This window comes from Dendropsophus ebraccatus, chromosome 14 (assembly GCF_027789765.1).
Source record: "Dendropsophus ebraccatus isolate aDenEbr1 chromosome 14, aDenEbr1.pat, whole genome shotgun sequence".
Taxonomy (NCBI): Eukaryota; Metazoa; Chordata; class Amphibia; order Anura; family Hylidae; genus Dendropsophus; species Dendropsophus ebraccatus.
The window spans coordinates 68,605,133-68,677,221 of NC_091467.1; the positions used below are offsets into that span (position 1 = coordinate 68,605,133).

A 72,089-nucleotide genomic window follows, 5' to 3' on the forward strand; every position below is an offset into this window, starting at 1 on the left:
TAAAGCTGTGGCAAGGTATATACTGTGGCCTAGTGGTCAGTGTTAGTGGTTAGTGTAGGTGATCAGTGAATAGTGGTTAGTGTAGGTGATCGGTGGTTAGTGTTGGTTATCAGTGATCAGTGGTTAGTGTTATGGTGGTTTTACACGGAGCGATAATTCGCCCAATCGCACGATTAACGATTTTGAATGAACAATGTTTTTTTATAACGATCAGCGTTTAGACGGAACGATACATCGTACGGAAAAATCATTATGCGATCGCTTAAGCCTATCTCACACATAGGTGAAATCGTTGAAAGAATGTTTACACGGAACGATCTGCGAATTTTTTGCGAACGATCAACGATGATTTGAGAACATGTTGAAAGATCAAAATGAACGATTTCTCGCTCGTTGCTTAATCGTTTGCTGCATTTACACGTACGATTATCGTTCGAATTTGATCGTTATCGTGCAAATTCGAACGATAAATCGTTCCGTGTAAAACCACCATTAGTGATCAGTGATTAGTGTTGGTGATCTGTGATCAGTGATGAGTGTTGGTGATCAGTAGTCAGTGGTTAGTGTTGGTGATCAGTGTTCAGTGTAGGTGATCAGTGGTTAGTGTTGGTGATCAGTAGTCAGTGGTTAGTGTTGGTGATCAGTGTTCAGTGTAGGTGATCAGTGTTCAGTGTAGGTGATCAGTGATTAGTGTTGGTGATCAGTGTTCAGTGTAGGTGATCAGTGGTTAGTGTTGGTGATCAGTAGTCAGTGGTTAGTGTTGGTGATCAGTGTTCAGTGTAGGTGATCAGTGGTTAGTGTTGGTGATCAGTAGTCAGTGGTTAGTGTTGGTGATCAGTGTTCAGTGTAGGTGATCAGTGGTTAGTGTTGGTGATCAGTGGTTAGTGTTGGTGATCAGTAGTCAGTGGTTAGTTCTGGGTTTCCTCCCTCCCTGCAGCAGCATACTGTGATCTGTGTACAGTGCTGTGGAATATGCTGCCGCTATATAAAGGAATTATTGTTCTGAGAAGGAAGTGATTCTGATACAATGAATCACCGGAGCTTATTACACTGAATCTTTGCCAAGTGCTAAACAAGGGCGGGTGATGTCAGTCGCTGCCAATACTTCTTGTACGCCATCACCTGGGGCAGAAACCCATCACCTCCATCATGAAGACGCTCGTCCTTCTCCTCCTCGTGGTCTTTGTCTGCTTGTTCGGTAAGTGACTATGTTATTGTTTCTCTACAATTAGTGGAAACCGTCCTGGCAGAGACACCGAACATCCAAACATATAAATCATCTAGTTTATTGTTTTGTTGCATCCTACTCTACATGTGAGCTCCAGAGGTGTCTGATCTAAGGGTGCGTTCACACATACAGGATCTGCAGCAGATTTGATTGCCCAGATTTGCTTTGCCTTGAATCTGGAACTTCAAATCTGCGCCATCAAATCTGCAGCAGATCTTGTACATGTGAATGCACCCTTGAGGGGTCTTTTCCAGAGGGGTCTGATCCAGAGGGGTCTGATCTATAGGAATCTTATCCAGTGGGGTCTGATCTAGAGGGGTCTGATCTAGAGAGGTCTGAACCAGAGGGGTCTGACTTATAGGAATCTTATGCAGTGGGGTCTGATCTAGAGGGGTCTGATCCAGAGGGGTCTGATCTATAGGAATCTTATCCAATGGGGTCTGATCTAGAAGGGTCTGCTCTAAAGGAGTCTGATCCATAGGGATCTTATCCAGAGGGGTCTGATCTAGGGTCTAAAGTTTGGATTTGGATTTCACATTGTCAATCTGGGGTAATGGTCTGAGGGCTGATAAGGGGTCTGTATTGTAGGTCTGGGGTTTAAATAATGGGAGAAAATGTCAGTGTTCTATGTAAAACTTTGTATGTATTGCACATCTGTAGTCATTATAGGGTTACTGTTTTTGTTATGTGATTCTGTGGATCAGTGGAGATGCTTTTTTCTTTTTCTCCACCTATCCCTGTTCTCCTTTCTGTGCACACTCTGTTCTCCACCACTCACAGGGACCCTTAAACACCCTGTAGGAAGTAGTCTAATGGAGAGACGAAGAATAGCGTCAGTCAGTCAGTTAGTTAGTTAGTTTCCTTCTGATTCTTTTGAGTAGCAGGACACACACAGACCAGGCACCGCTGCTGTACTTAGCCAGGGCCTGGCTCTGCCAGGTTCCCTGTTCGAGACAGTCCAGTGTGTTTGTAGTCAAACACACGTATATGGAGAACTCAGAGACTTTTCACTTCCAAGCTATAACTACAGAGACACTATGCAGTGTTAAACCCCTAAAGGAGGTCAGCGATCACCCTATGTCATGCTGTGAACCTCTGCTGTGTATCCTAAGGCAGAGGAACAGACCTGGATAGTCTGGGGCTTGTGTTGCCCTCGTAGGACGGGTACTCCGACAGTGGAGGGCAGAAGGTGGTTTAAAACACGGGCACAAGTATTCTTCCCTAAAGTCGTCTTCTCTTCAGTACTCTCTTCTCAAATTCCGGCAGATGACACTACTACACTGGGTACTGGCTCTCCCGACAAACTCCCCTCAACACTAAACTAAACAAGCACTGCTATTCTACCTCAGCACCTAAAGCATCTTCCAGCACAGATTCAGTGACCTCAAGTCTGTATCACAGAAGTCACTTATTGAAAAGCTATCCTGTATTACAAGAGACTATTAGTAAAGCCATTATATTTATTTTACTGGGATTCAGTGATCATTGCACCAGCACCTACACATACTGGCTACACACTTATTGGGTTATTCTCCCCTTTCTTTGGGTGGCGGTACTGACACCTGTGTGCTGAGTTAGCACTGGCGTCAGGACAGTACCATCACCGGCTGAGTTGTACTATACCATCGACCAACCACCCCAGAAGTAGTGTCACCAGGGACAACCTAGTAAGAGACCAGTCGAGCACCCCACTCTAGACCACCAGGAATACTGACAGAAACCTGGTCACTGCTCTAGATCTTAAGGAATACTGACATAAAGCAAGTCACTGCTTTAGACCACAAGGGCTGCTGACAGTAACCCAGTCACTGCTCCAGACCACCAGGGATACTGACAGTAATACTATCACTGCTCTGGACCAATGAGCATGCTAATAGTAACCCTTTCATTGCTGTCGATCACAAGGGATACTAATGGTAATCCTTTAACTGTTCTAGACCACCAGGGATACTGACAAATGATAGATAGATAGATAGATAGATAGATAGATAGATAGATAGATAGAAAGATAGGAGATAGATAGATAGATAGATAGATAGATAGGAGATAGATAGATAGATAGATAGATAGGAGATAGATAGATAGGAGATAGATAGGAGATAGATAGATAGATAGGAGATAGATAGATAGATAGATAGATAGATAGATAGATAGATAGATGATAGATAGATAGGAGATAGATAATAGATAGATAGATAGATAGATAGGAGATAGATAGATAGATAGATAGATAGATAGATAGATAGATAGATAGATAGATAGGAGATAGATAGATAGATAGATAGATAGATAGATAGATAGATAGATAGGAGATACATAATAGATAGATAGATAGATAGATAATAGATGTGACTTGATGTATTATAACTATGAGACTTTTATAATAATGACACTTTATTTTCCATTTTGCAGTTGCTGTTTTGGGGGACTCCGAAAGTGATGTAAGTGTGACATCATCATATATGTATATACTGGGCACATACCACACAGCTATGGGGGTGTGACATCATCATATATGTATATACTGGCACATACCACACAGCTATGGGGGTGTGACATCATCATATATGTATATACTGGGCACATACCACACAGCTATGGGGGTGTGACATCATCATATATGTATATACTGGGCACATACCACACAGCTATGGGGGTGTGACATCATCATATATGTATATACTGGGAACATACCACACAGCTATGGGGGTGTGACATCATCATATATGTATATACTGGGAACATACCACACAGCTATGGGGGTGTGACATCATCATATATGTATATACTGGGCACATACCACACAGCTATGGGGGTGTGACATCATCATATATGTATATACTGGGCACATACCACACAGCTATGGGGGTGTGACATCATCATATATGTATATACTGGGCACATACCACACAGTTATGGATGGTGGGAGGTGACAATGCTTAGCCATGTGCAAACACGTCTTATCTATCAGGGAACACAAAGATGTAGCAGAGCAGGATTTGCAAGTGAACTCAGGGATGTAGCTTGCGGGGGTGCAGTGTCAGCATTCAAACACAGCACTGCTACATCTGGGAAGCTTTGCTCTGCTAAGGTTATCCCATCCCACCCCCGCCTGTATATGTACAATCAGTGTTAACCTAATTGCATACAGTATATTACATTGCAGTATTGGATGTCACCAAGCTTTCCCACAATAGCATTTTTTTTTTTCAGTTTTGAAGATTTTTATTTATTTAATAGGAAAATGTTAGAGTGATGGTGGTGATTGTGATGATAATAATGATGATGATGGTGATAATAATGATGATGATGGTGATGATGATGTTGATAATAATGATGATGATGGTGATGATGATGATGGTGATAATAATGATGATGATGATTGTTTCTAATGTCTTGTTTATGTATTTACAGACAATAATCCCCAAACCAGTTGAGAGCGTCTATCCTACAAAGTTCAATCTGGTTGGCAGCCCCATTTTCAATGGACTTTTAACTTAAAGTTTCCTTCTCTGTGCAGGTAAAATCTCAATTTTTTATGTAATACATTAGAATGTGTCCTTTAAAAATCAAGGTAAACTGTCCTGGGGTCCTGATGTACAATCCATCTGGCCCGTCTTCTGTCCTCAGGTTCGGTGTGGGGGTTTTGCAGCTCAGCTTTATTGATATTAATGGTGCTGAATTGTAATACCACACATGACCTGGTTACAAGGGTGGCGCTGGTTTTTGCAAGAAAGTATCCGTGTTTTTTCTAATCCTGGATACCCCCTTTAACTACAACAGACACAGACAATGAATCAGTGGACGGGATGGGAGATAATCCTGGTTGTGTCATAACCCACACCCCTTTTTTGCCGAAGCCACTCCCCTATTGGCGAGGCCGTGTCCCTTCTGTCAACATACAGCAAAGGGACTAAAACAGACAATGAATGTGGCCCAAGTGCAAATTACACCAGCACTGCCAGGCAAGGCCGTATATCCAGCAACTGTTGCCCCCGGCACTAAACCTGGAGACGCCCCATCTACTCTTCTGCAAGGTGCTGCCCTGGGCACCGGACATGTTTCCAATAGTATTGGCCCTAGTATACAGGGCTGTTTTAATACATTGGTGGGCACGGTTCACAGCCCTCAATAGAGGGCCCCTTCCCTTTTTGCCCCCCCTCCCCAACCCAGCGTTATCAGAATTAGAGCTCCACATACAGTATAATGCCCCGAAAGTGCCCCCACACTGTATTAAGAGCCCCAATACATAAGGTAGTTACCTTATAACTTTATAAAGAAATCACCAATGATACCATTACATAATACCGCCATACCATGACCACTATCACTACAGACCCTATAACACAGTGCAGTTACATCCATTTACTCACAGGGGGCGTCTTCTCTGATCAGAGTCTTTCACCTTTTCTTTCACTCCTTCCAGCCTGGGCCACCTTGAAGTCTTCCCCCGGCTGTGAATCTTCTCTCCAGAATCTGCCAGAGAAACATTTTAGGCTCCGGCACATACAGTAGTAAGGTCCCCTGTACCCCTATATAGTAGTTACCCCCCTCTGTGCCACTATATAGTAGTTACCCTCTTTGCCCCTATATAGTAGTTACCCCCCTCTGTGACCCTTTATAGTAGTTAGACCCCTCTGTGCTCCCAATTAATAATTATGTATGCTCTGTGGCCCAATATAGTAATAAGGTCCCTATATAATATAGGGACCTCTGTGCAGCCCCAATGTAGTATAGACCCCCTGTGTGCTGCCCCCAGTAGTATAGAAAGCTGTGTGCAGCCCCTAGTAGTATAGACCACTAGTTGCTGCCCCCAGTAGTATATAGACCCCATTGTGCTGCCCCCAGTAGTATAGACCACTAGGTGCTGGCCCCAGTAGTATATAGACCCCATTGTGCTGCCCCCAGTAGTATAGACCACTAGGTGCTGGCCCCAGTAGTATATAGACCCCATTGTGCTGCCCCCAGTAGTATATACCTCACCTGAGTCCGCGTGTCCCCTTTTTTTGTTCTCATCGCTTCACCCTTGTGGCCGCAGCCAGTGCTTTGCCAGCAGTCACAAGAGGCCTCTCTCCGCCCTTGCGTTGTCGGTGCTCAGCGGCGTCACTTGAGCACCGACACCACAATGGGAGAGCAGCCTCTTGTGACCACAGGCAAAGCACTGCCTGCGGCCACAAGAGTGACTGCTAGGGAGGAAGCCAATGGCTCTATCCGTCAGTGCCACTGCTGCTGCCTGTAAGTATGAGCGCTGCCAGGGGCACCATGGATGGGTAAGTAGATTAACTACTTACCCATCCCGATGGCGCCCCCTCTCACAGGCTGTCGGCCGGAGCCCTGTGCGACCGCACTGGTCGCACAGAGCAAAGGCCGGCCCTGCTCAGGGTGGGCCCCTTTAACCAATGGGCCTGGTGCACGTGCACCATTTGCCCTCTGGTTAAAGCGGCCCTGCCAGTATATACTGACTGATAGTGTCACTAAATCGAGTAGTTGTGAAAAGCTAGTGATATCACACTATATACCCCAGGGGATGTTACATTTACGTTTACTAATTAACTAGTGAAACTATAGTAACACAAAAAATTACCTTAAAAAAACATCAAACGCTAATCATTGTCTTCAAAACTGACTGATCCTGACCACACCCCCCAACCACACCATCACACTCATAATGTGACCACACCCCTACAACCCACTTACAATGTGACCACACCCCCCAACCACACCATCACACTCATAATGTGACCACACCCCTACATTCTACTTACAATGTGACCACACCCCTACATCCCACTTACAATGTGACCACACCCCTACATTCTACTTACAATGTGACCACATATGTTCCGAATAAATATTTATCTTCATTTTTTGTCTTCCAGACCCCACAATGGCTTCCTGACCAGGACAGGCCGAGTCCTCAGGATGGATCTCCAATCTGATGATTTGTTTCCTCTTCTCTCCTGACCCATCATATTCTCTCTCCATGATTTCCCTTCCCTCCATGTCTCACAGCCAATAAATAAAATGGAGTAGATCCGGGCCTAGTCTTCTGTGTTCATTTGGATAAAAGGTGTTAGTCAAATGTGCGGCTAAAGAGGTTTTCCAGGATTAGCGAAACAGCACCACACTAATCTACAGGTTGTGTGTGGTACTGCATCTCAGCCACATTTACTTCAATGAAGCCGAGCTGCAAAATCATAGATGCAACCATTCCAATACATTGTCTTTGTAGAAAAATTGTGCAGCTAAATCCTCTCTTTTTGAGAACCAAATGTAGTTGTGGCTACAAGGGGGCGCTACAGCATGTTAACACAGCCTTATGGGATTTTTTTTAATTTTTAAAAGGTGTTTTTTTCCCCAGTGTTTCCTCCAGTGCAGGCCAGAGGGAGGCGATGAATGGCGGGCATTCCCTCTCTTTGGTGAATACTACTTATAATCCAATCTAAAGTCCCTGCACTACACATAACACAGAACATCACAGTTACCCAGAGTGCTGCTTTATACCCTCCCTGACATATGAAATAGAAGACTATGGCAGAGGCATACATAGGATTTTACTTTACTGCACCCAAGACAAGCTTGTCTCGGAAGTAACAGCATAGTTTAAGCTTGCTCCCCAATTTATATTAGTTTGAGTTCCATTCGGCTTTCATTTGGAGCAAAGTCAGTGGCCTCAGCTGTCAAAAACCGTAGCATCATGGCTTCCATCACTGAGGACTATGGCTCATTAATGTTGACACTGGTAATTTGCTAAACGCCAATTAACAACAGGCATCTAATAACATAGTGTAGGAATTAATCTGTTATCTAAGTGTTATAAGGGAGAGAGTACAAGAAATAAAAACCTGGATAACCTGAGTCGAATTCACCCCTGATGAAGGTGAATGTATTCACTGAAACACGTAGGAGAGTCAATCAGTCACGCAGGGCTTTGGAAGCCAGTATGGAATGGTGGGGCTGGTGAGGAGTGTCACCAACTGGGAAAATTTTCTAACTGAACACCCCACATCCAGGATGAATACAGGACATGAGACACGGCTTTGGAGCCAATTGGAGCTGAACAAACTGTGAGTCATCTGACGACGTAGTAGAGGGGGGCTAGCCTAAGTGACGTTAGTTAGGCCAGCCCTCCTCTACTAGTGACATCGACACAGGTAGGTCATGATCGTGGCCACTTACCCTCACATCCAAGTGTCCCCCATGCAGAAGCCTTTATAGCAACTGCTATGTATGGTGCATGGACCTTGGCAGACATTGCAGTGCTTGTTTGTTTGTTTTTTTCTAAGCTCTATGGTTACCATCTATTGTGGGATTTGTACATATATTTTTTGTCGTTTTTATCAGTGGTTTTAATATTGCAACATTGTATCACATAGAATTTGAGACATTTGGATACTTGTTCTCCAAGGCTTGGCTTGAAGCATTTAGACTATGCAGAACAGTAAGGGGTGGGGGAGGGAGGAGGCATGCATGCTGCAGCTCAGTCCAGACTTTATCACACTTGAGCTTGGAAAACAAAAAAAAAAAAAAAAAAAAAAACTATTTCCCTATCAAGTATCTTCCCATGTATACAGCTTGATATACAAGGAGTATGTTGGTGCTATATAAAGGAATCATTCTTATTAGTTATGATGGATAATGTCCTCAGAGAAGGAAGTTAATTGGATAAAATGAATCAGTCATCATGAGAGTATAATACTGGAATCTTTCACTCTTTGCCAAGTGCTAAACAAGGGGCGATGAAGTAAGTCGCTTCCTCTACCACCTGCCAATACTTACTGTCACCGGGGGCAGGGTCAGGGAGATCGGCTTAAACTGAGTAATATTGGGCAAAGGCTTAAACCCAGTCATCTCCACCATGAAGACGGTCATCCTTCTCCTCCTCGTGGTCTTCATCTGCTTGTTTGGTAAGTGAGCCCCTTCTACAACCGGAGGTGCAGACAGTCCTGAATGTGTTGGGACTGTCCCTATTTTTACGGCAGTCTCGGCAAATTCAAATCAGATTTCCCACCTACAAAGGATGGAGAGGGGTGTAATATTTATCATATAGACAGAATCTATAAAGAATTGGGGATAATCAATTGTTTTAACTTAACTGAGTAACTTCTGCATTTTATTCCATGAAATAAGGATTCGATCCAATAGAAGAACAGACGTTCCTATTTGGTGCAGAAACCTTTGTTTGCAGTTGCAGGGGTCGGACATTTCCTGGAGTTCTTGACTAGAGATGATCGAACATCGGGAATTTTTAGGTTCGTTCGAACTCGAACTATTGGTTTTCCATTCCATTCCATTCGAGTTTGAACGAACCTGAAAATTCCCAATGTTCGATCATCTCTCTTCTTGACCGGGTTTGCAGACCCTGCAGCAGGGATTGTGTCCCCCTCCTCTATACACATCTTCTCCAGATCTTCTAGGTTTCGGGGCTGTTGATGGGCAACATTGAGTTTCATCTCCTTCAAAATATTTGCTGTTGGGTTCAGGTGTGGAGACTGGCTAGGCCGCCCCAGGACCTTGATATGCTTCTCACGGAGCCGTTCCTTAGTTGTCCTGGCTGTGTGTTTCGGGTCATTGTCATGCTGGAAGACCGACCCATCTACAATGCTCTTAATGAGGAAAGGAGGTTGTTGGCCAAAATCTCACAATATATGGCCCTATCCATCCTCCCTCCAATACAGTGCAGTTGTCCTGTCTAGAGTAGATCGATTCTCGAAAAATCCTACGTTCGATGGAACCTAAACATTCCCGAACCTTCCGCATTAGATTGCTGATGTCTTCACGGTCCATGCGGAAGGAGGAGACTGCCCGGGGACCACCTGGAATTCCAGGATTTAGCCTCGGTAATAGCCTAGGTAATAGGCTGAATCCCGGAATCCAGGTGGTACCCGGGCACTCTCCTCCTTCCCTGCAGACCAGGAAGGCATCAGCAATCTAATGCAGAAGATTCGGGAATGTTTAGGTTCCATCGAACGTAGGATTTTTCGAGGATCGATCTACTCTAGTCCTGTCCCCTTTGCAGAATTCCCCCCGAAAGTATGATCTTTCCACCCCCCTTCCCCATGTTTCACAGTTAGGTCTGTGTTCTTGGGGTTGTACTCATCATCCTTCTTCTTCCTCCAAACACAGAGAGAGAAGTTTATACCAAAAAGATTGATTTTGACCTCTTATCACACAACCTTCTCCCATGCCTCTTCTGGATCGTCCAGATGGTCATTTGTGAACCTCAAATGGGCTTGGCCAGGTGTGAGCAGGGGGACCTTGTGTATCCTGCAGGATTATAATCCATGACAGCGTAGTGTTACTAGCGTTAATTCTGAGACTGTGGTCCCAGCTCTTTTCAGGTTAGTGACCAGGTCCTCCCGTGTAGTTCTGGGCTGATTCTTGACCTTTTTCAGAATCATCCTTACCCCATGAGGCGAGATTTTGCATGGAGCCCCAGACCAAGAAAGATTGACAGTCATCTTGTGTTTACTCCATTTTTCAGTAATTGTGTCGATAGTTGTTGCCTCTTCACCAAGCTGCATCCCTATTGTCCTTTACACACACTGGTTTGTGATAGATGTGAAATAAAATGATCTTAAAATATGGGTTGTAGTACCAGCCTCCACCACCAGATGTCACTCTATCATTTGAAACTACCCAAACTAAAATTATATACAATAGAAGAAAAAAATGGGCTTAGTTCATGAAAATAGTTCATGAAAGTAATTTTTATGCGGTGTCTGACAATATGGGTAGGTGCAATAAGTTCTAAATGTTATAATGGCCATTTGGTTGTTGTTGCCTATGTGTTCATTGAAACTGAGGCAGTACTAGAGCATTACGAGATTTAAAGCACCTTGTATATACATTCCCATATAGGAAAACTGTTGTGGTTGATATACTTTATTGCAGACACTTGTTTTATATCTGTTTTTACTGTGGTCATACTTTTTAACTTCATTTAGTATTGAAAAAGTTTTTTATGTATTGGTACCTATTATATATAATAAAAAATACTTGTATTTTCATGAACTAAGCCCATTTTTTTCTTCTATTGTATATAATCCCTATTGTCCTGTAGCCCATCCCAGCCTTGTGCAGGTCTACAATTCTGTCTCTGATGTCCTTTTACAGCTTATTGGTCTTGTTGCTAGCACAAGTGTGTATGATCTGTAATCTGTGGTTGGGATAACAATCGTTTACTACAGTGCTGGACCAAAACCTTCTTTGTGGATACTGACAGTAGCCTCTTGCTGTTCTAGATCACCTGGAATACTGATATTAACTGCTTCACTGGTCTAGACAACCAGGGATACTAGCAATATACCCCTCACTGCTCTAGACAACCAGGGATACTGACAGTATACCCATCATTGCTCAAGACTAGAGATGATCGAACCTCGGGATTTTGCAGGTTCGATCGAACTCGAACTCGTTCTCGAACCTTCCGCATTTGATTTTCGATGCCTTCCCGGTCCGTGGGGAGGGAGGAGACAGTCTGAGTTGAATTCCGGGATACAGTCTATTACCTAGCCTGTATCCTGGAATTCTAGGCGGCACTCGGGCTGCCTCCTCCTTCCCCACGGACCGGGAAGGCATCGGAAATCAAATGCGGAAGGTTCGAGAACGAGTTTGAGTTCGATTGAACCTGCAAAATCCTGAGGTTTGATCATCCCTACTCAAGACCACCAGGGATAATGACAATATATACGTGTTTGGAGGCACACATGCTTGAAGCACACACATTTGTGAAGATTTTTTTTTTTTTATCTGTAACCTATGGATGGAAAAAAAGTAAATCAGTAAATTAACTATTGTGCTTGACCAAGTCCCTCGTTGTAAAAACAATCCCCTCCACTGCTGTAGACCACCAGGGACACTGGCAATAATCCCATCACTGCTGTAGACCACCAGGAATACTGGCAATAATCCCATCACTGCTGTAGACCACCAATAACACTGGCAATAATCCCATCACTGCTGTAGACCACCAATAACACTGGCAATAATCCCATCACTGCTGTAGACCACCAGGGACACTGGCAATAATCCCATCACTGCTGTAGACCACCAGGGACACTGGCAATAATCCCATCACTGCTGTAGACCACCAGGGACACTGGCAATAATCCCATCACTGCTGTAGACCACCAGGAACACTGGCAATAATCCCATCACTGCTGTAGACCACCAGGGACACTGGCAATAATCCCATCACTGCTGTAGACCACCAGGGACACTGGCAATAATCCCATCACTGCTGTAGACCACCAATAACACTGGCAATAATCCCATCACTGCTGTAGACCACCAGGGACACTGGCAATAATCCCATCACTGCTGTAGACCACCAGGAACACTGGCAATAATCCCATCACTGCTGTAGACCACCAGGGACACTGGCAATAATCCCATCACTGCTGTAGACCACCAGGGACACTGGCAATAATCCCATCACTGCTGTAGACCACCAGGAATACGTCTGTATCTCCATTACTTGATAGTTGATGTATTATAACCATGAGATCACGGCTCAATGACACTTTGTTTTCTGTTTTGCAGTTGCTGCTTTGGGGGACTCCGACTGTGATGTAAGTGTGACATCATCACTCCTGTCTATACATCACACATAGCACCCGGGGGTTCCTTATCCGTGTTACTCAGCACTGCTACATCTGGAAACCTCAGCTCTGCTATCCCTTATCTGATTAAATGATGATGATGATGATGATGATGATGATGGTATCTAATCTCTTGTTCATGTATTCACAGCCGATAATCCCTAAACCAGTTATGAGCACCTATCCTACAAAATTAAATATGGCCGGCGGCCCCATTTTCAATGGACTTTCAAACTGAAGTCGGTTTTCCCGCAGGTAACGTCTGAACTTTCATCTGTCACCTAATAGAATGGGATCTATACATATCGAGGCAAACCTATAGACTGTGGTTATTAACCCCTTCCTAACACTGGAGATCTAATCCTGGCCATTTAACCACTCTGGGCTGTATTACATGGGGTGATTATGGACTAAGGAGGCCTTTACACGGAGAGATTTATCTGACAGATTTTTGAAGCCAAAGCCAGGAGCAGACTATAAACAGAGAACAGGTCATAAAGGAAAGACTGAGATTTCTTCTCTTCTCAGATCCATTCCTGGCTTTGGCTTCAAAAGTCTCTCTGTGTCAAGGCACCCTAAGAGTATGATGGACCCAACAATCAGCGGATGAACAAGAAGCGGTAATCATCATCAGCCGATCGCTTAGCTCAATCGTCACTTGTTGGCAGCACAGCTTGCCATGTAACCACACCAATAAATCACACCCACAATGAGACCACACCCCTTAACCACACTCACAATGAGACCACGCCCCTAAATCACACTCACAAGGAGACCACGCCCCTAAACAACACTCACAATGAAACCACGCCCCTAAAACACACCTACAATGAGACCACACCCCTTAACAACACTAACAATGAGACCACGCCGCTAAACCACACTCATAATGAGACCACATTCCTAAACACCACTCACAATGAAACCACGCCCCTAAAACACACCTACAATGAGACCACACCCCTTAACAACACTAACAATGAGACCACGCCGCTAAACCACACTCACAATGAGGCCACGCCCCTAAACCCCACTCACAATGTGACCACACCCCAAAACCACATTTTCCCCTCCCCCCCTTCTAAGAGCTCTAGCACTCTCAGTTTTCTATCTACAAGCCATGTAAGTGCTTGTTTGTTACAGGAATAGTTGTACTTTGTAATGGCGTCATTCATTTTACCATAACATGTATGATGGAATTCCAAATATATTATTTATGAAGATATAAATAGGTGAAATTGTAAAAAAGAATGCAATATGGTAACGTTTGGGGGGTTCCTGTGTCTACGTAATGCACTATATGGTAACAGCGACATGACACTATTATTCTATAGGTCAGTCTGAACACAACCATATGCAGGTTACACAGATTCTCTAATGTTATATATGTATTTTTTTTATGAAATCCTTTTTTTTTGGCAATTAAATATTAATAAAATCGGCCTATTGTGACACTTATAACGGTTTTATTTTTTCACCTATGGGGCTGTATGGGGTGTCATTTTTTCCGCCATGATCTCTAGCTTTTATTAATACCATATTTGTGAAGATCGGATGTTTCGATCACTTTTTTTAAATTATTTTTTTAATATGTAATGTAACATAAAATCGGTAATCCGCGCACTTTTTTCCCTCTTTTCGTGTACGCCGTTCACCGGTCACAATGACGCTTGTTATATTTTTATAGATCGGACAATTACGCACGCTACGGTATATTATATGTTTATTTATTTATTAGTTTTTATATGTTTTATTTATATAATGGGAAAGGGGGGTGATTTAGACTTTTATTGGGGAAGGGGCTTTGGGGTAGTGTATTAGTGATTTTTACTTTTTTTTAACACATTTTAAGTCCCTTTGGGGGACTTTTACATACAATACTTTGATTTTTACACTGATCACTGCTATGCCATAGGAAAGGACGTACTGGTACGCTCAGGGTCGTCTGGGCAAAGGCTTCCAGGGTGTACTGGTACGTCCTTAGTCGTCTAGGGGTTAACGGGGTAGTTCACAAAAAAAATCTTTCCAATCAACTGGTGCTAAAAAGTGTCAGAGATTTGTAATTTACTTCCAGTAAAAAATATCCAGTCTTCCAGTACTTATCAGCTGCTCAATGTCCTGCAGGAAGTGGTGCATTCTTTCCAGTCTGACACAGTGCTCTCTGCTGCCACCTTTGTCCATGTCAGGAACTGTCCAGAGCAGCAGCAAATCCCCATAGAAAACCTCTCCTGCTGTGGACAGTTCCTGACATGGACAGAGGTGGCAGCAGAGAGCTCTGTGTCAGACTGGAGAGAATACTCCATTTCCTCCAGGACATACAGCAGCTGATAAGTACTGGAAGAGTGGGGCTTTTTTTTAAATAGAAGTAAATGGATGGGGGGGGGGGTCAGTGAAGGAGGCTGAGTGGCTGAGTGGACCTGAGACGTCACGTCTTGGGCCTGCGTCAGACACCCGGAAGCGGCTGGGAACCGGGTAGGCGAGTGGACGTCTTTTCTTTCAGCCACCTCCTCCCCGGCCAGATCTAAAAATAGCCCCCACACTGGATAACCCCTTTAAAATAAACACACACACAAAAAAAATATATATATATATATAAATAAAGTAAAATACACACACAATCCCCATAGCCCCAATACAACAAATGTAGAAAAAATGAAAATAAAAATACACATACGTAGTAGCGCCGTGTGCGTAACGACACTGGCAATAAAATTATCACACGGTTAAACCTGCACGGTGTCCGCAGAAAAATTGTTAATGCTAAAAATGCTAATTTGGCTTTTTTTCATGAAAAATTTGTACTTTTCACAATTTTATTTTTAAATGGATAGCGTACAAAATTCACCACTAACTTAAAGTACAAAATGTCCCCCCCCCCCAAAAAAAAATATTCTCAGAAACAGTAAGATAAGTTATAGCATCACGTAGCTATGATCGCATAAAGTGAGACAGGTCGGATTTTAAAAATGAGCTCTGGTCCTGAAGGGGTTAAACACGATGAGGGAAAGAGCAAAAATACAAAAGGGAAAAAGTGCTGTGACATAAAGGGGTTAAACAATTTCTCAATCATCTTTTTGTCTTCCAGCCCCCACAATGGCTTCCTGACCAGGACAGGCCTCAGGATGGATTTCCCCTCTGATGATTTGTTTCCTCTTCTCTCCTGACCCATCATATTCTTTCTCCATGATTTCCCTTCCCCCCATGTCTCACAACCAATAAAGTAGAATGGAATAGATCACTGCATCAAGTTTTGTGTTGATTTGGATAAAAGGTGTCACCCAAATGTGTGGATAAATAGCTTTTTTTTTTTTTTTTTTTTAGCTAAACAGCTCCACACCAGCCTACAGGTTGTGTGTGGTATTGCAGCCACATTCACTTTATTGAAGCCTTGTTGCAATACCAATAGATGGTACATAGAACCATATTTTTATAAGTCGAGTTTCCAATACAGTCTGACTTGGCCGCACTACACATAACACAGAGCATCACAGAGTGAGGCGATACCCAGGGGTGCACCCCTAAATTCAACCAGAGACAGAGATGGAGGGGTGGGGGGTGCTGGGATAATCTCCCATCTCCTAACCTGCTCCCCACACCCCCCATTTTTTCATGCAGAGTGCTCCTCTTGTCCCCCAGTACCATACACAGGCTGCTCTCCATGCCACTATCTTTTTCCTTATGGCGCCATCTTACAGCAGAATCCCCCCCCCCCCCCATCACAGACCGCTCTTTTCTTACATATGACTCCTTTTGTCCCCTTTCTCTTAGACGGCTCTTATTCCCCTTCCCCATATACCATACCCCCTACATACAGACTGCTCTTATGCCCCCTCCACATATACTGTACCTCTCCATACAGACTGCTTCCTACATAATCTGAAAAAAAAAAAATCAGGTTCATGTGTAATAAATGCTTGAAAATGGCGGCATGAGATCAAAGATGTATGTTCTCCTGAATCCAGGTATTCACTGAAAGGAGTCACAGAAATACTAGAAAAGGCCACAAGAGGGCCCCACCGAGTAATGAATGGGACAGTATAGTCCGTGTGTGATGTCATTCTCAGAAGCCGCTTCTTCTTCACTCATTATTTGTTCTTTGTCGTTTTGTTGTTTTCAGATCCATGGGGTCACACTGAGGAATAGGTGAACTACCCCTTTAAGGACATTTCTGGACCGGTCCTGAAAGGGTTTATAGATTGACAGCGAATTTTTTAACAATTTATGTTTAAGAATTTTTGAAGAAAAACTGAAAATACGTGAAGTAGTTTGTTTATTGAATTCACATTCAGAATAGTACAAAAATATATGAAAAATATACATGTGTATGATTATTCATTATATACATGTCTGAGATATATAAATATATATATATATTTTTTATGCACAGTTGACACCCCCTATCGATCATTGACCCAGTCATCTGCCATGTGTGCACTGAGCCCAGCTCCTGGGCCGCTCCAAACACTGGGACGTGACATTGGATGTATGTGTATGTCAGCTGATAGGAAGGGGTTAATATTTATTCACTGCATTTGACATTAAAATATATTTTTCTCCCATTTTTTTTAAAGCAAATGTACCACTTCCCTTAGTAAAAAAAAATATTTTTATATGACCTTTTTGTTGCATTGATCCTGGTGGCACTGTCCATTTTTACAAACCACCGCCTGTTTCCTGCCATCTGCACTATTTTCTCTATATGCAAACAGGGTCGCCCGGTGCCCTGGAGGCGGGCCCAATGTACCATTAGCTCCACCCCTGGGTGACTTGCAGCCTTCTGAATCAAGTCTGGCTCTGCTTCAGCACGTCCAGACATGATTCAGGGGAGGAGATATCTTTACACTGGGGATGTTGGGCTCCATTGCAACGGGAGACCCTGGTTGCATATAGAGAAACTGACGTAGATCCCGGGACCTTGGCAGTGGTTTAAAAAAATTGGCGCCAGACAGGTGGTATAAAAATAATTTTTTCACAAAGGAAAGTGGTACATTGCACAACATATTTTATGTGGCTTCAGTTTTATAAAACTGCTCCATGACGTACTGATACTGTATAGAATACAAAGTATAAACCTGAAAATAAGTTCAATCATTGGGGTTGTGCCACAACACCACCACTAGTGACCATGGGTTTCAGTTTTTCAGGACTGCTCTATTCACCTGAATGGAAAGAAAAAACTCTGGAATATCACACTTGGCCCATAGACCAAGATGATACTTCTTTTCCCAGATGCAGTATTTTTTTTCCCCGATCCCGGACGAGCCCCCAATAGTCAGATGGAAAGGTCTGCTACATGGCTGCTATTTATATTCGGGTATGTTGGGAGATATGGAGGAGGAAGGACTCCTAGATCTAAAATCATGACACTAAAGAGGGTGCACAAAGGTGGCCACTTACATTACACCATGTAGGGTTACCAACAATACTATATCCAGTCCAGTGTTAAACAGGCTTTGGATTTTGAGGCATAATGAGGGAGATTTATCAAACATGGTGTAAATTAAAACTGGCTCAGTTGCCCCTAGCAACCAATCAGATTCCACCTTTCATTTTCCAAAGAGTCTGTGAGGAATGAAAGGTGGAATCTGATTGGTTGCTAGGGGCGACTGAGCCAGTTTCACTTTACACCATGTTTGATAAATCTCCCCCAATGAGTCTTATGAAACTCTTTCTTAGTGTTTGTACTTGTATTCTCCATTATACAGTTTTGGGCGGCACCAATGGTGGCTCTTCTGTGTTCTGTTCTTCAGGGGCCTCTGTTGAGAAAGAAAGGAAGAAACCATTAGGCAAGCAGGAGGTAACCGATGATCCTATGGTAGACACAGAATATTATCTCCTAGACTCAGAACTCATAAAAGGGGCTTATTGTAAAAATTTTTGGCAACTGCAGAACAAATGTTTGGTTGTCCATGGCTTCTCATGGCGAAATCAGCCGTTTACTGTGGGTGCTATTAGTCTGACCCTAAGCTGATCACTGGGAAGGTCTAATTGTCGACCCCTTTAACTCTTTAAGGGGCTACAGAGAGGACTGATGATGTGAGCCCTCTCGGTACTGTGCCACTCCCGGCTGTACTAATCAGCCGCCGCGGCTAATTACCATTTATATGACATTAAATAGCTATCCATGGTGGTCCAGTGGCCAGATTGGCTTCCAACAATGAGATTGTCGATCTGTCATACTTACCAGCCTGGGCCTAAGCGATGATCCGATACCGGACCAATCTCAGCAATCGCTAGAGTCTGCTTTCCTCAGCCCCTACTAATCAAGCGCCAATAACATAGATCAATGCAGTACATATGTACTGCATTAATTCCTATAAGCTATCATGGTATTGCTCATAGGAGTTCCCTAGTGGGACTATAAAGTGTGTAAAAAAATAAAAATAAAGCTTTTTAAAATAATCGATAAAGCCCACCCCATATTAAAAGTTTAAATCACTCAATTTTTCCTACTTTCCAAAAAAAAAAAAAAAGAACAAACATTTGCTATTGCCTTGTGCGGAATCGCCTGAACTATTTAATCATCACATTCCTGATCTCGCACAGTAAACAGCGTAAGTACAAAAAAACCAACAAAACCAGACTGCAAAATTGCTGTTTTTTTTATCACGTGACATTTTAATAAAGAAGAAAATTTTAATAAAAAGTGATCAAAAAGTCGCATATACGCAATAAAAAGTACAAATCCTGTTGCAAAAAGTGATGCCTTAATAGCCTCCTAGACCAAAAAATAAAAGCATTAAACAGCCCTTCACACATCAGGAATGTGCTGGGGCTATGTGCACCTAACATCTGTTGCCCTTGACCGACATCAGAGATCACTCTGATGACGGTCGTAAATCCCACCGAGATGTAATTACAAGAATTGCGGACTAGTGTTTTTTTATTTAATGAAGTTTTTTAGTGGATTATGTTAAATACAAAAATAATTTACCTCTGATAATGATCCTACTTCTCCTTTTTAGCAGGTAACCGAAAGCAGCAGCGACTAAAGCAACGGCCAGAAGAGTGAGGAATATGGGGAGAGTGAGGTTTCTGTTGTCATCCCTTGGAGGTTCAACATCTTTGGCACCATCTCTCGCTATAAGTAAAGGTTACAATGTTAAAGTCCTCTTTGTGCACTTCTTTGTATTCTTAAGTACTGATCGGTATGATTATTTTGGTATGGTAATATTTGCACCGCCAGTATATGGCATTGGTGATTACGGTGCTGTAAGTATACAGTATGGTGGCGGGATGTGGTTATATGATTTAGCCAATGTTCGGCACCATGTGGGCACCATCCAAGATACGGTATTACTCATGATAAAACTCATGTCATAGAACATAGAATATAGAGCTATTTACCTAATGTAATTGGGAGGCTGGACTCCTTCTGTGTATATCCACCATCTATAGGGTATGAGACAGAACAGTATATCGTACTCCCGATCTCCCCCGTCAGCTTCAAAGAAGACCTTGACTTATAACCACCATTAAGCTCCTCAGGTTTCTCTGTTCTGGTCGCCTTGTAGAGTTTTCTATGATCATCCATCCAGACTATGGATGCAGGTTCTTCACTCTCTGCTGTACATTCTAGTTCGTTTGTTTCATGGTTTTTGGTAATCGTTGGTTCACATATACCTGAGGAGAAGAGAGAAATACATACCCAACATATTAGACAATGTGCACATGGATAGTGCCAGTAATCCACATGCTGGATCTCCTTCTTTTTCCAATGGTTTGGAGTCTGAATTTATTTGTTCTGCTGCTGAATCAGAATAAATGTATACATATATGTAGTAGCCCAGCTAGATTATCTGTCTCTATTGTCTGGGCTATCAGGGCCCAGCCTTTGTGTCCCTCCTGTTTTGACAAGACCTGTACCATGTTACCTCAGGTCTCCTCCACCAATGAGTGATCACACCAGCAGTAAAAGTGAGGGTCAAGTATGTTCCAGTTTACTGCCAGTGTCTTATCCATTTGTATCCAGAGCCAGAGAGTATCTTACGTGGGGTCCAGCCCTCCAGCCAGAGCTTGAAATAGAGCTGCTGTACCTCTGATGTACGGCTTCCTGGGAGCCAAGATATGGCCTGCTAAACCACAAGTGGTGTGACTACCGCCCGAGGGAACCAAGCCTGTCCACACTGAGGGAGTCATTCCCAACACTCAAGTCCTGCATGTTGTAGAGTTACCTGGTCAGCGGTTGGAGAAGTGTTTCTTGCCTGTGTGCCCTACTGCTGGAGCTATCAGCTAATGTTGAAGATCAGTCCCTCTCAGGGATCCACCTTGGACCTGTACATCTGGATGTGCTAGTCTTTGTACTCATCTCAAACTCAAAACCACATTACAACAGAGTACCATATATATCGGACAGTGACCTAGGTAGTCCACCCAGATAATATTGTCTAAAGTCACTAATCTTAGAGACTTTCCAAGTCCTAAGTCTATCCTCTAAACTTTCGGGATTCAAAGATCCCTTCATCTTAAAAGTTTACCAATGAATATTTAAACTTGTCTGATGAAGGGATCTTTGAATCCCAAAAGTATTCACCACCACATGGGGCAATTGACAAATTCCTATTAATACAAGGAAGAAAAAAAAAATATTCTTACCGGAAACATTGATTTTGATGGGTTCATTGTAATATCCTTTTGCTCCTTTTGGTACCATCCTTAGATTATATTTCATTGCATCAGAGAACGTGACGTTGGAGATGGTCACCTTCACCTTGTCTTCCCTCCACTCAATGGAATATTTTTTATTCTCTATGCTTTCCACCTTCTTAAGCAAATCACTACTGAGCAAAGGTTTACTGTGATATGTTAGGGTGATTTCCTCAAGTGGGTGGGTCGGAGTACACGTGATGGTCACATTCTCCCCACATTGACAAGTCTCCTTACTGCATTTGGGGTCGAATACTAGAAAAGGGAAGAAAGAGAAAAACATTAATAGACCTCAAGTGACCTCAACATAGAGACACATCTGAAAACATTCACAACCAGGCACAACAATCACTGATTCCCAATTGATTCCCTAAGCTTCTCATTTCTACTAAATCCCAAACCACAAATCCTCATGGCGGCTCTTGTGTTGGAAAAGATCTACTGGATGAAAGCAAATGGACAATGTGTGACCAGGGATGGGCCGCTACTCATCTTATGTGAATTTGATATGACTATTCTTCTTAATTTGTACTGTACATACAGTAATACTGTACCTTGGATCCCAAATACTTTGGTTTTCAGACACTTCGGTATTCAAATAAAAGTTTTTTTTTCGGTACTCGAACATTGTTTGGTATCTGAGAAAAATCTGGGGAGATGACTGCACACCTGACAGTTTTTGAGGTGTTTGGGAAGACTTAGGTAACGTTACAGGAGCCGAGATTCCCCTCATTATGAGGGGAATCCCTGCTCTAAACTGGTGTTCCCTACAGCAGAGGCAGAGAGACAGGAACGGGTGGCTATTTGAAGTTGCCGTGCCTGCTGCGGTGAACAGTTCCTGGACCCTTCTCCAGCCCACCGCCCACCCTCCTCACGCCCCGTATGGCCACTGCTCGCTGGGCTGGCAGCTGCCGGTCAGAGGATACACTGGCCATTGCTGCTACCTCTCCCCAACTGAGGACTCATCTCCATCTTCCTGACCTCCTGGGACCCATCACCAGGCCACTGCCATTCCCTCCCAGTGCCCGCCGGGCAGTGCCAAATTCTAGTAATGGGCGCCTGAGGGAAATCCCCACTGTAAACAGGTGTTCCCCATATCCAAGGCAGAGAGAGAGATACAGGAGCACCTGGCGGCTCGAAGAAGGGCTCAGGCAGCTGGGGCAGGCTAGAGAAGCTGCTCCCCGCAGCGTGGATAAGCAAGGGTGGCGCAGCCAGTTCAAACAGCCACCCGCTCCTGCCTCTCTCTCTGCCTCTGCTGCGGGGAACACATTCCCCACTCCTTTACAGAAAGCAGCGGTGCAAGATGCAACGCTTCCTGAAAATCTTTACATTCTGTGGGCCGGGTGCACTGCACATGACCCATGGGGTGTAAAGACCAATTTAAGACATTTCTATTATTCCCTATGGAAACACATAGCTCGGTTCTCAAACTGCTCGGTTCTGGAACAGCCTTCCAGAACCGATTGAGTTCGAGAACAGAGGTATTACTGTATATATTTATTATAAATATCTATATCTGTATATTGGAAATGGATGACAGTATATACAAAGGCAGTATATACCACCAAACAGTATGTTGCAATGTTACAGTGTAATTACCTGGAGCAATTGTGGTACAGGACTCCTGTGTATATCTACCATCTATCGAGACAGAGCAGCATATCTTAGTATCCCCGATCTCCTCCGTCAGTTTTAGAGAGGACCTTAACCTAAATCCAGTAGTTAGCTCCTCAGGTTCCTCTGTTCTGGTCGCCTGGTACAGTTTTCTATGACCATCCATCCAGACGATCGATGCAGGTTCTTCACTCTCTGCTGTACATTCTAGCTCTTTAGTTTCACTGTTTTCAGTAATCTCCGGTTCACATATACCTGGCGGGGAGAAGAGAGAGATAAATACACAACATATGAGATAACATGCACCGGGTAGTGCCAGTAATGGGGAAGCCCCGCTCCTGCTGGTTTCCCACATTAGGGAACCATTCCCTGTGTACAATGTGGAGCCTTGGTGCCGGAAAGTTAGGAAGAGAAATCGGGAACAGAAAGTAAATAGTGGGGTTTTGTCTGTGGTCTAACTTATTTTTTGGGATCTGATTAATTACATTTTCTGGGATTGGAATCAATTTTGGGGTCTGATTAAAAGGGTCTGGGGTCTGATCTGGGGACTGATTAATTCTGGTTTATTTAGGAGTCTGCTCTGGGGTCAAAGTTTACTTTCATAGTCTGATCTAGGGTCTGACCACTTTAGTGGCCTGGGGTCTGAATTCGTTTTTGGAATTTGATCAAGGGTAATTGATTGAATGGCTGGGTCTGGGGTCTGATCTGGGGACTGATCCACTTAGAGGTAAGGTAAGGTAATTTAAACCACTGGTGTGGCTTTCAATCCATTTTTACTTGGGTATTAATTAATTTAGCCGCATCTGGGATCCGAATCCCAGGTCTGGGGTCATAATAGTTCTTAGGAGATTGATCTGAGGTCTGACATAATTTGAGTGTCTGATTTGAGGTGTGCATTCATTTTTGTACTTTCACGGACGTAGTTTTTTTTGTGTTCATTGGTTTATTTTTCCAACATGGCCAGCAGGTGTGTCAAAGATGGCTTGGCAGCCCGAAACTTTTTTCTTTTAATCTCCAACTTGGCAAACAAGTGTGTAATGACTAAGGTCATGGATCCACTGTACCGCCGCTAGCGATGATGTAAGCTGCACCAGGGAGCAAAGTCTAAGGCAGGCGACCCCCAAGTCACTACCGCTGGCTGGGCTTGCTAACAGTGGCAGGTGTGGTGCAGCTGGAGACACATAGGCAGGCAGGAACACAGCAGGACTCACGGTTGGAACTGCAGGTAGCAGAAACAGAGCAGGACACACGATGGGAACCGAAGACGGCAAGAACCAAGGGTAGGAACCATGGGCAGGAACAACAAGCAGCAACAACGGGCAGGAACAACGGAGAGCTGGGACCACACACTAAGGGAAGCATGCAGAGGCTTCAAACAAAACAAGGGCAGGACAAGTATTTATAGGGTGAAAGGTGATTTGGTGCAAACCAATCAGGGATGCACTGTCCCTTTAAATTCAAGCAGAGGTGTGAGTGCTCCCTAGGAGATGGGGAGGGGGGGGGGGGATAACGCGGCTGCAGGGGGAAATACGTGCCGCGGCCTGTGGCTGTTACAAAGTGTGCCCTTATCCTAAAAGCTTTTGGGCTTTGACAAGATGGCTTGGTGGCCCAGAACTTTCTAGTTGCACCCCTGTCTAAAATAGGATATGGCTCGTGCAAATGTCAAACAGCAGAGCTTTTTTGGGAGCTAATAGAAAAAGCATAAAAAATGTTCTTACCGAAAACCTTAATCCTGATGTGTTCCGGGTCATATCCTATTGACGTATGTGCGTCCATCCATAGAATATATTCTAGTGCATCAGAAAACATGACCTTGAGGATGGTCACCTTCACCTTGTCCTCCGTCCATTCAATGGAAAGCTTGTTATCCTCTATCTTTCCCTCCTTCTTCTCCTGGAGCAGATCAATATGGAACAAAGGTTTATGATGATGTTGTAACGTGATCTCCCTCAGTGGATTGGACAGGGTGCATGTAATGGTCACGTTCTCCCCACATCGACAAGTCTCCTCGCTGCATCTTGTGCCTAATACTAGAAAAGAGAAAAGGAGACGAGAGAATAATGTCCAAGTAATTGATGTCACTTTTGGCTCATGATGTTACAGACATACACAATCATATACAAAGATCCATGGTGGTGTTCTCCATAAGTCAATGATGCCTTAACCTTATGATTTCTTCCAACTCTTTAGATCGGCAATTCTATTACCACAGCTTCTCAACACCACCACGACTGTCCATGTCTTGTGTTGTTGTCTCCTTATGGTCCGCTCAGACACCTGACACCACCTGTGACCCCAGCCTCCCCACCTCCTATAGCTCCACCAACGTTCATAAGAAGTCCATTCTACATATGTATACTTACCTCCAGCACAGTGTTCTCCATGGAGGACGGTCAGCAGGAGAAGTGGAATTATTTGCCTCCAAACCATTCTGGATGTTTCTGATGTGTAGACAACAAACTACAGAGAGAAGATAAAGAGAAACAATCAGTAATGGAGCATGGAAAACAATGTCTGGACGGGGACTAGAGGAGGGTCAGCACTGTACAATGAGGGACTATAGGTGAGGACAGGATCGGCATCAACATCAGACAAATCTCAGGTACCAGGTCTTAGATCAGTCTACTGGGATCTTGGCATACATTTTCTACACTCATCTAAGACTATGGTAAAGTACAGAGGGTGCCCGTATACACTAGGAACCATTAACAGAACACTCCATTAAGATCGACTCCAACAGCAGAATAGTGACTGCAGCTCTGGAGTATAATACGGGATGTAACAAGGTAAAAAAATCATGTAAGTTACATCCATGTATAAACAACAGTGCTGCTCAATGGTGAACATATCCTTTAAAAATAGACTGCCCTTTATCCTGCCCATATAGATACTGGATGTATGATTCTTGCAGCATTAGTTCTCTTAGGCATATACATATACAGTACAATAGAAGAGGAGCAGCTTCTGTACACGATCCATGCAATCCCTAGCTCTCCCCGTGCGCCTGTAACCATGAAGTTACTGAGCTCAGAGTCCTCCCTGCAGAGTTACTCTAGATTAGTAGATTACCTGAGGACTCGTCTTCTCCTGTTGCACCTTGGAGATGTGTATGACCAGCGGAGGAGAGAAGATGTGGTGTTACACCTAGTGTAGAGGGTCCGCTGCAGGGTTATTTCCTGGCATAGAAATTATTCCTGTTCTTAAGTCCTGAAAAAATAATAAGGGAAGGGAGGGAGGGTCCATTACTTGTTGAGTTACTTTTACTTTTCCTCTTTATACTGCCTTTATGGTAACAGACTAGACACGTTACTATGAGATTTGTTTGGGACTTTTACATGTCCTATAGCAATTGGCAATCAGTTACCCTACAACTCCCTGACTACTAGTGATGAGCGAACATGTTCGTAAATGTTTATATGTTCGTACGAACACGACGCTAATTGTTTGTGTTCGCCGATAACGAACAATTTGTCGCGAATGTCGCGATGTATGCAACTGCGCAATTTATGCTTTACACCAATCTGTATGCATTTGAGTGGACCGAAACATATGCTTCGCCTGTACGTTCGTTATTTGTTTTCGAGAATGTTCGTCGAACACAAACACACACCAATCACAATATTTTTTTTTAATTTTCCGAACCAAACATCAGGATGTTGGCTCCTCACTACTGACTACATCCCAGCTATACGAGTGGCTCAGCTGTAGATGCCTCCATAAGTGCTCCAGAGGCTTCCATAAGTTCCCCCACCATAGGTGCCCTCAAAAGTAACTAAGCCTCAGATGCCCCTTCTGCCCCTATATCTATATCATAAGTTCCACATTTGCCTCCATGAATGTCTCGGTCACAGATATCTTCATAAATGCTCCAGCCAAAGATGCCCCATTGGTACCCCAGCCTTAGATAACTTTCCTAAATGCTTAAAGAGTCACTGTCGTATTTTTTTTTTTTGCAGAAATCAATAGTCCAGGCGATTTTAAGAAACTTTGTAATTGGGTTTATTAGCCAAATCTGCCATTATCTGCATGTAAAAAGCCTTTTCCCAGGTCCCCCCCTCCTTCCTCTTTTTCATCCACTCTGAAAAATCTGAAAATTGTTACTTGTTGCAGGAGACGTCCCCTGTCTGCTCTAGGGAGAGGGGAGGGGGAAGGAGGAAGGAGGGAGTTAGCCGGCAGCAGAAAGCAGATAACAGAGGATTACAGGCATGGAGCTGGGTGACAGCTGTAATCCGAGCTCAGACAGGTCACTGGTGATGGTCAGAACAGATAACGGGTGAGGGATTTGTAGATTAACTCTTTGTTGTCCTGTTTTGGTCTTCTCTTTAGCTCTCTCCATAGGAGAACAATGAAGACAGGGGGGAGAGCTTCAAACTGCTTTTTCATGATAAAAATGCATTTTTCGGATAATAAACCCAATTACAAAGTTTCTTAAAATCGCCTGGACTATTGATTTCTGCAAAAAAAAATTTCACGACAGTGACACTTTAAGTTAATACCAAAGAGTGCTGTGTTAGTGATGTACTCATATGTGCCTTAGCCATACTGTAAATGTACCCCAGCCAGTGATGTATCATGGCGATCGCATTGAGTTTATTGCAAGAGCCGCATCTTTCAGTCTTGTCCCCCCCCTACACTGACATCCCACAGGGGTCAACCTTCACAACTCCGCTTCTGACCTTCCAAAAGTCTCCTCCATGGAGCGCACCATCTACACGGTAACATATTATTGCAGAGTATCTGTATACAGAACAATGGGGAGGAAATGGCCGCACAGCCTGGTTGACTATAGAGCCGTATTCCATTTCCCTTATAGCGATATCTTCATCCTATTGTACAGTAACTCGCCTTTGATGTTGTTCTTGATCATTTGCCTTCCCATTGATTTATAAATGATCCCCTTTCCTGGTTGACTCCAAGCAACCCTAGCTGTACTTTTACCCTTTTATAACTTTCTGGTGCCATAAATTTCCATTAAATTCCTCTTCTTAAAGCGAATGCACCATCAGTACATTCCCTTTAAGTTTTGCACATGAATAGAATGCCGTTGTCCCTTTTTGGGACTGCAGCCCGATTTCTGCACTAGCCAACGGACCATTACCGAGCACTGGAGGTGGGCCGGCCTGACCCCAGTGGGAGGAAACCCCCGCCCCTCTATGCCCTCTATGACTCGGCCCCGATGGACCGACTTCTATGTGCTTGCGCCGTTCTATTCATGTGCAAAACTGAAAGAGAAAGTACTGATGGTATATTCACTTTAAAATCCCCTTAAATGACCACTTTAGACCACCAATGACGTCATTGCTCACTTTTCTAGAATTTTCCTCCATACAGTTCTCTTTACTCCTCTATATAGCCACCACTGAGATCCTCATCCTCATTGTTACTGTCAGCCCCTTCCACTCTTTCATCTTCATTCTACATCTTCAATTTTTTTCTGTTCTTCCATCACCCCCTCCCCCCCAACATTCTAGAATTGTCTTCCTCGTGAAGCCCCCTTCTAGCACAATTAACTCCCCCCATATCCTGAATTCACTGGGCTTAAAAGTGTTTTTGCCCCTTTCCCCGTATCCTTAACCATGATCCATGGGTTAATATGTTACCATGACAGGGTTCACAGTTACTCTACCTCAATGCAATGTACTGCTGTACTGCTAAAGTCATATTCTTGTCGATGACTCCAAAAAATTTACCATAAATAACAGGGACTTATACACACTTACATAAAGGAAGAATTTCCATGCAGTTTTGTAAGGAAGAGAGGCTTGTGTAATGTTGCCTCTCTGCTGCCACCAATGGCTGTGTCAGGAACTGCAGGGCTGCTCAATCCCTTATCCTATATAATGCAGGGCAGAAGGTTCTCTATCCCTGTTCTAGAATGACGGATCATTATTATCTTCTGTAGTGGTCTCTACTGGCATACGTAGAGAGTGGTCGTCGTATCAAAGACCGATCAGAATGGGCTCTCTGTTTTGTACCCAGGACCAAAGGCATTGGTGTGTTTCACTGTTCAGGTTCTATCCATGACCCTTGAGACATTCCTTGCTGTTGGATCAGCCATGATCAGCTTGAGGAACATCTAGTCAGACATGATGCCAAATTCAGAATGGGATCATCCAGCACCTTAGATGTCACAGTTATTATTTCTACAAGACACTTACGCATTTCAAGCTTCTCGGACTGTGATTATCTTATGTCATATTGGCCATTTTCCTCCTTTTAATACATTTCTCACTCACTTTCTTATTGTTTTGGACTGGATCCCAGTCTTCTACAGATTAGATAGTCACCAATACTGCGTTATTTTTCCTCACAGGATGACTGTGTTCTTTTTAAAAGGTCACAAAATGAAGATATCAAAACCTAATTGACAGAGTTGGGGACTGGGAGGCAAAATAAAGAACTGGCACCAAAGGTTGGTTAAAATAGGTCTGATCTCTCGGTACTTGTCCGTGACCGGGCATCTACCTTCCGTCCAAACCAGTCTTGTTTACTTTGGGACAGGGGCAGGAAGATGGGCCTGAAGCCAATCCATTCTTTCCCAAAATATTCAGCGTTCTTTATCTGTATGAGATTCATCATGACAATGGCATGGCGTCCGTGTCCAGCTTTGGCGTTGGGAATGACTTAGAACACAGTAGGTAGAAGAATGCACTGCTGGCAAGAAAAGGAGGGAAATTGTTTAGATAAAGATGCACTTGTTAACTGATGGAAAGGGACTTGGAGGAGGTTCTGAACGTGATGCAGTAAGAGGTATAGGCAGATAACGTTAACCCCACACAGTCTCCAGTTTGTAGAGCTATGTACTGCTTGAGAGTGAAATGTTTTAAGTTGGGGGTATGCAGGTAAGAGAATGATGGTTGACCTCAAGGAGATCACCCAAAATACTGCGGAGATACCATCACATGTTTCTCATACAACGTCAGTGTATCTAGGAACATTGCCCCCCTGAGAAAACAAATATGCAAAAATACTGCGGAGACACATGTTTCTCAACAGCAGTGAGCTAGCCAGACTTTCCTCTGGGAAGGAACAACCAAACCAATGGGGATCTCCAGTCAAGGAGACCACCTTCCAACAAGCCGCAATCAAAAAATGACAGGGCTTGTGAAATACCTCAGCAAGGTATCCATCCACAGACAGCTGTTTTGGGGTGTTCGCCTCTCTGAATGTGGAGTAAGATTCTGGCTAGTGGTAGCAAACCCTGAAGGAAGTTCTGGCTAGCTCACTGACGTTGAGAAACACATGATGGTGTCTCTACAGTATTTTTGCATAGCAGGGTATGTAAGTACACTTGTGGAAAAAAGAACAAACAAAGGTTACAAACCATGAGCTGTTACCTTAATACAGCAAAGAATAAAAGACAGTGGGTGGCCTTAGGGTGTTGGGTCTATAGTTGGTACCAATCCCCAATAAAGATCAGCCTGAAATAGAGAGTAAACTCCTGGAGAGGGGCGATGTACCAAACTCTGCTGGATTAATTCTCCTGAACGTCTATGGCAGGGATAGGAAACCTTCAGACCTCAAGCTGTTGAAAAACTAGAGTTCCCATTATGCCTGGACAACCAAAGCTAATTTGGCTGTCTAGGCATGAAGGCAGTTGTAGTGTTTCAACAGCTGGAGGGCCGGATATTCCCCATTCAAGGGGGAGTAAAGAAGCATCTGCAATGTGTACTAAGTCTATATAACATTAGGGGGGACATTTATCAAACTAATTCCACCTGTTTTTAGTCTAATATATCTAGTTTGCGCTAAAAATAAATCTAATATGAATTTATGAAGACTATCCAAGACTATCCAAATTAGATGCGACTTTTTGAATTAGATTTTTTGTTGTTAATTAGATCGAAAGTGCGCCAGAATTCCTTTTTAGCTAAATTTATTAACTGCGCAATTTTTTAAAAAGTTGCATATATTGGCGCATCGCTACGTCTGCTCCGAACCAGGTGAATTTATTAGACTAATTAAAAGACCATTATTTTTAACACACATTTAGTAAATATCCCCCTAGGTCTTTATTACATTTGGGGTCTGCATCTGAGGTCTTTATTACATTTGGGGTCTGCATCTGAGGTCTTTATTACATAGGGGGTCTGCATCTGGAGTCTGTATTACATGAGTCTCTGTTTGACACAAAATGTAACCATAACCATGACATATGTCTTATCAATTCACCAGGACCTTCATTGCAATTTATTTAGCAATTTTCCTGTTACTACCTCCTGCCATTCACCCCAAGAAACTGCAGCACTGTCCCATTCCATCTGCTTGTAGTTCCAGGGTGGCAGGGGAAATTTAGAGGGAAGCCTCATAGTTCTCACAGTTGGTTTGTACCAAGACGAAGGACCTCAATTGGCAGTGGCATATTCTAGCTTGTCAAAAATATTGGAACACCTATAGGAGCTTTTAGGTATCAGTTTCTAAATCCATCAGCATTAATATGAAGTTGGTATTAGTATAGAGTTGGTCCCTTCTTTGCAGTTATAACAACTTTTGACACTTGGCATTGTGCTTGGTAATGTGAAGCTTGCATGCAGCTGCTCAGCCATGTAAGCTCCCAGAGGACACAGTCTTTGTGCCAGATAAGGTTTGGTCTCTGCAGTTAAGGAGTCAGCTGCATTGGTGACTTTCTTGCACTATGCTCCTCAGCACTTGGTGACCCAGCTTTGTTATATGGTCTCCACTTCATTGGATGAAACTCCTCTACTTCTCAATAATACCACTCACCACTGATGGGGGAAGATCTAGGAGGAAAGAAATCTCAGGACTTGACTTGTTGGCCAGTGAGCTCCATAGAAGATGATTCAGTGATTTCGAGCTGGGACCAATACTTCTCTAATTCTCCAAGACAACTCCTTTCCATTTACCTCTCTTGGTTTGCAAACAAGAAGATTGTGATGGTGGTCATGGGGTCAAAAAGCCAATTATGCTAAACTTGACACCAGATTCTTAGAATATTACTATAGTACATCAATTTTTTTTTTTTACAGGTTTTTAAGGCGTTCTCTGAAATAAAAGGATTTCCTCTAACTTATTAGGAAATTCACGCTGCTCAAAACAAAGAGATTAAATCTACGAAGGAAATAATCAGTCGGTGCCAAAATGTAGACATGGAGAATAACTATACAGACATGACATCTTCTCTTCCTAAAGTATTACTATTATTTATTAAAAAAAAAAAACTTTTGACAGAGCTGAGATGCCAACCGATATAGTTGGGAGAAGTGTGCGGCAACAGGCTTTACTTCCCGGCTCGGCGCTCAAGCCATATCATCGCAGGAAACGGGGTATTCTAACAGTCTACGGAGCTTGTCTCCTGCAAGGAGATGGATCAAGTGCTGAGCGGGGGAACGGAAGCCACACACCTCCCCTGGCTATATCTAGAGATCAGTGGGGGTCTCAGCAATAGGAAATCGACTGCTGAAAACTTCCGACTTCAAGAATTTTTTTGCATATTTTTTTTATTTTTATAAATGACAATCACGACGTGGGAGTTGGGACAAGGGAGTATGATTTATTTATTTTTATCTTGACCAGGGAGAATCAATTAACCAATAAGATAAAATACCTACTGGGCTCACCTGTCCACTTATTGGGGAGACCTACCCAATAAAAGGCACATATATCATTTTGGCTGGAGTTTGGCTGAAAAATCCTACTTTGTAGTGGGCACTTATCTACCTAATGGAGGAAATTACCTGCTGGGGAGACTAGAATACTTTTTTTTTTTCAGATAATGATTCTTTGAAGGAAAACATGGCTACTTTCTTCCAAAAATAGTGACATCACTAGTGATGAGCGAATACTGTTCGATCAAATAGATATTCGATCTAATAGTAAGATATTCGATAGTATTGAATATTATCGAATAGTACTCAGAATATTCGATAAATATTCGATAAGCGCTCTAATCCCCTTTCCCTTTCCTGAGGTGTCATTGTGGACTTGGTGACCTCCAAGTGGTCGAATAGATGTTTTTCAATAATCGAATACTTGTTCCCATAGACTTTAATGGGATCAAATATTCGATCGAATAGTCGAATATCAGGGAGATATTCGTACGAATATCGAATATTCGAATATTTGACCATTCGCTCATCACTAGTTATTACCATCACAATCAAGATCATCTACTGCTTCTCTTACTCCACCTCCTCCACCTTCGAGGTGGCTAGGTGATAATTACGCAGGTCTGGATCCAACAACAGATTGTTGTCCAACTCCTTCTCATTCTTTTCGATAAGTTTGTTAAATGCCACTCAGTGGCGTAACTAGACATTACTGGGCCTAAAGCAAAATCACAGCTCTGCATTTAAAAGGCCGAGATGGTTGGGAGGCCTTTCCAGCACTAGGGAGGCCCCCTTGACCACCAAGAGCTGCAGGTGATGTCAACTCTGGGCCTTCAGGGCTACGGTTGTAGTTCCACCCTGATGCCATCAAAATATTCACAATATTCTTCTGTGTCAAGCAATATATTTTAATCTTTCTCCAAGTGGGTACTTGGGAGCAGGGACCAGCCTGGAGTTTACCCCTCTAAGCCAGGAGAGGAGCAGGATCTGGATCTAAAACTCAATGATGATCTGGCTCTAGTCAGTGCTAGCCGTACACAGGAACTGGGCCAGGGTTCAAAAAAAGGACTCCCCTGCTCCGTCACCAATCTATTCATGTGCAACACTTTAACCTGATGCACCTGATGGTACATTCGCCTTAATGGTGGGTTCACACATACTGTATCCGCGGCAGAATTCACCCTGCAAGTTCACAGCGAAACCCACTGCCGATACATTTACTGTCCCTTCAATGAGATTCTATGCTTGCAGTGGGATAGTCATATAGTCATCCTGCTTCGAGTTTGTAAAAGTCAGCCCCCTTAAAACCACGTGGCCTGGGACATACAATACCGGGTCCACACTCCAGGTCCGCTTGCTTCGGGGGCTCCCCGCGCTCAGCCAATCAGTAAGAACCTCGGCTCTCTATCAATCCCATTATACTCCTGCATCCTCGGCTGATGTAATTCATGTTCAAAGTTCTGCTTTGTCATAGGAGTAAAACAAAGGAAATGGCTGAAATCCAGAAATATTACTTAGGGGGGAATCTGTGGCACATGCTATGTATATAAGGATTAGAGATGAGCGAACTGGGTTCGGGTTCGAGTCGATCCGAACCCGAACCATCGGCATTTGATTAGCGGTGGCTGCTGAACTTGAATAAAGCCCTAAGGCTATGTGGAAAACATGGATATAGTCATTGTCTGTATCCATGTTTTCCAGACAACCTTAGAGCTTTATCCAAGTTCAGCAGCCCCAGCTAATCAAATGCCGATCGTTCGGGTTCGGATCAACTCGAACCCGAACCTGGTTTGCTTATCTCTAATAAGGTTTTTTTTTTGCTCATATTATGTACACTAACACCACCACTGTTTCTGCAGTGTCATCTGTTTCATACCAGCTCTGCTGCATCCATACATTTTATTGCTGTATATGGGTCATGTGACCTCTGATCGGCCATCATCTTGACTTTCAAATTACAGACTTCATCCTCTCCTTATCAAATCAGCTCTTAATCCCAAGTGACGTACAGCATCATGTGGGCAGCTGGCGCCAGGGACATCTGTGCCTGCCTGGAGAATAGTGTAAGATGTGATTGAGGACTATAAACAGGTAATATCAGAAATTGTCAGTTGCACCTTAATTTCTCACCCAACCAATTACGTAATGGCATGTAGGGAGTTCGGAAGGTATTGTCTTTGGCTACAGCGGCATGTCAAACAAAAACTGGTGTGGGAAGGGGGTCATTCACTGGAACTTTAGAGTTGGATTTTTAAGGGGTTTTCCCTTTAGAGGAAAGTAAGGTCTATCATTAAGATATTCTTCGCTATCTGACCAATGGTGGTGAAACTTCTAACATTGTGAAAATAAAGTTGTCACAGTGTTAGTTGATGGTGCCATGCTGCAGTTCCCTGAATAGGGTGCAGGTAGGAGTACCCCCGGCATGCAGGGGCATTACACTAGAGAAACACTATGGCCATACAGGTTGAGGATTGTTGGGGTCTAGCAGGTTGACCTCACCGATCTAAAAACCCCAGTAACTTGTTATAACTCTATTTGATGAGAATACCCCTTTAGGCTATGTTCACACTCTGTATTAGACCGGCCGTTCCGTGACCTGGCAGGGTCACAGAATGGCCCGTTTCTGCCTGGATCATCCCCGGATGATCTTTCTGGCCGTAGTGTTCTGATGCAGGCACATCAGCGCGCACCCGCATCAGAACATGCCACTGCACACAATAAAGCAAGCGGTCGGAGCCGCTCGCTTCATTGCGTGAACTGACATGGGTTTCTACGGCCGCAATTCACTGAATTGCGGCTGCAGAAAACTGACAGTTATTTGCGGGTCCTCATGGGATCCCGGCCGGAGCGTATACGATGTGTACCCACTCCGGCCGGAATCCCATTGAAGTAGAGGCAGTGTTTACAGGAGCATAAAGTACGGACGTTGTTGCTGATGGCAACAACAGCCGTACTTTTACGTAGTGTGAACATAGCCTTAACAGCTATGTTATAACAGCAGTTCCCTCTATAAACCCTGTACTCTGCCAGCTCTCCCCGAGCCTGTAGGGTATCCAGATTCCCATTCTCCAGAGGGCAATGCCCTATACACTCTGTGGGTACCAACCCCTTTATTCTTACCATCCGTCTGTTACCCCACCCTCTATTGTGACCCCATATATTTTGTCCAGCACCCATGTTCTTTTACTTTGCTATCTGAAGTTACTATTGAGGTGGTATTGTGCCATGTGTTAGGTTTTTGCTGGCAGGGTAAGTATTCAACTCCACACAACAAAAAATATCCATAAAACTTTTATTTCATATCTTTAAATTGCCAACACGTTTCGGATAGGCAAAAGTGTCCGTGGAGCCTCAGTTATGAGTTTCAAAACATGGGAATAACCAGATATCCCTCCAGATAAGGAAACCCTGTTGCCAAGGGGGTGCCTCCCAGTGGGGAGTTCACCAAACCACCCTGATACATAACCCCTTAAGTCCCACTCGGGGCTATGTATCAGGGTGGTTTGGTGATCTCCCCACTGGGAGGCACCCCCTTCGCAACAGGCTTCCCTTCCCCGGAGGGATATCTGGCTATTCCCGTGTTTTGAGACTCGTAACTGAGGCTCCAGGGACACTTTTTTGCATATTTAAATTTATAGGGGCAATGTATCAGTGGAAACTCTTGAGTGAGTACTCCACTGGACTTTTTGTCGCCGATCTCTTTGAAGTTTAGTGACTGCTGTGTTTTGCTCAACACGTTTTGGACCCAGGTGGTCCTTAGCATGTGCTTTCACATGATACCTGGGAAGTGGCATGTAGTATGTTACAAGGATCAACCTTCTATTGCCACCACTATTGTTAGTATTAGTATGGTGTTTCTAACACATGTGCTGCCCTCAGCATCCTGCATATGGAGGACGGTCTTCCCTCTAATTAGATATACCTGTGGGGAGTGGTGCCTTGATAGAAACTCTGTCATTGGCTAAAGACTCCCCTTGTGACAGGAAGAGGGAAGAGCCTGGCGTTGCGTTCCTCGGAGGAAGGCCACGCTTCGGAGACATGATATGTCATTGATTGACTCGGCGATGCGTTCCACAGAGGAAATCAGAAGAGCAATGCGCTGCTAGTTCTAGTCCCAGTATGATGTAGAAGGGGGAGCGCCTAGTCATGTGCTCCACAGTGGAACGCAACAATGAGATGTATCTTTTGTCTAAGATCCTGTGTAATTCTGGAGGAGAATAGACCACAATGGAAGAAGCACTAAAGAGACCAGAGTCCTGAAATGCGTTCCACACCACCAGAAATTTACAGTCATAGCCAAAAGTTTTGAGAATGACACAAATATTATATTTTCACATGATCTGCTGCCCTCTGGTTTTTATGTGTGTTTGTCAGATGTTTTTATCACATACAGAAATATAATTATGAGTAACAAAAGCTTATACTGATAGTTAGAATCAGTTAATGCAGCAAGTCTATAATATTTGAAGTGCTGACCCATCTTCTTCAGGACCTCTGCAATTCTCCCTGGCTGCTCTCACCCAACTTCTGGACCAAATCCTGACTGATAGCAGTCCATTCTTGCACAATCAATGCTTGCATTTTGTCAGAATTTGTTGGTTTTTGTTTGTCCACCCGTCTCTTGATGATTGACCACAAGTACTCAATGGGTTTAAAATCTGGGGAGTTTCCAGGCCATGGACCCAAAATTGAGCCATTTAGTTATCACCTTTGCTTTATGGCAAGGTGCTCCATCATGCTGGAAAAGACATTGTTGATCGCCAAACTGCTTTTGGACAGTTGGGAGAAGTTGCTCTTGGAGGACATTCTGGTACCATTCTTTATTCATGGCGGTGTTTTTAGGCAAGACTGTAAAAGAGAGCTGATTCCCTTGGCTGAGAAAGAGAGAAGGGGCAGGGAGGGGCCCTTCCTCGTGTAGTATAAGCAAACAGGGAGTGTGCTAGAAAAGTGCTGCAGAGAACCACTCACCTGAGTGAGTTGTGCAAGATATAGGCACAACTCTATAGAAGACGTGTAGGAGCGTTCTCCACAGCTATTCCCAGAAACGTCACCACTCGGGGTGAGAGAAGAGAATGTAGCAAGTTTGGTAGTCACAGTGGACTACCGGACCAGAAGGAGTTCACACGAAACAGGATCAGCGCTGGAGTACTGGAGTTTGCACAGAGTAGTGTGCAACCAAGATCATCGAACCATGAGTGTGAAGTAAACTAAATACTGGTTTCGGCCCAGTATATGCAATCTAGGCCTTTCTCAAGTATAAAAAGTAGACAGAGTATACACCTTATATAGGAGATCACTCAGGGTAAATGACTGATGGCAACTTCCGGGTCATTTACCCCGGAAATTCTGGGTAAAAATATAGACAGAACGATCCCAAGAGGGGTATATATAAATATTCAATTCACATTCATAAGTGAAACTAACAATATAATTTGTAAACATCATAAAAAGAAATATATAAGTCCACATGTGAATACAAGATAGTATCGAGTGCATAATGATGCTAAGTTATAGTTTATGAGAGTCCCGTATCCATAGTTCCTAACAGGCTTTAAAAACATAACCCATATCGGTCATATAGTTTGTAAACATCCTGAATCAATCGATAAATAATCAATCATCATGAGTGAATAAATGCATAGGTAAATCCTAACTCGATGAACGGATAAATAGATAATGTAATTCAATGAATAGATAAATTCATAAGGAGCCCATGTATATTGTTTGTGTATAAAAATAATGGATCCATCGGTGTTAGTGTAGATCTAGAATTAAAGAGAGTTCTTACCCCAGATGGAGTGTTTGTCCTGGCCGATAATCTAGGGAGGACAACAATCCTCATCCGAGCGGTGTGTGAGCCATAGAAAGCAAGTACTGCCGATGTGGAGGTGCGGAGTGGTAGTCATGGCGTCTGACGTAAGCTTGTTTTACTGCGCCGTATAAAGCATAAAGAGTTGCTATTCTTGAAGGCTAAGGCTATGTTCACACTACGTAAAAGTACGCCCGTTGTTGCGTGGTGGAACAATGCCAGTTTCTTTATGGGATCCCGGCCAGAGCGTACGCACATCGTATACGCTGCGGCCAGGATCCCATACGTGGCCGCAAATAACTGACATGTCAGTTTTCTGCGGCCGGAATTCAGTGAATTCCGGCTGCAGAAAGCCCTGTCAGTTCACACAGTGAAGCGAGCGGCTCCGGTCGCTTGCTTCACTGTGTGCAGGGAATAGCTCTAATTCGGGCGCGCTGATGCGCCCGCATCAGAGCTCTGCGGCCGGACGGATCATCCGGCCGGTACGTAAGTACCGGCCGCGATGATCCGGGCACAGACCGGCCGTTCCGTGACTTGGCCATGACTTCCGTGACTTGGTCATGGAACGGCCGGTCTGATACGTAGTGTGAACATAGCCTAAAACAGTAAACCAACTATCGTAAGGGCTTAATAATGGGACGTGTATCCAAAAGGATATGTGTGAATCAGTTATTGGTTTCAGATTTAGGCTATGTTCACACTGAGTGTGAGACCGGCAGTTCTGTGACACCGGCTGAGTCACGGAACGGCCGGTCTCAGCCCGGATCATCCCGGCCGGTACTCTTTCCGGCCGCGGAGCTCTGATGCGGGCGCGTCAGCGCGCGCCCGCATCAGAGCTTCCCATAGCCCACAGTGAAGCAAGCGGCAGGACAGGTCTTTCTGCGGCCGGAGCTTACTTAATTCCGGCCACAGAAAACTGACCTGCGCCGCATGGGTGTCATTCTTACTTAATCATGACAGATTGATCTCCTGCCCTGTCCTCATCAACACCTACACCTGTGTTAATGGAGCAATCACTGAATCGATGTTAGCTGGTCCTTTTAAAGCAGGGCTGCAATGATGTTGAAATGTGTTTTGGGGGATAAAGTTCATTTTCTAGGCAAATATTGACTTTGCAAGTAATTGCTGTTAAGCTGATCACTCTTTATAACATTCTGGAGTATATGCAAATTGCCATTTTAAAAACTGAAGCAGTAGACTTTGTAAAAATTAATATTTGTTTGATTCTCAAAACTTTTGACCATAACTGTACTGTATAATCCCCTGTGCATATCAAACATAAAGTAGAGGGAGGATTAAAGGGGTTTTCCAGCGAAAATCATTTTCTTTCAAATGAACTGGTTTCTGAAAGTTATATAGATTTGTAATTTACTTCTGTTTAAAAATCTCCAGTCTTTCTATACTTCCTGATGCATTTTTGGACAATAACCATTAGAACTGAGGTGCTGTCCACAACTTATGTTGTTTTTGCTTCTATCAGTATTCTGTCTCCCGGTGGGCTGCACCGTTTCCTGAGCTTATTTTGAAACACTCAGTAACTTCTAATGGAATGAGTAATGTATCAGGAAGCTCAAATTCCTCAATTTCCTCTTTGTTTGGTCCCAGGAGGCTGAGATTATATTTAGTTCTGCTGTACACTATGGAGCAGGCTGGATAATATGGGGTTTTCCCCCTGGTCCCAGATAAAACAGAAGGGAAGAATCTTATAGCCATTGCTTTGGTGGCTTAATGGGTTAAAGTTCTGCAAGACCTTGGCTATCGGCCTAATTGTAATAGGATGCAACACTCTGTGGGAAGTTTTAGAAGACTTATGATGGACGTAGAGTTTTTATCAATGTGGCTTTGAAGAACACCTCCAGAGGCAGTGGTGCCCAGAACGATGGCCAGTTTTTGGCGAGAGGGGATTTTAGTCTCATCTAGTCATAAATGATCGGCATACAGCATAACTAAGAGATCACAAAAGCAGTCATGATAAGAGGCCAATGCCATCTGACCTAGACCCCCTACCGATCAAAACTTCTGACTAGAGACATATAGTCCATTAAGTTAGTTTTGAATTCAGTGGCCAATTTGAATTCAGTCCTACACTCTTTTTAGTGAAGAACGTAAGGAGCTAAGTAAGCAACATTGTCGCTTACCTACTTGGGCCAAGCAGTAAGCAGTGATGGAACTTGGGCAAAGTCTCTTGTGTGTTCAGAAATGACTTTGTGGCTGGCTACCCTGTATGGTCCCCTGTAAATCCATGCAACCTCTTGTAAATTGTGGTCAGCACAATTGTTGACTACTCCTAGCTTCATTAGGGACACAAGGGGCATCCAGTGGAAGAGGTCTACTCCTCTGCCTTTATTATAGACACAAGGGGCATCCAGTGGAAGAGGTCTACTCCTCAGTCTTATTATAGACACAAGGGGCATCCAGTGGAAGAAGTCTACTCCTCAGTCTTATTATAGACACAAGGGGCATCCAGTGGAAGAGGTCTACTTCTCAGCCTTATTATAGACACAAGGGGCATCCAGTGGAAGAGGTCTACTCCTCAGCCTTATTATAGACACAAGGGGCATCCAGTGGAGGAAGGTCTACTCCTCAGCCTTATTATAGACACAAGGGGCATCCAGTGGAGGAAGGTCTACTCCTCAGCCTTATTATAGACACAAGGGGCATCCAGTGGAAGAGGTCTACTTCTCAGCCTTATTATAGACACAAGGGGCATCCAGTGGAAGAGGTCTACTCCTCAGCCTTATTATAGACACAAGGGGCATCCAGTGGAAGAGGTCTACTCCTCAGCCTTATTATAGACACAAGGGGCATCCAGTGGAAGAGGTCTACTTCTCAGCCTTATTATAGACACAAGGGGCATCCAGTGGAAGAGGTCTACTTCTCAGCCTTATTATAGACACAAGGGGCATCCAGTGGAAGAGGTCTACTTCTCAGCCTTATTATAGACACAAGGGGCATCCAGTGGATGAAGGTCTACTCCTCTGCCTTATTATAGACACAAGGGGCATCCAGTGGAAGAGGTCTACTACTCTGCCCTATTATAGACACAAGGGGCATCCAGTGGAAGAGGTCTGCTCCTCAGCCTTATTATAGACACAAGGGGCATCCAGTGGAAGAGGTCTACTCCTCAGCCTTATTATAGACACAAGGGGCATCCAGTGGAAGAGGTCTACTTCTCAGCCTTATTATAGACACAAGGGGCATCCAGTGGAGGAAGGTCTACTTCTCAGCCTTATTATAGACACAAGGGGCATCCAGTGGAAGAGGACTACTCCTCAGCCTTATTATAGACACAAGGGGCATCCAGTGGAGGAAGGTCTACTACTCTGCCTTATTATAGACACAAGGGGCATCCAGTGGAAGAGGACTACTCCTCAGCCTCATTAGGGACACAGGGGGCTTCCAGCTGACTGTATCTTTCCCTGTGTAATGTAGTGTTGTGTCTACATGTAGCAGGATACTCTGAGGTTAGTGGGCACTTCAGTTTTCTAATGGCGGCTATGCTTCTTGCACGTTTTTGTATTTGTCTTTTTGGCCCATGTATTGGCATAACATCTATTTACTGTACTGCTATGAGATTCTACTTACACAGGTGTCTAAGCCTCGTAGTCATCATACCGGAAAAACGTACTGCCAGAAGACTTACTGGATGGAGTACAAAGAAAATCAGCAAGGATATGAACCTGGCAAAGGGCAATCACCTTAAGGCAATGCCATGTGCCAATGAAGGATCAGATTTACCTTCGTGAACCTACGCAACTTATTAGGGAACATCACATGTAGTCATTTCTGCACCATGTATAGCCCCTTATGATGGGGCGAATCCAAAAATAATCAGGCAGCTGTGGGAAAACTCTTTGTGGCATCTCTGGAACCCATTAATGGGGGTCTAATGAATTAGATCAAAGATGATAGAAACTGCACTCTGAACCCATAGTTATTAATGTTTGCAGTTAAAGGGATACACTCTGTCTGGCTCTAGTTGTCATACACATTAGATAGACATAGATTCATGGTTGAACAACAGTTGAACAAAAAATTGTCTATTGATCGTCCATACTGAATTTGGACGTCAAAGTTCAAACTGACCATAGAAGATCATTACTTGAAGGACATGCAATCTTTCTGGGAATGTTCAGGGAATTCTCTATAAATATTTTTCCCCCAAAAAATAATTTTAAACTTTATTGTACAAATGATCTTTCAATCGATTATCCAAAATTTTCCAAAGTGGCAGACATATTAGTAATTTTGCTGACTACATGTGACTAAGGTCTTATTGATTACAGGACCCGCTGTAGGCCAATGTCGCTGGTGAGTAAAAGGAACTGATGTCTGGATGCGCTCTTTATAAAACACTCTAATTTCTGTTGAGAATATTACTGATTCTAAGGTTAAAGGTGGCCATACAATGCGATAACTGTCAACTGGGCGTTCCTTAGGTCGACAGACATCTCTCCTACATACACTTGGTCACTCAGCATGACTGAAATTCATGCGTTGTATATGGAGAGGGCAACAAAAGGGTCAGCCAGCAAATATCCAATTCTCCAAAACCTCTCCATGGGCATCATCTGTTGGGATAAAAAGTCGGAAGTCCATCATACAGTTTAGGACTGGGTTCACTCTATGTAAAAAACATGGCCGTATTTCATAAAAACCATAAGGCCGTAATTGCATAAACAACGGTTGTTAATTGTGAAATAACGGCCGTTTTTTAAAAATACGGCCGTGTTTTTTTACGTAGTGTGAACCCAGCCTAGACATTCTGAAGAACCTGACAAAACTGCAATTTTTTTTTTAATATCTTGGCTCATTTTTATTAAAATTTTTCCCCATGGCTATAAGCAAAAAGTTTGAAAGCCTATGACAGGTCTTCTAAAATGACATCACACTGTAAACTCCTGACTGACTTGACTTTCAATTTAAAAAATTAAAAAAAACCTGATTGATCGATCTTCAAAAATTTGCTGGAAAATTCACTTATGTCAGGTACAAAATAGAATCTGAAACAATGTGCTAAAATTTTATATTTTTAGGATGGAATTTATGGAATTTTTTAATGTCTTGGCCTGTCGTTAAAATAATTTCCCCACAGTATTAGGCTAGTTTAACACTGGAAAAAATAGATGCAAAAACTGATGCAATTGTGTGCCATCCATTTTGATCCGTTTTTCCATAGACTTCCATTATTTAAAAAAAAACAAAAAAAAACGGACCTGTTTTTTTTTTAACGTGCACAAAAAATAGCATTGACTATGTTTTTCTGTCCATTAAAAGTAACAAATAAAAAACGGATACATTGAACGGATAGGAAAACGCAGTGTGAACCCAGCTTTAAGCAAAAAGTCAAGTAGGTCTTATGGTCTCCAATGACATCACACTGTAAACTTTCAATTTAACAAATTATAAAACAAGCAAACAAAACTGAATGATCGATCTACAAAAATCTTCTGGAAAATCTGCTCATCTCATGTACAAAATAGAATGTGAAACAGTGCGCTAAAATTATATATTGTTGGGATGGAATCTGTGCAGGGGAGAAATAGAAGTTTTACTGACCCAAGTGTATAGAAACTTATGGTGTCACCCTGTAAATAGAGGGCCAAGGTGGGAATATTCCTTTAAATCCAATTAATAATAGAATTATTATAGAGAGAATTCTGTGGAGATGTGCAGAGTAAACACCATCTGGGGAATATTGTCCTAAGAGATTGAAATAATCCGATAATATCCAATAAAGTTTGTGCTGTAAGTTTTACGATCCTGGAGAACTTTATTCTTTGCCAAGTCCCAAACAAGAACAGATGAAGTCCCCCCCCCTCCGGCTGTAGTCTGGTATTATATATATGGCAGCATCACCCGGAGATGGGTATGTGCAGCTGAGATTAAGGCAAATACTTAATTCCAGTCATCTCCACCATGAAGTCAGTCACCATTCTCCTCCTGGTGGTTTTTGCCAGCTTCTTCGGTAAGTGTCTACATTATTGTTGAGAGCCCCTTCAACTACTTTGCCAATGACGTGGCCTTCTTAGGCTCTAGGATAACCCAGCTATATGTCCATGTATCTGTATCTATAGGCAAATTTTGCTTTCTTATTAGTAGTAATCCCTTTACTTCCCCAGACCACCAGACTCAAACATTAACATCTTCACTACCCTAGACATCCATAGAGGCCAACAATAACATCTTCACTGCCCTAGACCCTCATAGAGGCCAACATTAATGTCTTCACTGCCCTAGACCCCCATAGAGGCCAGCATTAACATCTTCACTTCCCTAGACCACCATAGACTCAAACATTAACATCTCCACTGCTCTTAGACCACCATACAGGCTGACATTAACATCTCCTAGACCATCATAGATGCCAACATTAACATCTTCACTGCCCTAGACCACCATAAAGGCCAACATTAAAGTCTTCGCTGCCCTAGACTACCATAGAGGCCAACATTAACATCTCCACTGCCCTAGACCACTATAGTGGCCGCCATTTCCATCTCCACTGCCCCAGACCACCATAGAGGCCAGCATTAACATCTCGACTGCCCCAGACCACCATAGAGGCCAACATTAACTTCTTCACTGCCCTAGAACACCTTAGAGGCCAACATTACCATCTTCACTGCCTTGGGCCACCATACTTACTGACATTACCGCTCACTCAGTTTCCATTGGCTCTAGATCCAGTTATATGTTCCTTGCTGCTATATAGCTAGATATCTAGGTGTATTTGCCATTGTGGAACTATAAGAAAGTTTACTGACTACTTCAGGGAATAATCCATGTAACTTTCCAAAAGAGATATGTGACTTTATGATTCAGTGTCAGTATTATACATATGATATCATGGCCCCAATGACATTATATTTACTATTTTACAGTTGCTGCTCAGGAGAAGTCCAATGAAGAGTCTGTAAGTTTAAGGCTGTGATATATATCCATACTGTACATAGGGGTGGTGAGATCTGCCTTAACATTGTGGAAAGCACTGGAAGCAAAGCAGAATTTATACAATAACTATACAGCTAAAGAGGGTGCAGTGGTAGCATTTACCTGGAGATTGAGTCCACTCCGCCATATAAGAATAGCCAGCATTAGAAGTGCCACAAAGTAGATGAGGGAATATGTTATGGACTTTGACTTAAAGGGAACCTGTCATCACTTTCATGCTGTCTGAACCAGGAATCATTAAAATGATCCCCGGCAGCTTCTCCCAATAGCAGCCTTGATTGATGGATAGCTTTATGTTTGCATGTTAGAAGATTCCTATAAATCATGGCCAGATGGGTGGGGAGACCCTGCCAGCGACAGTCCCAATGACTTGTGGTTCGGGCAGCATGAAAGTGATGACAGGTCCATGGTTAGAAAAACTTACAGGTTGTGTGCAGTATTAAAGTTCAGTCCGATTTACTTCAAGAAAGCTAAGCTACAATATTGGAGCTAACCCATAGAGAGGTATGGTGGTCTTTCCATGTGAAACACAGCCTAGATCCCAATGCAACTACCAGGATCAAAGGGTACATTGATCATAAGAGTTTAACCTCTTAGATCCCCCATCAATGGTAACCCCAGCACCTAAGTGGATCCCTCTGTTACCCCAAAGATGCCCTTATGGATCCTACTGTAGGGTTCAGCTGAGTTATCTTTGCAGTATGACCTTATGGATTGGTTGGTAGGCAATAGTGCTTTTGTTTTCAGTCAAGTTTTTACAATGCAAGTTTTGACAAATTTTTTACAATCCTTTACAACTCAATGCTTTTTTTTTTTTATTAGGAAATGTTTTTTTGTAACCAAAAGTTCTAGAGGTTATATTGTTTTGTGTATTTTGTGTATCACATGTATTTACATATTTATATCCATAGGCTGAAACCGTTCCAGACCAATCCAAAGAGGAAACCAGTCCTGACCAAACCAAAAAGGAAACCGGCCTTGACCAATCTAATAGTGAAACCAGTACTGACCAATCTAATGATGAAACCAGTACTGAACAATCTAATGATGAAACCAGTACTGAACAATCTAATGATGAAACCAGTACTGAACAATCTAAAGATGAATCCAATCCTGACCAATCTAAAGATGAAACCAACCCTGACCAATCTAAAGATGAATCCAATCCTGACCAATCTAAAGATGAAACCAATCCTGACCAATCTAAAGATGAATCCAATCCTGACCAATCTAAAGATGAATCCAATCCTGACCAATCTAAAGATGAAACCAAGCCTGACCAATCTAAAGATGAAACCAACCCTGACCAATCTAAAGATGAATCCAATCCCGACCAATCTAAAGATGAAACCATTCCCGACCAATCTAAAGATGAATCCAATCCTGACCAATCTAAAGATGAATCCAATCCTGACCAATCTAAAGATGAAACCAATCCTGACCAATCTAAAGATGTAACCAACCCTGACCAATCTAAAGATGAATCCAATCCTGACCAATCTAAAGATGAAACCATTCCCGACCAATCTAAAGATGAATCCAATCCTGACCAATCTAAAGATGAATCCAATCCTGACCAATCTAAAGATGAATCCAATCCTGACCAATCTAAAGATGAAACCATTCCCGACCAATCTAAAGATGAAACCAGTACTGACCAATCTAAAGATGAATCCAGTCTTGACCAATCTAATGAAGAATCCAGTCTTGACCAATCTAAAGATGAATCCAGTCTTGACCAATCTAAAGATGAATCCAGTCTTGACCAATCTAAAGATGAAACCAGTCCTGACCAATCTAAAGATGAAACCAGTCCTGAGCAATCTAAAGATGAAACCAGTCCTGAGCAATCTAAAGATGAATCCAATCCTGACCAATCTAAAGATGAAACCAGCCCTGTCCAATCTAATGATGAAACCAGTCCTGACCAATCTAAAGATGAAACCAACCCTGACCAATCTAAAGATGAATCCAATCCCGACCAATCTAAAGATGAAACCAGTCCTGAGCAATCTAAAGATGAAACCAGTCCTGAGCAATCTAAAGATGAAACCAGCCCTGTCCAATCTAATGATGAAACCAGTTCTAAACAACCTAAAGAGGAAGCCAGTCCTGAGCAATCTAAAGATGAAACGAGCCCTGACCAATCTAAAAATGAAGAACTTTCTTCTCCTGAAGATGCTCCACATGTAACGGTAGGGAATGATGCTTTGGGATACAAACTATGGTAGACTTCTTGGGATTGTGTTGTGCACATTACATTGCATTTCATGGTATTGTGGTGTAAGCACAGGTTATACAAGATAATAACATCCACTCTGTTACATCTATTGTATTTTTTATTGCAATATTGAATGTCGTCAAGTTTCCCCACAATAGAATTGGGACGTTTTGGTTATTTACATTTACATTATTTACATTTTATTGGAAAATGTTCTTTGTAACCAAAAGTTTTAGAAGTGCTGATGTTGGTATTCAATATCTTCTTTACATATTCACAGAGTGGAGAAGCCCCTGCACCTTCCAATAAGAAAGATGTTGAACCTGTTAAAGCTGTTTCGGTAAGTATTTGGAGAAAGTAGACGTGATTTTGTAAACCTTTGCAATATTTGGGGTTGTACTGTTTGTGCACCCAGATAATGGTATGGGGATGATCCAGCTTCACTTTATGCTGCATATTATTGAGTTAGTGCAGTGATCCAATGGGATCCCTGCCTGTTAGTTGGGTGTTGCACAAGTGATGCCTTACCGTTTGAGTAATTTAAGATTTTTTTTGATTGTTTATATATTGAAACTGTGCTCTTACCAAGTTTGGTGAGTTTAAAGAGAGAGTGGTGCAAATTCTTGGAAAAGGAAAGGACCTTGCTCTGTGCCCTGCTTAGCAGTAGGGGAGTAGAGCCTCCTTGCATAGTTAGGCCTAAAACCGTTGATTTACTTTATGCTGAATAGCTTCTCCCGTTATATTGTGGTCATTTATCCTTGTCCAATCCTGGGGCGAAAGGGAAGAAAAGCAGGAAGTGGAGTATAAGTGTCTGTAGGGAGAATATGTATCTGTACCCAATAGCTTCCTCTTAGGACCTTCCAAGGCTTCAAGTCAGGTCTAGGAACCAAGTAGCTGCCTAAGCTACAATTTCTTCTGAGTACTTGTACCTTGCAGCGGACATTGCAACTGAGTAATGATTTATTAGCGAATCTATTGGCAGCCAACCAGTTGCATTGTAGCCTCTCAACAAACAGAGAAACTTGGGACTGGTGCTACAGAGCGGGCTGGAGTAACGAGTGATAATTCCAGAAACACAGTGTTTTACCTGGGGTAATTAAACAGGATGTGCCTGTGCAAATCAGCGTCATCGTCACTGCTTGTGCAGCCCCCTTGTCACTGGGCCAGCCCCCCAGAGAGGCTGTACAGCAATGTTTCTAGAGGAGAAGGGATGGGGGAAGGGAAGCTAGTGTGGGGCGGATGAGGGGCAGGTGAAAAGTCTAAGGTCATATACAGGATAGAATTTTAAAATTGGTAATTTTATGGGAAAATATTCTTTGTAATCAAAAGTTACATTAGTGATGATGATAGTAACTAATATCTTGTTTCTGTAAGTATAGGCTGATACCATTTCTAAGCCATCTACAAATCTTGGTGGCAAAGGTAAAGGGAGCCATCCAAATAGAGGCCCTTTCAAGCTCTTTCCCTGGCTTAAGATCGTTTGATCTCCCTCTCTATGCAGGTAAAATCTAAATTTATGTGATAAATTATGACATGATAATTAGAAAGTAAAGTGTCCAATATTAATGGGGTTGTCTGGGCAAAAGCAAAATTTATTCCTGGGCTTGAAGTTGTATAAAAAATAAACACACTATACTCACCTCCTCTGGTCCCCGGCAGCTCTACTAATCTCAGCTTCTTCCCTACAGGACCTGCCCCCTCTGCCAATCATTGTCTGAGGAGAGATACCTCCGTGGTCACAGATTGGTTGAGTGGGCGAGTCTTGTGGGGACTGGACAGCACACAACCAGGAAGTTCAGACCTATGGAGAATTAGGAGCACAGGTCCTGCAGTTGTGGGAAAAAAGGAGGAGGTGAGTATAGGATGAATATTATTTTCATATAAATTCTAGCCCAGGAGCAGACTCTGCTTTTGAATGGAGAACCCCTTTAAAGGAGAAGTCAGGTGATTTCTAAAAGCCGGCAGCGTACTTGGGGAAGGGGGAAAATTGATTACAAGTAGGAACTTACCTCTCCCCGTGAGCGTGGTGAGCGGCTGGAAGTAATTTTCCCCCAAGTTGTGATGACGACACAACTCGGGAGGAAATGCCTGTTCCGGCTGATGGACTCAATCAGTGACTGAAGCGGCGTCCCACCCTAGTCACTGACTGACTAAGCAACCAGTCTATCAGCCGGGTCGGGACATGGATACCCTGGATATTATAGATGGAAAAGCCGCATAAACAATCAGATAATAATTAGAGGTGAACACAATTACAATAAGTTAGGCCGAATCCAAATCTGTTGGTAGTTCTGCTTTAATGGTGCTTCGTCGGAATGGCTCAGTATGACAGTCTTAGATCTCCTGGGACTTGGGCAATCGGAGCACTGTGAAGGCATTACTAGCTTGGCCAGACTAAAGGCCCTATTACACGAGACAATTATCGTCCATCTTCGGCCGATATTGGCCTCTACGGCTGATAATCGTCTTGTGTAATAGAAGGCAACGATCAGTCGACATGATGTCTTTCAAGTGACCATGATAGCAGAGATCTGCTGCCATCGCTCCGTGGAATAGGAGGAGCGGCAGCAGACTGTGGCTATCTGCTATGGGCTGCCCGGACAATGGAGTAATCATCCCCTGTAGTCACCCGCAAACTAGGGCTGTCAACACTCGTTGGCTCCTCTCCATCACCCCGTGTAATAGGGGCGTAAACTAATTGTTAGCTGATCTGTTAGATTCACAATTGGTGGAAGCTACTGTAGATGTATTCACCTCTGTTCCCAGGTCATTATTATTATAGTCATTGATCCAAATTTGTTGACTACCCTTGTACTCCACAACAAAGCATATTATTGGCCTCTAATAAAGGGATTGTAGAGAATTAGAAGAACGTTTCAGTTTCCTTCCACAAATATTACCTCACCACTTCCATGGGGTCTGCATCTTGTGCCTCCTATTTTCTTGTGATGTCATGTTATGTACATCTCCCATTACTATCCCCATGATTTGTATACTATATATGAATTCAGGGCCGGCTCCAGCTTATTGTGGCCCTCGGGCGACAGAGCCTCGGCGGGCCCCTTTAAAGAGCAAATCATGGAGAGACAGGTGAGGAAAGATTTGCAGCAAAAGAAACATACGGCTGCTGCATATCTTTCTCCTCCTGTATCTCCTGATCTCTCCTGTATGCAGCTCCTGCTGTGTGTGTGTGTGTATATATATATATATATATATATATATATATATATATATATATATATATACATGCGCACACACACAGAGCAGGAGCTGTATACAGGAGAACTAGCAGCACCAGCATGATATATATATATAAACATGGTGAGACCCCTAGTTCTCCTATATACAGGTCCTGCAGTGATATACAGTGTGTGTGTGTATATATATACACACACTGAACATCACTGCAGGACCTGTATATAGGAGAACTAGATGTCTCACCATGTTCATATGATAGAGACAGAGAGACAGAGAGAGATAGTAGATAGATAGATAGGAGATAGATAGATAGATAGATAGATAGATAGATAGATAGAAGATCAATAGATAATAGATAGATAGATAGGAGATAGATAGATAGATAGATAGATAGATAGATAGATAGATAGCTGATAGATAGCTAGCTAGATAGATAGATAGATAGGAGATAGATAATAGATAGATAGATAGATAGATAGATAGATAGATAGATAGATAGATAGGAGATAGAGAGATAGATAGATAGGAGATAGAGAGATAGATAGATAGCTGATAGATAGGAGAAAGATAGATACAGATATCTAGTTGTTTTGTGTATAGAGGTCCTGCTGTAACATATATATATATCCTGCTGTAATAGATATATATATATATATTACAGCAGGACCTCTATACACAAAACAACTAGAAACCAGCACATACAGTTAGTTTGCAGAGCCTACCGTGCTGCCCTCTATCAGGTCAGGTGTCCGATCACATGACCCGTGACATCATCAAAGGTCCTTTACACTCAAAGGTCCTTTCCTACTCGGCTGTAGGGAAGATTTGTGAAGGAAGACAGGTGCCCGGGGACCCCAGTATGTATCGGCGTGGCCCCTAACTGTCACATGCGGCCTCTAGGGGCCCAGTCCTCTCTGTTACTACACTTTTTTTTCTTTTTTACTAACAAAAAAATGTAGTAACAAACGGGAGTGGGCCCCTAGAGGAGCTGTGGGCCCCGGCATTTGCCCTAGTTAGCCGGGTGCTGACGCCGGCCCTGTATGAATTACTTGAAGAATTGAGCATACGTTTGGATATTCCAAGTGAAAATACTTATTCTCTATCCAAAACATAAGGTGTAAGTGTTGGCTCAGAGGTGTCCAACCAATGGAACCCCTCGCAATCTGTAAAATAGGTAGCCCTACTGCCATAGGAATAGATACTTTTAAGGTTATGGCTACATTGAGTTCTTTTATCTCCAGAGGAATACATTAAAGGGGACATGGCACCACAGCTATCTGACAGTACAAGCTGTTTTGGGGTTGGGGGGGGGGGGAATTGTGGATACACAGTCGCTTTAAAGGTGTTATTCAGCACTAAAAAAAACATGGTTGCTTTCTTCCAGAGACAGCACCACTTTTGCCTCCAGTACAGGTTTTTGCATTCAGTTCCATTAAAGTGAATGGAGCTTACTTACCAACCACACCTGACCTGAAGACAAGAGTGTTGCTGTCTCTGGTAGAAAGTGGCCATGTTTTGTAGCACTGGATAACTCCTTTAATGGAACTGAGCTACCATAGCATACCCTAACTGAGAGAGGTGCTGTTTCTGGAATAAGGCAGACATGTTTTTGTAAGTTTGGATAACTCCTTTAAGCTGTAGTAAGTAATCTTGTGGACTGCGGCGGTCACTTTTCTAATTCTAATTAATAGCTACATAAAAATTTCAGCGTAGCCCTGGGGTAATAATCAGGACTTAAAATCATCCCAAAAATAAATTCTTAAAAGCTTACCCACAACGTGGCTACACCCATAAACCACACCCCGAACATGACCACACCCATAAACCACACCCCGAACATGACCACACCCATAAACCACACCCACATAGGGACCACACCCCTAAACCAAACCCATAAGGTGACCACCCCCAAAATTATTTCCATAGAAAATAAATGAGACCCTTCTGACCTTTTTTTTTTGTCTTCCAGGCCACACAATGGCTTCCTGACCAGGACAGGCCGAGTCCTCAGGATGGATTTCCCCCCTGATGATTTGTTTCCTCTTCTCTCCTGACCCATCATATTCGCTCTCCATGATTTCCCTTCCCTCCATGTCTCACAACCAATAAAGTAGAAGAGATCAGCACATTGTGTTCTGTGGTCACTCTGATAGAAGGTCTTACATGAGTGTCTATGGTTATCGTGTACCCATCATCTAAAAAACTGTGAGACAGAAAAGGCAGGGACAGTTCTCTTTCAGAAACAGTGCCATCTCTCTAAAGGTCTGTGGTGACCCAAGAGTTCTAGATGTTAGTTGCAAGCGCTATGTGTTGCGGTATCGCTGCAGCACTTGCCACTGGGTTTGGAGTGATATATGCCCCCAACAGGATAACACTTTTATTTAAAGGGAAACTATCAGCAGGTAAGACGTATCCAACCTGCTGATATGTCCCTATTGCACAGGAGACGCCGAGGAGGAAGGTATGTATCTTACCTTCCTCCTCATCGCCGTTCCGGTGCAGTTAGTAGCTTGCTCCACGGTCCACAGCGCCGAGGATGAAGGTAAGAGACATACCTTCCTCCTCGGCGTCTCCTGTACAATTCAGGGCTAGATTCGTCTAACCTGCTGATAGTTTCCCTTAAAGGTTTACTTAAAGAGGCAGTACAGAGAAAACACTGTTTCCTTGTACACAAGGAAATAATTTGGTAGCTTGAATAGTTGGCTTGTCAGGATCCCTATGAAACACAATAATCACTGAGCTCAGGGAGATCAGTGGAAAAAAAAACTCCAAAAGAAGTACTTCGTTGATACAATTCCCCCTATAAATTAAAATATGCAAAAAATGGGTCCATGGAGCCTCAGTTGCAAGTCTCAAAAAATAGGCCAGATATCTCTCCAGGGGAGGAGAGCCTATTGCCAAGGAGCGCCTCCCAGTGGGGAGATCACCAAACCACCCTGATACGTAGCCCCTTAAATCCCACTCGGTTGCGAGTATTGGGACACAAATAGGGAAATACCAGGGTGGCCCCTTTTGCTCAGTTGCGAGTATTGCAACATGACAAGGGTTTACCAAAGCCAGGTATCCATCCACAGACAGCTGTTTTAGGATATTGCCCCTCATCAGTGTGGCACAGGATTCTGGCTAACAGGGACAATGAACAGTAAACCAACAAAACACAACAGCCACTGAGCTCAGGGAACTCAAGAGTCTCCATTGGTACATTGCCCCCTATGAATTTAAATATGCAAAAAAAGGGGTCAGCCTCAGTTGCGAGTCTCAAAACACAGGAATAGCCAGATATCCCTCCAGAGAAGGAAGCCTGTTGCCAATGGTGCTTCCCAGGGGTGCCCCTACTTTTCATTGCCCCCATTAGCCCGTTAGTCAGCCGCACTCGCCAAATTGCTAGTTCGCACCTGCGCCACAGATCTTTTGGGTGTGCATTACTAGTGACCCAAATCGTGCATGCGCCGCAGGGCCTGCACAGCCTCTCTGCCCCATGGTGCTTGCACAATTTGGGTCACCGGGTGCGTACGTTCACCAAAAAATATTTTCTTTCAAATCAATTTGTGCCAGAAAGTGAAATTTGTAATTTACTTCTTATAAAAAAATCTCAAGTCTTCAAGTATTTATCAGCTGCTGTATGTCCTCCAGGATGTGGTGTATTCTTTCCAGTCTGACGGAGTGCTCTCTGCTGCCACCTCTGCCAGTGTCAGAAACTGTCAAGAGCAGGAGCAAAAACATCTCCTGCTCTCCAGACTGGAAAGAATACCACTTCCTGCAAGACATACAGCAGCTGGTAAGTACTGGACGATGTGGGATTTTTTAATAGAAGTAAATTACAAATCTCAGGCACTTTTTTGGCATCAGTTGATTTGAAAGAAATCATTTTCTGGTGAACTACCCCTTTAAATGTAAATCTAATATTATACTAAACTGTCAAACTGTTGCTCTCACCGTCGCTCCTGTACTCCGCATCTCTGCAGCGGACAGGAGTAACCCTTGCTCTGCTGATGCCTGATAGAGATCCCGGTGTACTGGTGAAAAAGCTCCAAGTGCTGTCGTACGGTGTGTGATGAATTGCTGGGCACAGCGCCACTCTACCATATTTTCCGGTGTATAAGATGACTGGGTGTATTAGATAACCCCCAACTTTTGGGATATACTCACCATATAAGACTACCACTACTACTTCCAGTGTACACCAAATAAAAATGTATAAAAAACATCATCAGCAGCGAGATCTGAGAGGCAGAGAAGGAGGTATAGTAATACCGGTAGGATACAAGCGCGGCCAGAGGGGTGAGAGAGGTGTGATTTTCTGGGCACAGCGCCACTCTACCCTATCTCTTTTTTCCATACCCCGGACGCCTGCAGCTTGCTCTGCCCTTCATACGGTTGCCGCATTCAGCAGGGATGTGGCCGCTTTTTAGCTCCCCCCACCATATGCGGCAACCGCAGATTCTCCAGTCCAGTTCCAAAGTTTTTCAGCACCCGTCCTATAAGACTAAGACGACACCTGACTTTTGAGAAGATTTTCCTGGATATGCAGGAAAATACTGTACTAAGTGAGTACTGTGCATGTGTGTAAGATCCAACTTTATTCAGTAGCAATAGTGCAAGAAATAAGAGAAAATACTGACCATATGTGAGGTGCAACTCTTGCGAAGGATTCTTCTTCTGATCATGAATCCTCTCTCCAGAATATACCAGTTTGGCCCCTCTGTGCCCCCATATAGATTTAAGCTCCCCCCCCCCTGTTCCCCCGCATAATAGTTAGACATGCCCTGTGTCCATATATAATAGTAAGGTCCCCATATAGTATAGGCTCTTCTATGCAGTCTCTATATAGTATCAGCCCCCTCTGTGCAGTCCCAATATAGTGTCAGGCATATCTGTGCACTCCAATATAGTATGAGACCCCCACTCTGCAGCCCCCAAATAGTATAGACTCCCTGTACAGCTACTATATAGTATCAGACCTCATAAAGTAACAAATGATATTAACCCTACCCCACTGTGCAGCCTCCACATACGTATAAGCCCCCCCATGCAACCTCCATTCAGCATCAGCCCCCCTTGTAGCCCCATATAATTCATATCTCATTTACCCCCTGCAGCTGCCATATAGTATCAATCTCCTTTTGCAGCCCACATATAGTACCCATTTTTCCTCTATGACAACCATGTAGTATCAATCAGGGCGCCATTTTTCAACCATAAGGATGTTGTTAGTGGCACTTGCCAGGTTCACTGTGAGCTGGTGCCCCTTCTTTGGTTGATTGGGTAATGCGCCATGTGTACTCGCACATCCCTAAAGCCCGCCCTGAGTGTCATCCCCCTTACAGGTAGATAGGTAACTACATATACAGTAGATAGATATAGAGGTTTTACACCGCTCTCACGTTCTTGTAGACTGCAGACTCAATACAGCCTTCAGCCCACAGGGTGACCAAGTGGGCAACCAACAGTTCCTTGCTCTGTTGGCCTTGAAAGCGGATGGCAGCAAGGTTCCAGGGTAAGTTCCCAGGATGCTAGTGATCGCCAGTAAGTATCCCTAGGAAGTGGTAGTAGTGGCACCTTAGCCTGGTGCCTACCTCTTATCTAGCAAAATGCAGATCAGAAAAAAGGAGGGCACACACAAGGATGGAAAGCTGGAGGTCTAATGCCAGGAAAATGTTGGGAAAACATGAAAAACACAAAGCGTCAAATATCAATCTGAATGAGATGAATTCTCCAGATTTACCAGTAGAGGGCGCTGCTGTCAAAGCATTTATCCTCAAGTAAATAGTATTTGGCTCTGGAATGTCAGTGATGTAAGGGTATCCTTACCCATAGGATTAGGATACTTCTATAGCCCAGTAGAAAACATGACTCTCGCTCTCTTCTCACATAACTACAGTAAAGCTGGAGGGAAAAAAAAGAAGTTTATTTACCCAGAACATTCCAGCCCAACATGAAGAAGGCATCTTACAAGCATCTTACAAGCGAGGTGGAGGTGAAACATCAGATTTGGGATGATTCTGGGTAAAATAAACTTCACATCCCCCCCCCCCCCCCCCCCCAATTCTCTGGAGAAAAACCAGACAATGGTCACACATCCACATACTTATGACTGATCACTTTGCTTCTCAGCACTTTACACTATTAACATTGGGAGTTAGTCCCATTAGTGCAAAGCCCACACACCATGTCAAGGTTCCTGATACGTGTGGGGCCCTAACTAAAAAATGACGACACCTCATGTGGCGACCATCACCGCAACAACAACAACAGCGCCGGGGGGGAGTGTTTCCCTCTGCTTCTGTCCTGTGTGGTGTAGTTCCACTGGTGGCCATTGCTGTGGCAGAATGATGTTGGTTGGTGGCGTGACCCAGAGCCCAGAGGGCTATGTCCAGCGGACTTGGGGCTGCTGGTCGACGGGGTCACTACCCTCTCTGGTGTTGTTGCGTTGATGGTCGCTACATGGGGTTGCACCATTTTTTAGTTTGGGACCCACATGTATCAGGAACCTTGATGAGATGTGTGAGCTTATGCACTTTGATCAAAATGTGACTAAGTCCTGATGTTAGTAGTATATAGTGCTGAGTAGCAGAGTGATCAGTCGTAAGTATATGGATGTGCTACCATGTCTGTTTTTTTCTCCAGAGAATTATTTGTATAGATGTTATATTGTTCTTTTTTATTTACTCACTAATAGTGATGAGAGGCAATGCCCTTGGAGGGGTGCGGGTCCTGAGTATATGGGGTGGTTCAGAAGTTACGAGAATCCTAGGTCTGGCCTGAAGCCCTGAAGGTCCTGGTGCAGCACTGGGGCACATGTTCACCTTCTCCTCAATGTCTCTACCATTCTCCATTCTCTCTTCATCTCTCCCTCTAGCCTTAGATGGTCCGTGGTGTTTTCACTGGGATGAGTTTATTTTTCCCCATAGGTGCTTGTATGCCGCAGGTATTCCTGGGTACAAAGTCTTGCCACCCCTATGGAATCAGGGAGATAGGATGCTCTTCTCCCTTAATCGTTCTACCTCTAAGTAACTGAATTACGGTCTTCGAGAGAGTGTTGTTCTTCCTGCACTGGAACCTGTCCATATTCTCTTAATAATCTCGGACAACGTCCCGCAACCAACATAATGTCCTGTAGCAGCACGCAGTAGGGCACTCCATTTCCAAATTACTAACTGAAAGACCGCCAATCCCAGGTGTTTAAGGCCCTGTTCACATTATGGAAACAGTGTCGAATCGTGCTTTCAATCTCTTTAAACGGGAGGGCTTGCTCTCCGAGCCTCTTTGCTCAAAGAATTGACATGTCAATTCTTTAAGAGGAGAGTGGAGGCACGCAGGCCCTCCCATTTAAACACACCGAAGGCAGGATTCGGCGCCAAGTCCTCATGAGGGGTTGCCACACGGACTCTCTGCACAGATTCCATAGTATGAACGGAGCCTCACTCTGTAAATGCTGGTCAATATCAACTCCGACATCTAGGTGATTAGACAGAGGGAGGGTGCGCCTTCTTTCACAAATACTACTAGCTAAGGGTTAATTCCCTTATCCCTCATATACTAATGAGTTGCCAAGTGTCTGTTGGATGAACCAGAAAAATATCCTGTTTTCTTGGCTGTGAATTATCTCCGATCCCAGCCTTCTGTTTTGATTGACCGACCCTGTGTCATACTATACCCTAACCAACAGGAGACCATTGCAGCTGTCAATCAAGAACCAAGAAGGAAGTTGCTATATAACTAGCCTGGACCTTTTCGTTATCACAGGGTGCCTCACTCCTAAAGGCTTAGCTCTGGTTACATCATGACTAGGGCTATGTTCTTGTTCTATATTTAATCCTATAATCCCTAATAAATTGTACAGCATACAGTAGGTTCATAAAAATAAATCCAATCCTTCTTCATGACACTGCCTAAAGGCGATCACCCGATGCCAGGTTCTATGTCCCCACTGAATTGTCTTGTACCACATCCAGTCTCCTGGCAGTAGGTACGTTTTTCCTGTCTGATCGGTGGGAGGATTAGACAGTCACCGGCATTGGTAAAGCCTGGTAAGGACACAGGAAATTGATGTCGTGGCAATACGTATGCAAAAAGGTGAACAAAGCAAGAAAAGAAAGAAAAAGAAGGGTAAGAAGGATAACCTCTACCCAAACCTCAGAGGGTTATGTTATATGTAGACACAATACTTTATCACACAGGTAGTGTGAGCTCCATCATCCAGCCTCTGAGTGCTGAAATGAATACTGAAGTGCCATGAACGTATATGAGGTCCCAATACAAAGCATAACAAACTAAATCAAAAGCCATAAATAAATTTAGCTTCTCAAACTATAATGTGTTCCTCAACATATGTAAAAAAAAAAGACCTGCTCTTCATGTTTTTTATGTATGTATAATGCTATCATAAAAGCAAAACCCCTTTTTTTTTTAGATATAGTGGGGGAAATAATTTAATACACAGACAATTTTGCCAAATTTCCCACCTACAAAGAATAGAGAGATGTGTAATATTTATAGTGGGTAAACTTTTCCTGTGAGAGACATATTCAATATAAAAAATTCTAGAAAATCACATTCTATGATTTTGAAATAATTAGTTGTAGCAGGGTATATACTGTATGTAATGAAGCAGGGTCCATAAATACTGTATGGTGTCTTGTACAGTAGCTCTCTCCTCCATATGGCATATGGTGCACTGTTTCCACATAAATCTTACTGGGAGCTCTGTAGTGATAGGGGAGGGTCTCACTCTTCTGCCAGGGGGCAACTTGGGAGACTCCCACCTAACCTTTGTATGTACAAGAATTTAAAATAAAACAAAGGTGGTGGTCCAAACAAAATAAATACTATAAAGAAAAAATGCAAGAAATCCTAAAATACAATATGAGTACAGTCTTGTATAATAACACCCTTAGTTGTGAAGAAGGGGGGCCATATACCAGGCCTGGTTGGGACATAATAAAAAGAATGATGGTTGACCTCAGAGAAGTCAACCTTTGGGAAGGAACTACCAAGCCAAGAGGGGTCTCCAGTCAAGGAAACCACCTTCCAACAAGCCACAGTCAAAAATTACATGACTTATGAAATACCCAAGCAAGGTATCCATCCACAGATAGCTATTTTAGGGTTTTAACCCCTCATCAATGTGGTGTAGGATTCTGAGTAGTGGGACCAAAGCCTAGTAAGTGCATTCAAAATAATGATCATTGACCTCAGGGAGATCAACCAAAACACTGTGGTGACACCATAAAAGGTTTCTCAACATCAGTGAATCTAGGAACATTGCCCCCTGGGAAATCAAATGTGAAAAATTACTACAGAGACATCATCAAATGTTTCTCAATGCCCCCTAGATACCTTGCTTGGGTATTTCCCATTTACTGACATTTTCCATGACATGTTCCTTTCCGGTAGAAGGTCTGGCTAGCTTACTGATGTTAAGAAACACAAGATGGTGTCTCTGCAGTAATTTTACATATTTGATTTCCCAGGAGGCAATGTTCCTCTTTTACTGATGTCTCTAGTGTGTTTTGGACAACCATCATTATTTTGAATGCACTTACTAGTCTTTTCTCCCACTAGTCAGAATCCTACACCACACTGATGAGGGGTGAAACCCCCAAAACAGCTGTCTGTAGATGGATACCTTGCTTGGGTATTTCCCAAGTCCTGTAATTTTTTGACTGTGGCTTGTTAGAAGGTGGTTTCCTTGACTGGAGAGCCACCTTGGCTTGGTTGTTCCTTCCCGGGGGAAGGTCTGGCTAGCTCATTGATGTTGAGACAGATGGGATGGTGGAGGTATAATAAAATATGTCTGGTTTAACAAAGCATCTGGAGAAAGTGTCTACTAGTATCTGCAACCCTCAGCTTATAATGATCATCTGATCTTGCAAGTAACTGCTGGCACACCTCCTAAGTAACTGCAGAGAACACACAGCTTACAAAGTCTGTGCGCATACACAAAACATAGTGCCGCCATTGTTTCCCAGTAGACACACAGCTTCTATCTCTTTGGTCGTAATGCTCCCCTCTCTGTTTTCCCTTTCGCTATGCACGTTTCCCCCTTGGTCCCCCTAGATCGTTGCATAACCGATCAGTCAGTCTAATAGTAACTATGCTGAGTCCAATTACCCCCACAAATACAGATTCTATGCGGGATTAAAAACACAGTCCATGGGTCTTCAACGATCACAATGTGGCATATATAGTTTCTTTTCCTACTGCATGGGGATGACATCCATGGAGTAATCAGAGAGTCTCACTGCTGAGTATTGTATTAGAAGCATCACAACAGGCAGTGGCCCTCATCCTCTAATGTTTTTTGGTGACATTGTTGGGTAGGTCTCCATAGGCTAAAGCAAGATGGTAAGATGATGGCCCTCCAGGAACCCCCATTAATCCTTAATACAGAGATGCATTTGCCCTGCAATAAATGGACCATTCAAGGTACCCCCAGGGCCACCACAGCCGAAGCTCCATTCATTCTTTTTGGGGCCACCATTTATTCCCTATGGGTCAACTGAAGTCTTCCGAATTCAAAAACGTTTTGCAGCCCCGTAGAGAATGAATGGAAAGCATACCAGAAAAAATGGTAGCGTATCACTGAGAAATAGGATCCACCGTTGGTCAAATAATAGTCATAAAACTTATCATTTATTAGATTACACTAAAAGAGGTACATACCTCAAATCTATCTAACATGAGAAAAAGTACATACAAAAAGTGCTTTACATAGAGAGTAGGGGTATACGTGGTAGCTACAAGATATTGGAAGGTGGAACAAGACACAAGGAAAGTGTGCCCTGCTCTTGTGGTGCGATCTTTCCCTGCCTTTTGGGGTACCCACCTCCTTAACAGGGTGGCCCTAACCACGTAGACAGTCCCTACTCTTTCTAAGTGCCTGGGAAAAAATAACAAACGGACAGACAAAGAAGAGATACGATGTGATGATAATCTAACAAACTATGAACACACCTAACAAACCTTGATGCTATATACAAATAGAATATGATATGCTATAAATAAAAAAACGGATCTATGATACCATAATCACGTTATTGATATAGTACACAACTTCTGTTGTTCCTATGATACCACAATTCCGCTATTGATGCAGTACAAAACTACTGTTGTTCCAACGCGTTTCCCCTGAGGCAAACTACCCCAGGTTCATCAGGGAACATTATTACATTATGCCAAGATAGAGCACAAAAGGCGTATATGGTAAGTAAGGTGAATGCTAAAGATTAGAGGTTGTACTTCAGATGCTCGGACAAATAGTGATAAGATAAACATATGTATGTCAGCCAGTAAGGATCTCGCAAATCAGCTGTGTATGCCTCTAATTGAAGATCATTGTACAAAACGAATGATGACGAGAAACCATTTTCTTCGAGGTGCAGTAGAAATGGACGATGCATTGTGGTAGCATCGCAAGCAGCAGCTGGCCCTCAAATACCTCATGGTAGTCGTAAACCCTCCCCTGTTGTTGGTAGTTGCTATTTCTGCCGAGACTTGAGGCAAAAACAACGTAAGACTAGAAAGTCTTGTGTGGTTTGTGTGAAACCCATTTGCGATGAACAATAGGTAGCAAAGACAACATGCATTACTTACGAAGAAAATCTGTACATTTTCTTTTATAATGTAAATGAACATATACCAAATACCATATATATGCCACGTGTTCGGGGTAAGAACATGTACTTCATCATGCCTTTTCTCTTAGGGAAAGCAGAGATGTAGCAGAGCAGAATATGTCCCATAACCCAGGGATGTAGTTCTATGGGTGCAATGGTGGGAATCCCTCCTGAACCTGGTGCCTGTGTGCCCTCTGTCAATCTGTTCACCCAGAGTTTAGACTTTGGGGTCCTGGTCATCTCATCAGTAACACCTGCTCGCTCCCTTGGTGCACAGACTTTTAGGACAATAGGACATTAATCAAGCACTTGTAGTCTGTCTTTATGAAACTATAATATATTCTAATTATAATATAAATAACTACATTTAATCCTTAAAAAAATATACCTGACCAAAAAAAAAAAAGATTTTCTGAGATTTTCTGTGGGACATCTTTGTTGGTCTACGCGTTTTAATCCCTGCTATAACCTTATACTTGTTACAGTAATCATGGGCTCGAAATGCATAGAATGTCCATGAAGTTTGGTATCAGCTCCAGGATCTCTGTTTTTATCTTCCTCATGCTCATGGCTTTCGAAAAATATGAGGAATTCCCTTCATTGTACTGATTTCTTTGTCATATTGGATGCCGCTGGGTTTTTTCTTTCTTTTTTTTTTTTTTTTAAAGGGGAAATGTTCTTTGTTCAAAAGAAGTAACAGAAGTGATGGTGATATCTAATGTCTTGTCTCTATACATACAGGGAGGACTCAGTGAGAAGCTGCCTCCTGTAGATACCTCTGCCGTCTCAGATGTTGTTGGGGAACTCCCAGGGGCTGATGGGGTCAACGTAGGAGATCTTCAAGGCCTTGTGGAACCCGCTGTTGATGCAGTTGGGAGTCTTGCTTGATCTCCTTTTCCATCCAGGTAAAATCTAAAGAAATATATTAGAATGAGATTCTTAGACATTGATTTAAATTGTCCAATATAGAATAGCTTGCTCAAAAGCAAAATCTGTATAATAATAATAATAATAATAATAGACTATACTTCTTCTATCCCTCACATCTGCTTCAACACTCCCCACACACTGATCTTTACTTCTTCTATGTTGGGTGCTGTCCTATCCCCATAGGAACGTGACTATACAACCTCTGTTATACAAGAAGAAGCAGAACTAAGGTTCTGGATTATAACCCAACTGGAATAATATCAGTAGGGAGATTCACACCCCCTAGGCCATGGTCACAACCTAAACCTAAATAAGTAAGTTTCCACTTAACCTCCTTTTTGTATTCCAGGCCGCACAATGGCTTCCTGACCAGGACAGGCCGAGTCCTTAGGATGGATTTCCCCTCTGATGATTTGTTTCCTCTTCTCTCCTGACCCATCATATTCTCTCTCCAGGATTTCCCTTCCCCCCATGTCTCACAACCAATAAAATAGAAGAGATCAGCACATTGTGTCCTGTGGTCAATTTGTATAAATATCTGTCCCAAGTTTCCTGGTTAAAGTTTCCCTGTCATTAGAAAACACTTTGACATGGAGTGTCGGACTGGGGTATCTGGGGCCCACCAGAGGTATATGATCCTGGAGGCCCACCGATGAAGAATCATTTTTCCCCAAGTTGGGAAAAGGAAAGGGCGCAACTAAGCTCTTCATCTCCAGCTTACTTCTTTTTCCATCTTATGCAACACACACCTATACTTCCTTCAGTGCCGTCTGTTTCATTCATACATTTCAGTACTGGAAGGAAGCTACCAGATTTTTTTGTCGACAAAACAAGTAGAAGTAAGGTTCTGGGTTAAAATACAACTGGAATAACATCAGTAGGTATTCTCCCTCCTATTCCCTATTTTTTCATTAACTTTTTGTGTGTAATAACATGTTTTAAGGAGTACATGTATACAGGGGCGGAATAAGGGTACCATGGGCCCCGGGCGGTTCAGAAATTATGGGTCCCTTGCTAACCACAGCCCATATAGCCCTGTCTCCATCCCAATAACCGCTCCCCGACTAACCCTTCCCTGCCCAGGATTATTTGTGGCCATTAACCATATAAATTACCACAAAAAAGCCCTACACAGCATCTGGAGGTCACATAGCCTGAGGACATGGGGGGAGATTTATCAAACATGGTGTAAAGTGAAACTGGTTCAGTTGCCCCTAGCAACTAATCAGATTTCACCTTTTTAATTTTCCAAAAAGTGGAATCTGATTGGTTGCTAGGGGCAACTGAGCCAGTTTCACTTTACACCACGTTTGATAAATCTCCCCCATGGTATATCGCTCCCTCAGGCTTTGTGACCTATAAATGATGACTAGGGCTTTCCTGTGTCCATGTTCTCTGTTTGTCCCCTCACAATTTGCTCAGGCTGGCACATTTTAGCCTGTGGGGAAGACTCTGTAAGGTGCATATGAGGCGCACGGCTGCAGGTACAGGGTGACACTGGTAATGTCGCTATATCTCTAACACTTGTCTGCTGGGACCTGTAGTCCTCTACCTGGTACAGACCTTACAGACTTTCTTTAAAAAAATAAAGGACAGTTTGTTTGTTTTTACAAATAGAGCGTTACATCTAGTGACTCACAGGAGGCGTCTTCTCTCATCGAAGTTGTACGTTTTTTCTTTTTCGTCGCCATCTGGCTAAGCCCATCATGAAGACTCCTCCGGCCATGACTTCTCCCCAGAGGATCTGCCAGACAAACATTTTAGGCTCCTTGCTCCAGCATCATCCTCATCTTCCAGCCCCAGTTTGTGCCTACAAATAGTAGTCTGTCCCTCTAATTCCCATATAATAAATAGCCTTTTCCTTTGCTGTGTCCCCATATTGTATTTAGCAACTCTAGTTTGTCCCCCCCATATAGAATCAGCTACCTCTGTCTAGCATCCCCTCTATATAGAATAGCCCCCTCTGTGTAGCATACCCCATGAATAGTCCACCCTGTAGCACAACCTATGAATAGCCCACCGCGTAGCATCCCTCATGAATAGTCCACCCCATAGCATCCCCCATAAATAACTCACCCCGTAACATCCCCTATGAATAGCCCACCCCATAGCATCCCCCATAAATAGCTCACCCCGTAGCATCCCCCATGAATAGCCCACCCCATAGCATCCACCATGAATAGCCCACCGCGTAGCATCCCTCATGAATAGTCCACACCATAGCATCCCCCATGAATAGCCCACCCCATAGCATCCACCATGAATAGCCCACCCCGTAGCATCCCCCATGAATAGCCCCCCGCAGCATCCCCATGAATAGGCCTCCATAGCATCCCCCATGAATAGCCCATCCTGTAGAATCCCTATGAATAGCCCCCTCATCCCATCCTCCATGAATAGCCCCGTTATCCCATCCCCCATGAATAGCCCCCGTATCCCATCCCCCATGAATAGCCCCCTTAACATCCCCCATGAATAGCTCCCCCACTGTAGCATCCCTCATGAATGCCCCCCTGTAGAATCCCCATTAATAGCCCCCCCCCCTGTAGCATTGCCCATCAATAGCCACTCCCTGTAGAACCTTCATGAATAGACCCCCCCCCCCCCCCCATGTGAAAAACAAAGTAATAAAAGTATATTCACCTGGCACATTCCCAGCAGTGTCTCTCTCCTCCTGGAGCTCCCAGCAGCAGTTCAGAGAGCTTCCCGCTCCTCTTCTCCTGGCTGCCACACCTTACTCCTCTGCATCCAAGAAGTGACGTCACGGGCGCAGATGTGCTTACGCGCGGCACGTCTGCTCCTAATGGGGGAAGTTTTGAAGGGGCAGAGCAGCACAGATACAGCAGGGACACAGAGCGGCACAGGCACATCGGCAGCATTATAATGGGACAATCTCAATGGGCCCCCCGGAGCCTTGTGCCCAGGGCGGTTGCCAGGATTGCCCTCATTATAATCCGCCTATGCATGTATATGAGAATATAAGTAGTGTATGTTCATTAATGACCTTGTAGAGGGGCTACAGAGTAGAATCTCCATTTTTGCAGATGACACTAAATGGGGTAAAGTAATCAGCACAGAGGATGATAATATCATATTACCGAGGGATTTGGTGAAGCTAGAGGCTTGGGCAGAAAAATAGCAAATGAAGTGTAATGTGGATAAATGTAAGGTTATGCACTAGGGCTGTAGAAATAATAAGTACAGTTATGTGGTAAATAATACAACACTAGGTAACACTGCCAACGAAAAGGGCCTGGGGGTATTGGAAGACAGTAAACTCAACTTTAGTCATCAGTGTCAGGCAGCGGCTGCCAAGGCTAATAAAATAATGAGATGCTAAAGATGAGAACAATTTTGCCTCTTTATAAATTACTGGTCAGACCACACATGGTATATACTGTGTACAGCACCGGGAACCTGTATATAAGAAGGACACAGCTGAACTGGAGCGGGTGCAGAGGAGGCGACCAAGGTCATTAAGGGAATGGGTGGTGGTGGGGGGGGTTACAGTACCAGGACAGGTTATCACGCTTGGGGCTATTTAGTTTAGATAAAAGACGTCTTAGAGACGATCTGATCACAATGTACAAATATATGAATGGACAGTACAGAGATCTCTCCAGTGAACTCCCTACTCCTAGTTCTGTAACCATGACAAGGGGGCATCCTCTACGTCTAGAGGAAAGAAGGTTTCACCATCAGCATCGACGAGGATTCTTTGCTGTAAGAGACTGGAACTCTCTGCCACATGAGGTTGTCATGGCTGATTCATTAAATATGTTCAAAGGAGGCCTGGATGCTTCTCTGTAAATATAATATTATAAATTATGGCCAATAGTTTTCTGGTGACAGTTTTTTTCTTTTAAAAGCATCAAACTTTATGATAGGCATTGTCTGGTATTGCACCATGTTCTGGATCTGGTATTGCAACTCCTCATTCCCCTACATTATTGTATACGGAAAAGCCACATAAACAATACAGTAAATAGATCTACAGTAACTTTGGTTAAATCAGTATCTAACAGACTGCTCATTGGCCAAATTAGTTAGAAATGTTCCTGTTGCTGGGAAGAATCCAGAATGACAGTCTGAGATCTTCTAAGACTGGATTCATCTTTACTGGGCAACGGGAGTATTTTGAAAGCAGAACCTTTTTCAGACTAAACTAAATGAGGGCCGATGTGTTGGGTTCAGATTTGGGCCGTTACTGCAGATAGGATAACTTTTGGTTCAATGTCATTATTTGGGTATACAGTATTTGTTCCAAAATTCTTATGATGTCATGACATTGTACATTCACCATCACACCCCCAAACTCACCCACAATGTGACCACACCCATAAACCATGCCCACAATGTGACCACACCCAAAAACCATGCCCACAATGTGACCACACCCAAAAACCATGCCCACAATGTGACCACACCCATAAACCATGCCCAAAATGTGACCACACATTGGATGTTAGTTCCAAATGGGGTAACTTTGCAGATATTTTAGGAAGCTTCCAGATTTTTTGGTCCATATCTTTTTACACTCTTTTTTGCTCTTTAGCATTTCAAATTCGTAACCACTGAACCAAAGGGCGGGAGGGTGGGCTACCCGTTAAAGTCAGCCTCCGACCTAGGGGACAACTTTGTTGCTTGGATGAAGCTCATTCATACCCATTAAACAGCAAAGACGAAGAAAGGAGATTGTCCGGCTCCAGATATCCAGTCCCATAAAAGCAAACTTTTATTTGAAGATGAAACAGATACTCCTAGTCCAAAGGATCGACATGTTTCGGGCTACATGCCCTTAAACAGTCAAAATTCAAATACAAAGATGCTTTTCAGAGGATAAAAGCAGGATTTGGGGGCACTAAGGTTTTGTCACAAGTGAACACTTGGTGGGCACTGAAAAAACTATGTTAGAATAAAGCCCCTATTACACGGGTGATGAGAGGGATCAAGTGAGCGCTGACCTGTGAGGTCAGCTCTCGCTTGCTCCTCGTTCGCCACTCGCTGCCGGCGCGTGCAGGTAAGAGGGGCTGCTCGGGTGATCGCTAGATCTTTCGGGTAGCCCATAGGAGACAGCGGCGGTCTGCTGCCACCGCTCCAGCAGATCGTTTCTAGGCTGATTGTTAACGTTTCAACCTGTTGAAAGACAATGGTCAGCCAACATCGTGCATGTCGGCTGATCGTTGTCTTCTTTTACACAAAATGATTATCAGTTGTAACCGTCAGTATCGGTCGAAAACAGCCGATATTTGCTTTGTGTAATTGCTTTGCGGAAGTACAAAAAATGACAGGCAGGCTGAATGCTCCCATCTTTGTGCCTCTGATGGGCCGCTCCCAAGTCCTGTTCACATCAGCCGGTGACTTGCAGCTCTGCTAGCTCCAATGTCATGTACGCAGCTGAGTGATTGTTCGGCCAACCAATCAGTGACTGGGGTGTGACACTGCCCCAGTCACTGACTGGCTGAGCGGGTGATTGATCAGCCGGACATTTCAGCTGGAAAAGTTGGGTATGTGATGCACCAGGGTTCTAGCCGAAGATGACAGGCGGCTGATTTTAACGGGACCTGGGAGCAGCGCATTGGAAACACTAGGACGGATGTGTTTAGTTATTATTTTCCTGCCCCCATCAGCTTGCCTGCAGTTTTTGTACTTATGTGGGACTTCACTGTTTTTTTTTCCCAGTCTGGGGGAATATTAACTTTGTAAAACTTCAAGATTTACTTTTTTAGGTTGTTAAAGTTGTGAAACTAATCTCACAAATAATAGAGGACAGTAATTTTCTACCATTCAGTGAATTTACATATAGGTATGGAATGTCCGATTCACAAAGTTTATGGTACGCACAAATGAGGGATGCATTTAGTTGCATTAATAATATGTGGCACGTAGAATCTATTAATGTTATTAAAAATATTATGTTTCTTTTAATCCTTCTCATAGGTGTATACAACTGAAAATACTCTATAGAATATACCTCTTCCCATAGGATTTATTTGTAAGGGGGTGTTGCACCACCTCAGAATACCAAAGGTGCTGTGTTGAGGGGTTGGACTTCTTCGACTCGCTATGGGAGGTGTACAGGAGGGTACAGGAGCTCTGGGGGGCTGTGAGGTCATATATTGATAACACAAAAAGATTAGAGGTGGGTAGTGATGTAAAGTACTTACATTTTTGCTCGAAGGTTATAAAACTGATGGCGGGGCCGGGTCTCTGTTAAATAAACTTTTCTCTCTCGAAAATTGTATCATTGCAAACGTGGTTTAGGGCAGGGTCTCCGACATTAGGAGGATTGAGGAGTTTCTAGTGAAAAAGAATTTCCAAAAGGCATTAACTAATTATCAGAATATTTTGGGAGGCTGGGTAAGGGAAGAGGTAACATAACTGGCCATCCATCCCTCTATGCTGTGCTGATCTATGTAAAAATTTTAATGAATTGATGAATTTTTGATCCTATCCACAGAATCAGCTATCAATATTTGATAATAGGTAATCAGTTAGATGCTGACATATGGCACCCCTGCAAATTAGCTATTCATTACTCGCACGACAGTGAGAATGGAGCAAGGTACTGTATATATGGAATGGGGCTGGGTCCATACACAGGGGTCTTGTAGTTCTCTTCTCCACATGGTGCAGTGTTTCCACATGAATCTTATAGGGAGCTCTGCAGTGATGGAGGAGGGTCTTTCTTCCCTGCCACGGGGCAACTTAGGAGACCCTTACCTGAACTTAGTATGTGTTAGAATAAAACAAAAGTGATGCAAGACAATCCATAGTAGAATATGAGTACAATCTTGTATATTAACACCTCTAGTGGTAAGGAATGGGGCCGTATACCAAGCCTTTTTGGGGTATAATAACATATGTCAAGTTTAGCAAAGTGTTGGGAAAAAGTGTCTACTAAACATATATATCTGCAACCCTCAGCTTATAATGATCATCTGATCCTGCAAGTGACTGCTGGCACACCACCTAAGTAACTGCACAGCTTACAAAGTCTGTACACATACACAAAAAATAGTGCAGCCATTGTTTCCAAGCTGCCGCAGACATTGGCTGATCTTTTACATTATATAAACAAGATAATCTCAGAGAGAGACAGAATAACAAGTTCCAGCGATGTTTACTGACTCCTTATTGAAGTACATGCCATGCTGTAGCACCTTAGGGCTGCAGCATTTAGGGGCAGGGGTACAGCAGAGGGCATGACTCCCTACTGCCCCCCCCCCCCCCACACACACACAAAATGGACTCAGGTGAACCTGGCTGCTTCAGGATTGTTTCGTCACCCATCAGAGTGGGCTGGTGGCCTTTCAGGTCCCTCTTTGTCTCTTTACTGTGCCCCTCTGCATAAATTTATATGCAGTCTAACATAACTTCTAGTGCTTTGGCCATAGGGATCCCATCTTTCGTTGACTTTTGGTTTTGCATGATACCCCCCAACCTTCAGATCAATCCTTGGTCAACTAATTGATCAGTCTAATAGTGACCATTGCCTACACACAAACACACTCTATGCAGGATTAAAAATGAGGTCTACAGTTCTTTAAAGGAGAAGTCCGGCCAAAATTATTTTTTTATACAGTATGTTATTACTTATGGAAAGTTATACATATCTCTGCTCCTGCATGCCGGCCATGTCAGCCCTCCGCCACCCCGGCCGGGGACACTAGGAAGCGCTAGATAGTGTGAGGAGCAGTGTGAGGAATGGGGCGTCCGGGAGGGAGTCAGCGGCCGGCCAGATAGTGTGAGGAGCAGTGTGAAGAGCGGCGCGGGCGGGCGTCAGCGGCCGGCCGGATAGTGAGGAGCGGCGCGGGCGGGTGGGAGTTAGCGGCAGTAAGAGGCAGCCCCTGTGTGAGCGGCGGCGTCGATGTGACAGGCATAGCAAAGGTACTACTCCCCCATTATCTGCAGATAATGGGGGAGTAGTACTTTGTATATGTGCCCAGCACCGAGCAGGGAGGGAGGGGGGAGGTAGATGCCTCTCTTCATTGAATACATTTATGGGATACTTTGGGGAGCAAGGACACTTGCTCCCCAAAGTATTCCATAAATGTATTCATGAAGTCACAAAAGTACAGTACATAACATTACATTCACATACACTGTAATTCCTATGGAGTGTCCAGCAGGGGCGCACTATATATATAGAAGTCAATGGTACTCATTGACTTCTATATAGAGAACACTCCCTGCTGGACACTCCATAGGAATTACACCATTCGTCTTGACGTCACTGAATCTGAAAGAATTCTAACACTTCCTGATACACTAAATTAAGGGAAATAGCAGTATATGAGCATTTCCCATAATTAATGTACATTAGAAAATTGTATAACTTTCCATAAGTAATAACATATAAAAAAATATTTTTGGCCGGACTTCTCCTTTAATGTTGAAAATGTAGGATACATAGTTTCTGTTCCTACTGTATGGGGATGATGTCCTTGGGGGTCTTAGTGCTGAGTACTGTATTGAAAGCATAACAACAGGAAGATGGCCCTCATCCTTTAAGGCTTTTTGGTCACACTGTTAAAGGGGTTATCCTTGATTAGAAAAACATGGCCACCTTCTTCCAAAAACAGCAGGACTCCTGTCTCCAGGTGTGATTCACAATTAAGCTCCCTTCACTGCAGTGGAACTGAGTTGCAAAACCCCCACCCAAACTGGAGACAAGAAATAAAGTGGCCATCTTTTTCTAA

General features: G+C 43.4%; 2 protein-coding genes and 2 long non-coding RNA genes across 5 annotated transcripts; 3 read left to right on the top strand and 1 right to left on the bottom strand.

The window, feature by feature from the left end:
• Positions 1-1,087: 1,087 nt before the first annotated feature.
• On the top strand, positions 1,088-7,267 carry LOC138772924 (uncharacterized). The gene is made up of 4 exons (XR_011359850.1): positions 1,088-1,198; positions 3,641-3,669; positions 4,643-4,748; positions 7,108-7,267. It is a non-coding gene; the product is annotated as an uncharacterized lncRNA (long non-coding RNA).
• A 1,745-nt stretch (positions 7,268-9,012) lies between these two features.
• LOC138772925 (uncharacterized) lies at positions 9,013-16,066 on the top strand. Its single transcript, XR_011359851.1, has 4 exons — positions 9,013-9,135; positions 12,773-12,801; positions 12,983-13,086; positions 15,917-16,066. It is a non-coding gene; the product is annotated as an uncharacterized lncRNA (long non-coding RNA).
• A 2,360-nt stretch (positions 16,067-18,426) lies between these two features.
• On the bottom strand, positions 18,427-26,246 carry LOC138772923 (uncharacterized). Of its 2 annotated transcripts, XM_069953708.1 has the most exons (8): positions 26,161-26,246; positions 25,455-25,551; positions 24,810-25,121; positions 23,077-23,346; positions 21,427-21,732; positions 20,179-20,454; positions 19,766-19,912; positions 18,427-18,587 (listed from the first exon to the last, which is right to left on the bottom strand). In XM_069953708.1, the coding sequence occupies exons 2-8, from the start codon at positions 25,519-25,521 to the stop codon at positions 18,529-18,531; spliced, it is 1,437 nt and encodes a 478-aa protein (XP_069809809.1). In that variant the 5' UTR covers positions 25,522-25,551; positions 26,161-26,246; the 3' UTR covers positions 18,427-18,528. The 2 variants fall into 2 exon arrangements, with proteins under 2 accessions (XP_069809809.1, XP_069809810.1); XM_069953709.1 differs by lacking the exon at positions 26,161-26,246 and having other exon boundaries at positions 25,455-25,644.
• Positions 26,247-44,324: 18,078 nt separating this feature from the next.
• On the top strand, positions 44,325-52,965 carry LOC138772921 (dentin sialophosphoprotein-like). Its single transcript, XM_069953707.1, has 6 exons — positions 44,325-44,434; positions 45,351-45,382; positions 46,332-47,615; positions 47,922-47,981; positions 49,021-49,142; positions 52,809-52,965. Exons 1-5 carry the CDS (start codon positions 44,386-44,388, stop codon positions 49,123-49,125), a joined length of 1,530 nt encoding a protein of 509 aa, XP_069809808.1. The 5' UTR covers positions 44,325-44,385; the 3' UTR covers positions 49,126-49,142; positions 52,809-52,965.
• The last annotated feature ends 19,124 nt before the right edge of the window (positions 52,966-72,089 follow it).

Excerpts from the sequence above, each read along its gene's own strand:
- LOC138772923 (XM_069953708.1), bottom strand. The coding sequence starts at position 25,521 with ATGGTTTGGAGGCAAATAATTCCACTTCTCCTGCTGACCGTCCTCCAT. Across the intron at positions 19,913-20,178 it reads CAGCCTCCCAATTACATTAG|CGAGAGATGGTGCCAAAGAT; the intron begins GTAAATAGCTCT and ends CTTTACTTATAG. Across the intron at positions 18,588-19,765 it reads AAGTAGGATCATTATCAGAG|AGGCCCCTGAAGAACAGAAC; the intron begins GTAAATTATTTT and ends CTTTCTCAACAG.
- LOC138772921 (XM_069953707.1), top strand. The coding sequence starts at position 44,386 with ATGAAGTCAGTCACCATTCTCCTCCTGGTGGTTTTTGCCAGCTTCTTC. Across the intron at positions 47,616-47,921 it reads AAGATGCTCCACATGTAACG|AGTGGAGAAGCCCCTGCACC; the intron begins GTAGGGAATGAT and ends ACATATTCACAG. Across the intron at positions 47,982-49,020 it reads AACCTGTTAAAGCTGTTTCG|GCTGATACCATTTCTAAGCC; the intron begins GTAAGTATTTGG and ends CTGTAAGTATAG.